This window comes from Amblyomma mixtum, chromosome 7 (genome assembly GCF_055824585.1).
Source record: "Amblyomma mixtum isolate Tamu chromosome 7, ASM5582458v1, whole genome shotgun sequence".
Classification (NCBI taxonomy): Eukaryota; Metazoa; Arthropoda; class Arachnida; order Ixodida; family Ixodidae; genus Amblyomma; species Amblyomma mixtum.
In genome coordinates this window covers 114749348-114812738 of record NC_143018.1, presented here as the reverse complement: position 1 = coordinate 114812738, position 63391 = coordinate 114749348, and the positions used below count along the sequence as shown (strand labels likewise).

Genomic DNA, 63391 nt, shown 5'->3' with positions numbered 1-63391 from the left:
AAGGGAATCCCCCACGGATTGTACTAAATATTTGGGGGATTCCTTGAGGGATTCCCCTAAATATTTCACCAACACAGTACCCACTTCGAGTTATTGATCAATTCCCTCTCGCCCTACCATAAGCTTGCCCTACTGGTTAGCGCAATTGGTGGAGCGACTGCTCCGGTAAAGTGGGGTCCCGGGTTTGAACCCCGGACCTTCTTTAACTACGAAGTTTCTAAGAAATCTGTATAGCTATCCTTTGTAGCCGTTTGGCTGCGCTCTGGTGGATGTCAAGTAGTAATTATTCCCTTATTACAGATCTACTCCACCTTAGGGGAGTCCTCTAAATATTTGTCCAGTAAAGCTTGAATACTCGATTAAAAGCGCCGAGACTTTTGATCGCTTGTTCCGTATTGGGTGCGGTGAAAAAAATTCAGGTACTTCCCCGTGTCGATGGGTTCCTCTGTATGAACTGCCCTGTTGTACGATGTTGCCTTGCAAGCCTAAAAGCAGAAGGACAGAAGTAATGTACAATGGGGGCTATTGATGATGGTTTTTAGAACAAACTTCACAGGGAGGACACACAGGTAAAAAAGATACGGGACGCGCACGGTGGTGCTCTTGGGACAGGTTGCGCAATCCCTGCTGCGTCCCTTGCGGGCAAAACCCAGTTTGAAACCACCTCAAAGCCTCCTGAAGGTTGTTCCGCGGGTGAGGCGCACACGTAAACTCTCTATTGCGGCACTTTTGCAGGAGAAAAAAAAAATAGCACCAAGGATATTTGAGTTGTTTGACGATGGGCCAGATCGCTGACCTATCGACACAACAGTTTGGTGTGAGAGCCTTTTCTCAAGCATTTCACCGTAGAAGAGCCGGGCACCAGGCGAAGGGAAATTTCGCACGCATAACAAAACCGCTAGATAGGCTGGGGCACCGGAGGTCAAAATCCAGCACTTTCCTAATGCGAGGTAGATGCTCTACCTCAAGGCCCCTGCTTCGGTCAAGAATTATACGCCCTGCCAAATAATGCCTCCCCACAGGCCCCCCTAACCAAGAGCGAGTCCCACACAAGGGCGTACCACCACACTCGGTTGTGCTATGTACCTGTCAGAATATCCTTCAACATGAGTAACGCTCCCATCGAGAGTGGGAAGCTAGTCAACTACTGCTATCTTGTTAGCATGTGTGCGCCTAACCCACGTGCTTCGGACAGGCGAGGACGCAAGCGACCGTAGTGCGCTTCCATGCTGCGCGCCCCTGCAGGGCGGCACAGCATCCTTGACTTCGGGTGCTCCCATCAGGCCGCGATTCAGGCGAGAGTCCAATTCTCCAAATTTTTTAATAAGCTGCTTGCTTTTAGGCCGCCCCTGGTTACGCAAGCCGACTTGCACACCTGCGCTCTCGCCGTCTGCTTTTCCCCTATGACTTGTCCCCTACGCACTTTTGTATTGCTTAAGGCTCCGCTTTTTTTTCTGAAGACCATGCCGAAAACAAGGACTGTGAGCAAAAAGATTGCATAACACCTGTTTTTGTAGAACCTAAGTGCATATACAGATGAAAGGCGTAGCATTCTGGCTATTTATTTCAGTGTTTTTACTGCATATCAAGAAAGAAACATTCGTCAAGGTATAATTAAAAAAAGGCAGAACATTACTGTTTCGTTGCAGCAAAGGGTGCCTTGATCACAATGAGACAGAAACAGATGAACCGTTGCTTATCAAGGAAAAAGCGTGGGGAACAGAGCGTATGCACCGGGCGTTTCAGCTGACACTTTCAAAAAATTTAAAACATTATTGTTGTAGAATTATGGCTTTTGCGGCATAGTATAAGCACCGTTGGTGGACACCACAAAACAGATGAATCTTCTTAAATAGTAATCTGGTTAACAAATTTTTAATACTTAACTTTTTAACTAGTAGAATTAGACGCTTGGTTGCAATTAGAGATTTATATCTGGTCGTTAGCAATAATAGCCATACAAGTTTTTAGAATTTGAAAAATGCGATTACCCTTTGCGTTGTGCCTCGTCAAAATCTAGCTTTTTCCACTAGTTGAGTGCACTGGAGGCGTTGCTTTACCAGCGTGTTTTCGAAAGTGCATGTATTATCGCACGATGGAGCTAACTTTTGCCGAGCAACAGCGACGAGAGAAATCGTGCTTTGGAAATTCCGTAAACTACCAGGACTAATACTAACGACCGGCTACAAACGTGTAATTGCAATCAGGCGCCTAGCTCTAGTAGTTAAGAAGTTAATTATAAAAAATTAGTTAACCGGCCTATTACTTCAGACGATTCACCGGTTTTCTGTTGTCCGCCAATACTGGTAATACTATGCGGCACAAGCCCCGCACCCCGAGCACACCTCAGCAAGTGGGTAACTATGTCTGCGATCAGCAAATATTGTCAACGATTACTAAGGAAATATTGTCTACTTTAAACGACTAATTATTACTTAAGCGTTCTGCTTTACAAAGTACGAGGTTCTTGGAGGCCTTATCAAATGCTCTAGAGAAATTTTAAAGGAATTTCTGGTGTTTTTGTTTTGCAGAGAACTAAATATTGCGCGAAAGCACAGTTTTTTAGAGGTGGGCGACGCCACAACGAACCTGAAAGCACGATTGAGGTTTCCACTCTCTCAGCGATCCATTTATGCGTGTGTTCAACCTTTGTGGCGTGAATACGAATTTACCTAATGTACGCCGGCAGCCTATACTCCCTTGTGGCGTTTCTGCAGCAATGTTGTGAACGCCAACACGTACTGCTCTAGTGCAGCATTGCTAACACAACGTTGTCTGCATCATCGAATGCAGCGGACATCTCCCTGTTACTACCGTCACATAGCTCAAAGGGCTAATATAAGTTTGATAGTAGTACGAGTGGACGAAGTAAACGATGTGCAGCGCACAGCGCGAGAGTTGTGGGTATGCGCCATGTTTTAAGAGGAAGAAGAGGGAGAAGAAGATCGATTGAGAAGCGCGAGAGTGTGTTGCAGTTTAACGCGAGGCGTGTTCATCAGCGGCGACAGCCACAGCCTCGGTAAATCGCCGCCTTTGGGATGCTCCAGAAGCGACTTAGCATTATGCCTTTCATTGCGAAGATGCAAAACACTTTTGGTATATCTTGCAACGGAAAATGGAAAAAAAAAAGACAATGTTGGCAGCGTGTTCTGTGCGGTATCTCAATGTACTGCCATTTGTTGGTGAACCTTCAAACATGTTCTTCCTGACTGGACTAAACAGTTTCTGAAAAACGGGCATGATGGGCCGACATTGCGAATCTTTTTTCTACAAGCGACCACATCAGAAGAATCATGGTCATGTAGAGGAATGGCATTTCCTGAATTATAACCAGTGTGACAACTACTTCTACTGTTGTGGTGTTCACTGCGCTTTTTCTAGTGCATGGTTGCTTAGGTGTGTCGTATTGTAATGTACTAGTGGTGTGCACTGTGTCGCGCCTATTCTCTTGCTCGGTCCTTTAGGTATGCTGTATTATGTACTGTGTTGATTTCCGATTGTTTTCTTTACGGTTTTTACATAGTGCATATACATAGAGTGTTGCTTCAGTGTATTAAAGCCCTTTTTTACATAAATAAAGCGGCGATAGGCTAGTGCTCTCGTGCTGCAGCCTGAGAATTGTGTTTGTTCGTGCTGCCGCGGGATGAATTTCTAGTCGTGGATAGATTTTATTTCGTTTAATCCATTACTTTCACTTTGCACAAACTCGCAACCACCTCAAGCATACTGCCCCCGCAAGAATGCTGACATCTCGATATGTTGCTCGGTGTTAAACCTTAGGAATAGTGCTTGCGCACTGAAAATGGAGGTGGCACATAATTAAATGTAGAGAATTTGGTGCAGTTTATACGTGACAGAGAGAACCTGCGTTTTTCACGAACTAAACTTTCTGAAGTTATGTGCAGTTAAGCAGCAAAACCTGCTATATTGCAGATCAACGGGCAATTTTTTGAGCTCGCGAAGCCTTCGGCGAATTTGAAATCGCAATTGCAGAAACAGGAAATTTAAGTTAGACTAGGACACCGCTACAATCTTTGAGCACAGTAATAATTGTTAGGGCAGGGTTCACACCACAGTGCCTATAAGCAACGCCTGCAAGCATGGAAGGCCCTTGCCGCATCATCATTCACATCAAAACAGCCAGGAAGAAAAGCAAACAGATAAAACCTTCCCCCATAATTGCGCGGCTTCAACTTCAGCAACCTTTCCCACTGCTTCACTATATGATACAATTTTTTGTCCGGCCCCCTTGTAGTAAAGTCTGGTTTATCCAATGAAATTTAGTCTAAAATTTAAACACATTCTGCAAAACATCATGGAGGAAGCAGTCTTATCTGTGTAGCGTGGCAGTGAGCATCAGATATTTTCATTCGGCGCTACCTTTTGAAATGTGCCAACAATCAAAGTAGTGCTGGATGGTGGGCTCCTGTGTCCACATGTACTTGGTGACTTGGACGTGCTCGTCAGTTCTCACTGTCTTCACCTTGAGCTCCCCGCTCTTTCACCATTTTGAGGCTCTTCATAAATGCATACTGTTCCATGGATTTGCTTGATTTGACATCTGCGCACTTGTGAGAAAAAAAAAGCTAAGTTACATCACAAAGCCACTTTATTCAAAAGCTCTAACCTACCTCCCCAACTTGCACTTGCTCGAAATGAAGAATTTTGTCGAGCTGGGCGACGCGCAGAGAATAAGTTAAAATTTTGCCGAAAACCCTGGGGAATCGCAGCGTGCATCACCAGCCACGTCCACAGTGCAGCCTCTCAACTGCCGAAACAGCTCTTCCTGTTGCTGTTGCCAGATCTGGTACAACAGAAGTGCAGCTTTTAAACAACATATCAAACGCAGGACACTAATACACTGCCCGTTTGCTTCTTTCCTTAGCAGGCACCTTGAAACGATTTTGAGAAATTTTTTTCGGAACCACTTTTCAGATTAAAAATCATTCCTGCGTCTTACGGAAATTCAAGATCCTTTGAGGTCACTCTAGCTGCCGTCAGAAAATCATTTCATGAACCTTTTCTCTATGCGGACCATGGAATATTGGTTCAGTAATTCTACGTTTGACAATGCACAACCTTTCTCCTACCTTGTCGATTGCAGGAAGCAGGTAGCCTCGCAGGTAGTTATAAAATGTTTGTGGCGTGAATACCTGCACGTTTACGTACTTGAACATTCGGAGCACTGAGGTGGGACTGGTGCCAGCAAACAACATAGCTGCTGACATTAGCACATTGCCGGCTGCTTTGCCGTTATCATAGGCTGGCTTGTTCAGGTTAGTGTGTGCTTTGAACAAAGTGTCTGCATTTCAAGCCAGGTGGCAGACACACGACTCGCACTTTTGTACGCGGCAAAGCACTTGCGGCACACTTGAAATAGTTCAGTGAGACTGCTTTCAAATATGATGAATTTTCTGTCATCCTGCGGGAGGACTTCTTCACTGATGGAGTAACGTCTGAAACAATATAAAGTGTGTTGTAATGGTTAAATTGAAATGTGTCATTCTGCTGAGATAACTGAAGGCTAGAATTTAACAGGAATAAAGAGCAGTAAATGTAACGGCAGCCCACACTGACACTGCGTTCTGAGTGCTCTAGGGCACCATTTTGCATGCTGTGCATTTTTTTCTTTAAAGTAATGTGAGATTTGCAAGCAAGATTTTTTCTCTCATTGATGACGAGCAGCTCCTTGCGCCACTGAATATTGTAAAAGCATTTCGATAGATCAAGATCTGCTTTATGAATATTCATGCAGTGTGCAGTTATTCAGCTGCTGAGAGGACATGTGCATCACCGCAAGCCAATTATGCGAGTGCAGCGCTTGCCTTGTCGTTGTACCGTCTTTTTTGCGCTGTTCACCAGTATGAGTGCAGACAATATGATACTCATGCCTGCCCCTACCCAAGAAAAGGGAGAACATCTTTACAGTGCTCTTCCGTCGCCTAAATTACAGATCTGATTTTTAGCCACGCCGCATAATGAAATGACATGCAATGCACATGCTAAAGGGGTGCACATTAAGTTGTAATTATTACCCAAGGAAGGTCTCGTCAAGTGACGGGAAAAAATCAGAGCTCTGCCAAGTGTTATGCTCTTCTTCACAGTGTGAGGCACCAGATTCTATCGGAATGGATGACTGTCGTGGTTGAATGGGATAAGAGACGCTGCTGAACCATCATTTGGTAGTGAGGGAACTGTTCGGGAGGGGAGAACGTGGTAGAGGAGAACAAAGGGGTGGTGCTGTGTAGGCTGGAGCAGCACTTGTAGTGGTGCAAGTTTTGCAGTATGTGCCGGTGGACGGACCTGCATCTGTTTGCACATGCGGATCTTTTCTCAGGGAAATGTGAAGGTTCACCTGTGTATCTGAAAATTAATGAAGAAAATGAAACTCATGCCATGCCAAGTGACCTTTGTTTATGCAAAATTAATATCGCATAGTAATGGACGCCTCATTACCATCTAATAGGCATGACTAACAAACAATATCAGCTATACTACCACTACCTGCTTGTGAAATACGTGTTGGCCTTCTTTGGAGGACCAAAAAGTGATTTATACACACCTTCCCAGCTATTCCCCGGATTGGAACTGACACAACACGAATGCCTCCTCCAGAATTACTCTAGCATTCAGTAATAGCACTGAATAATAAACCAAGTGGTACCCCTTAATTCTCTCTCCACCTTTCTAAGACACGGCAAAAATATTGCAACACAGTTTATTCTTATGGAATGTGGGAAGAAAACGAACACACTGCTGCTGCGAGGAAAATCTTACATTGTGTTTACACATCAACACCGTCAGTCTGGCAGGCAACAGTTAAGGTATTCCTTGATGTCTTTGTGCAGCTGTCAACCGTTCGAGGCGAAATTTGCGCCACTTCTGCTCTCATGGCAACTTCCACATCTTGCGGTCCGGGTGTGTCCTAAAAAATGTAAAGCTGTTAGCAACCGAAAGTAACGACAATAAACTGTAACAAAATTGATAATTAATTTTCATCACGCGTGCTTACCAGAGGCCGGGTCTGAGGTTTTTCGTCGGTACGGGGTCTCGCTTGAGGCGAGCGCTCTTCATGTCCATACCGAGGTTTCGTAGGACGTCCAGGTTCGTTTCACAGTCACCAGGTAGAAAGTGCTCGGAGCACCCGGACCTGGTCTGACTACCCATATCGGTTGGACCATCGCGGCTAATTGCTCGAAAACACACGCTCTTCGCTGCGGGTCGCTCAAAGTGCAGGTGCTAAAAAGCCGGCTAAAGAACCGCATCGATACGATACAGGGAGATCACAGGCACCACAGGCAAGGTGCGTATATGGAGTGGGTTTCATCTAAGTCTGAGTAATTTTTAAAAACAGGCTTTTTCAGTTCGAAGAACGTTTTTTCTGCATAGAATTGGCAGTGGTGTAGTACAGCAGAATTCAGCTAAGACGTGCTGGCTAACAGGGTGATTAACTAATATTGAATAGTTAATTGTCAGCGGTGTAGTACATCAGAATTCAGCTAAGACGTGCCGACTAAGACAGTGGATGTTTAATTGTTTACCTGTTAGTGTTAGGCTCCTTAATTTTTGGTAGGGGTAGTGAGTCGAGGAAGTCAGCAGAAGGGAGCTTGGGGAATCTATCATTGCTTCCACCCCGAAAAGTCGTGTGGCACTGTCTCACAACGCACATGGTTGGCATGGCATGCACGCAAACGCGAATAACACGCTGAAAACCACAGCTTAGTGCTGCCACGACACAAAAAGTGCGGCGTGCTGTTTCGAGCAACCGTAGGTCCGGGTTGAATCAAATTGTCGGGTTGAAAACAGGTTATCCTAGTCCATGTAAACGCCGCAAGTCGGTCGGACTCGACTCGACCTCTCAACTCCACCCATAGGGTGGATTGACAAGCGGCCGCCCCTTCCGCAAATAACACGTAATAATTCACACGCAGGTTTCCGGAAGGATGTTTTGCAGGGGAGGACCGAAGCGGGAGCCGGTTTACTCGGTGCGCACCGCGCGCACCTCAGAGGGCGCGCCGTGAGAGTTGACTCACTCGTATCTACTTCTAAATGCAGAGGCGTCGAGTTTAGCTGACCTTGTTTTACTCGATGCCCTGACTGCATCCGGCGTTGTGGGGTTCACGTAAACGAAAAGACCCCGCGCAGGACGGAGAAGCGCAACCGAAACCGAAACCAATCTCAGACCAATGACCTATCGACGATTACTTGTTGGATCTTACTGAGTACAGCTGCGTGTAGAAATAATTGCCACGCTTCATTTTATACTTTCTGATTTTATTACAAAGCTATTATTTTGGGATAACTGAAACTTAGATACGTCTAAGTTTTTAAGCGTATTAAAATGATGTACTTTAATAGTGCTCATGTCAGCCGACGACGTCGCATGGTCGCTTTATGAGGTAAAAAAGGGAGCGATTTCTAACGGACTTTATTGGTTGATTGGGGTTTAACGTCCCAAAGCAACTCAGGCTGTGAGAGACGCCGTAGTGAAGGGCGCCGGAAATTTCGACCACCTGGGGTTCTTTAACGTGCACTGACATCGCACAGCACACGGGCCTATAGAATTCCGCGTTCATCGAAATTCGGCCGCCGCGGCCGAGATCGAAGCCGCGTCTTTCGGGTCAGCAGCCGAGCACCATAACCACCGATAACGAGCGTAATTAAATGCAGGCTCAATATTGGGCCGAAATATTTCGGAATTGGCATGTCTAACGTTTATTGAAGCAATGAAAATTACAACCGAGCAGCTTCATTTTCTTTTCACAGCCCCTTTAAACACGACATTAACCCAACCCTGCCGCTCGAGCAGAGAGAAAATGTGCGGGTACTGCTGAATCGCTACCGTGATGCCTTGACGTCCTCGCCACGCGTTGAACAGACGCATCTTGCAAAACATCGCATTATTACAGATGAAAATGTTTCGCCACTTCGACAGTCACCTTATCGAGTGTCTACCAAAGAACGTGAGGCTATTAGCACACAGGTGAAAGAAATGCTCGCAAATGACGTTATTCGCTCTTCCAGGAGCCCATGGGCGGCACCTGTAGCGCTTGTGAAGAAGAAGGACGGCACCTACTGATTCTGTGTTGACTATCGTCGGTTAAACAGCATCACTAAAAAGGATGTGTATCCGCTGGACAGAATTACCGACGCCTTGGATCGCTTGTGTAACACCAGATATTTTTCCTCCGTGGACTTGAAGTCTGGATATAGAGGTAAATGGAGGTAAACGAAAGATCCCGCGAAAAAACGGCATTCATCACTCCAGACGTGTTGTACGAGTTTCAGGTGATGTCATTTGATCTTTGTTCGGCACCCGCGCTTTCCCAAGGGTCATGGACACCGTTCTTGCGGATTTGGAGTGGAAAACCTGTCTGCTCTACACGGACGACGTCATCGTTTATGCCCCGCATTTCGAGGAGCACCATCGTCGCCTCGAGGAGGCGTAGCAGGCCATTACATCATCAGGTCTTACTCTAAAAGCCGAAAAATGCCATTTTGCTTATGAAGAGTTGAAGTTCTTAGACCATGTCGTGAACCAAGAAGGGGTCCTTCCGGATCTCGAAAAAACGTCCGCCATTGCCCATTTTCCACCATGGCGTGACCAAAAGGAAGTTCGACGCTTCCTCAGGGTATGCGCGTATTACCGCCACTTCGTGGAGAGTTTCTCTCAAATTGCTTCAGCCCTTACTGCTCTGACAAAAGCGCATGTACCGTTCAAGTGAGAACCTCCGCAGCAGAAGCCGTTTCAGGAGCTTCAACGCCGCCTGCAGTCACCCCCCGTGCTGGCGCACATTGATGAGCTTGTTGACACAAGGGTCCACACCGATGCGAGCAACGTTGGTTTGGGGGCTGTCCTTGTTCGAGTTCAGAGGAACCAACAACGTGTCATCGCCTATGCCAGCCGCGCACTCTCCAAGACAGAAGCCAACTACTCTGCCTCTGAAAAAGAATACCTCGCCATCGTGTGGGCAGTTTTCAAGTTCAGGCCGTACATACCTTTATAGCCGCTCCTTCAAAGTAGTGACCGATCATCACGCACTATGCTGGCTGACCAATCTCAAAGATCCTTCTGGCCGCCTAGACAGATAGAGCCTTCGAATCCAAGAGTTCGATATCACCGCCATTTACAAATCTGGTCGCACACACGCAGATGCAGACTGCTTATCTCGTGCTCCTGTGCAACCAGCTCCGGATGACGCTGCTGACGACGATGAAGTATTCCTGAGTGCAATGCACACCAACGATTTCACCGAGCATCAGCGCACCGACCCCGGTCTCTGCGACATCATTCGTTATCTTTAAGGTGCCAGCAGTAGAGTTTCTAAAGCCTTCAGGCGCGCTTTGTCGTCTCTCTGCATAAGTAACGGTGTTCTCTTTAAGAACTTCCCTGCCAACACTAGGCCATACCTGCAGGTGGTCCCCGTGACCCTACGCAATGAAATTCTTCACGCCTGCCATGACGAAACCGCTTCCGGCCACCTTGGTGTTACTAGAACAGAAGCCAGAATTCAACACAAGTACTACTGGTATCGCCTGCGTCATGACGTTGCCAATTATGTCCCCACCTGCCCGGATTGCCACCGCCCTAAGGTTCCCCCGTGAAGCCAGCCCATTCAGCCGCCTTCGCAAGCGTTTCAACAAGTCGGCATGGACTTGCTGCGTCCCTTCCCTACACCTGGCTCCAGAAAAAGGTGGATAATCGTAGCCACATCTCACGTGTTATGCAGAGACAACATCTCTTCGCAGTAGCACTGCCCTCGAAGTAGCCCCGTTTTTTCTGCATCAAATCGTCTTACGTCATGGTGCTTCAGAAGTTTTGATTGCAGACAGAGGGGCTGCTTTTTTGTCTGAGCTCCTGCACTATATTCTAGTTTTCAGTCACACCAGTCACTGTAGGACGACTTCTTATCATTCCCAAACTAAAGGAGCGATGGAACGCTAAACAAGACGCTTGCAAACAAGATTTTCATGTACGTGGACGTGGAACATAAGACCTGGGACGACGTCCTGCCCCATGCAATTTTCGTGTGCAATACAGGCGTACAAGAACCACCAACATAACGCCGTTTAGCCTCGTTTATGGCCGTAAGGCGACGGCAACACTCGATGCCATGTTGCCCATGGCAACGACCACCCAAATGACGACGTTGCATCCTTCTTACAACGCGCCGAAGCTGCCCGCCAACTCGCACGGCTTCGCATTCAGGACCAACAGGGCCAGGACGCGCAACGGTACAACCTACGGAGGCGGCTTGTTGAATACCTCCCGGGTGATCTTGTCTGGGTTTGGTCCCCAATCCGACGACGCGGCGTAAGTGAAAAGCCCTTACGCCACTATTTCGGTCCTTACCGAATTGTGCGATGCCTTGGAGCACTGAATTATGAAGTCGTACCTCACGAGCCTCAACAATCTCGACGCCACCCCCCGCCACGAGGTCGTCCACGTGATTAGCCTGAAGCCCTACTACGAAGGGGCGCACTCACTCTTCTCGAGACCACTCCTGTGTTCGTGGCGGCATCGTGTCGATGCCTTCGGAGGAGCGGGGCTAATGACGCCGCCGCTCGTGCAGACGAAAGCACCTTTGAAGAAGGGGGAGGAAGTGTGTGTGGAAGTGTTCTGGAAGCGCGCGTCCTGGGCTACGCCGTTGTTGACCCTCCACCGCTTATTACCAACGTGACAATATGACGAATCAGTGCAAGCGAATAGGTGTCAACTCTGCGCTCTCATTTCTTCTGAAACACGACCATGCACTGGTAATCAGTCATGAGACCCTTCACGAGGGCTTGTCTTTGTGACAGGATCCTTGCTCTTATCTGCCCTCGCTTTTACGCGCGGCGATAAAAGAGTGAGTAGTGTTGCAGTAGAAAAATTTGGGATGGCGAAGGTAAGGGAGAACACGGCTTTTGAAGACCGGGCGAAGTAGGGTGTCCCAACCAAACCATCTGCGGTCACGTGCTTATTGTCCACGCCACCTGTAAATTGAACTAGTGACACCTTCTCTGGACCTACGCCGCGATAACCACGCCGAGGTTCACGTCAGCCGCTTGAAGCCATATTACAGCCCCCTCGTCGTCTCCTCACGTTAAAGAACCCCAGATGGTCGAAATTTCCGGAGCCCTCCACTACGGCGTCTCTCATAGCCTTAGTCGCTTTGGGACGTTAAACCCCATAAACCAACCAACCAACCAACCATCCTCGCCTTGAGTCGCCAGGATGGCTCCCTTTTTCCGCCGGAGCAGTTGGAATGAAGAAGATGATTCAACACCGACGCTAAAGACGACGAAGTGCTAGCGCCGCCCGTCGGATGCTCGTCTGAGGACATCATCATCATCATCGCGCTGGAGAACTGCGACTTGTGTTCCGGTCTCTCGCCTCGATGGTTCCTTGACTACTGGCGCTAGGGTCTTCGTCACCGTAGCTTTCAATCTCCCCATGAACCACTCTACAGAATGCTTAAAAATGAAAGAGCTCGCATCTTCCTTAACCTTAATTTGTTGCGGTAGATTTAAGAAGAGAAAAATTTATCAAAGCGTTTGCGTGAAAAAATGTGGCGTGTGTTATAGGTTAATAAACTGGACTAGCATTTGTCTGCATGCGGTGTTCACCTCTTCCAAGAAACCTTTTGCGAAGACGCCATGTACCCCTGGTGATGTAAGCTCCATGAAACGCACCTGTGTTGTATAAAAGCCGCTCGGCACAACAAATATAGGCCTCTGTAGATAAACAGGTCCCGCCGACCATTGAAAGGAAGTGTTCCTAAATCATAAGCTTTAAAAGAAGAAAAAAATCTCAACTCTGACCATCTGTGTGTCGGATGAGACAGCGGTGAATTGGATGTATCCTGACCCATAAAAAATTCTAGCTGGCAGTGCGAACAAGTGTGACACTGCTGCAAAGTTATGTTGCAGTCTTCACTACTACCATACTCGGGTTACAGTCACTCGCACAAAGGATAAACAGACGTGCTGCTTATATTTTCCGCACAAGTCAAAAAAGATATTTGGTATACTAACAACTTTAGAAGCGAACAAAACGTAGCACAATTAACGACTGCGTCATGTCTGTGCCCGCTTTTATCTATTTCGATTCAAGGCGGCAAGTGACGACTGGCGATTGCGGCCACTTTGAATACTATGCGTCAGCAAGCCGTACCGGTAAGTATTGAGCCTACGTATATAGGAGACGTGTTTCTATAATGTATGTTGCAAACATCAATTCTTTGTGCACCCACCTCTTGGTTAACTTTGTCTTCGTGCTTGTTTTTCCGTGCTAGAATATTTCTCTAATCTGACAAGGCATTCCGACCATCTACCACCAAAAAGTCGATCCCTCTTTAGGCTACTTTTTCGCATAGCTGCGACCTTTCATCTGGCTGCCTAAGAGTAACTAGCTTCCAAATATTCGACGCTTTATGTGTTCCTATTTCATCTAAACAACATCTAATGTAAAGTGCGAGTGAAGCTCGAATTCATGTTGGTCGCATGTTTAAACTGCAACCCAGTGCGAACGAGTTACATTAGTATACATACAGGAGCAGCCATTGAAAATTGGTTCAGACGAGCTGGCCGGATCTCGGATTGGACGCGTACTGCGTGATGCAAGAAACTCTCTTCAGCAGTCTTCAGCAGGCGGCTCAGAGTCCCCCACCTCTGGATCACAGACTGAATAGGCAGCGTCCATTTGCAGCGCGCCCAGTCAGTACTCGTGTTGTGAACATATGCTGGCTCCATGGCGAGCCATCTGAAATGCAGCCGACTTTGTTCCGCGTACGCTGTTTTAGCCTTCACGTTAAATTACACCAAAGCTAGGTTTACCCTCACAGCACCCCCTGCCATTTTGATGAAGCTTCCTTTTATCAGGAAAATGATCGTCATTATCTAATGCCACCTCCTAGCCAGCTGAGGCTGCTTGCATCTGGACATCCTGTGAGCATAATTATGGCTGGGGCCTGAATTTTAAAGACTTCGCAGTTTTTAGCACTGGTGGTCTTCAAACAACTTTTGAAGTTTGGTTTGAAGAATTGAAGCATCTTCCTTGTACAGGGAGAATTAGATGGTTATCAGGAAAGGCAAGCTGTCTTCACCTGAAGACTCTAGGCGAGCTGGTGGTCGCATCCTCTTTTGATGAGTTATTTCAGCGCTTTAGGTCAAATCTGACGTCAGTTATGCCTGTCGCTCTTTCAGCCTTGCACTTCCATTGTTGTCTAGAAAGAATGACTGTGATATTTAGAATGAGTGTAATATGTAAGAATGCATGTATGCAAAAATAACTAAAATGGAGTGAGAATCGCTACTTTAAAAAAAGTGAAAAAAAAATGCGCATCTGTTTAATATTGTGATTGTTGTAAGAAATTGCAGTATAACATAAAAAGGCAGAAGTTAGTATGGCCAGTATATTTATCTACTTCTCGTTTTCAACTTCACTAGCCTTCAGAACAAATGTACTCGCAAAATGGTAGATACCGTAAGTATAAGGTACAGCGAAGGTAACTTTCAAGCCCAAGTTTTAGCTTTTAATACTGCCAAAATTCACTGAACTTAGAGACAATATTCTAACTTAAGCTACCAATGAGCAAGAAATGTGCGCAGCTTTTTACTATTTTGACTGTTGTACAAAATAGCAGTTTAACATATAAAGGCGAAAAATTAGTATGGTGAGTATATATATTTACTTATCGTTTTCCAACTTCACTGGCCTTCGGTACAAATGTACTTGTAAAATTGCATATACCATAACTAGTTTTCGTCCCAAATAGAGGTAGTTTTCAAGCCTAAAATTTTGCCTTCAATACTGCCAAAATTGACTAACCTTACAGACAATACTCTAACTTGACCCTATTGGAAAAAAAGGCAATGATGTAAATATTGGAAACCAACACTGGAAACCTTGGTGGATTATGGTAATGGAAAATGCGTTGGAATGACTGGGCATGTTGGAATGCTGGGCATGTTGGAATGACTGGGCATGTTGGAATGACTGGGCATGTTGGAATGACTGGGCAGGTTGGAATGACTGGGCATGTTGGAATGACTGGGCATGTTGGAATGACTGGGAGATGTTGGGGCAGGGGCCATGCAGCAATGTTATGTCTGTCGCAATGAGACAGCAAATTTCAAAATAGATGAAGCTCCTACAGCCAGTTTTATTTTGTGTTCATGCTCCTCTTGCTCTTCTTTAGCCACTTGTCAATGCAGCTGGGCCCCATGAAACAGCCTTGTTGATGTACCACCGGTGCATGAGGGCTTGGGAAAACTGGGCGATGCACTCTGCAGAAAAGATTGAAATGAAAGAATTAGGATCCACAAGTTTTTATTCTTGCCAGTATTAGAGTGCTAAAAAAGTAAACTCCGTATTGTGGCCACAGGAATAAAGTGAGCCTAAATCAAGAACCACTGAAGCTATTCGCACTCAAAAAGAAAAATAATTTGAGGTTCTTATTCAATATATCATATGCTCGTCATTAAGTACCATCATCAGCAGCATAACTAGCACCACTGCAAGACAAAGGCCTCTCCTATATCCCTAAACATAAGCCTGACGAGTGCCATAATGAGCAAAATAAAAAAGCCATCGTTTTTTGTCCTCTGAAGGCTTTTAGTGGGGTATTAATAAGAGGGACAATATAAAGGTAACATCAGAAGGGTGACTGCAGTAGCACAGCTGAGATGTCGCAGACGATACACTACGAAAAGAGGCATACAATCCATTGATACATCAGTTGCAAAAAATAAAAACAGCAGCAAAGAAAAGGTAAAACAAACCAGTGTCAATGCTCCAAGCGATATCACTTATTTCCATAATTTTGAGGGACCACATGCAATGAAAATGTGGTGAGGTAGAGTCACAAGCGAAGGCCATTCTATTCTCGATTTAATTATTACTAACTCTATGCAGCTGAATGCTTTTTCTGGTGTTTTATCTTGTTGTGTTAGTGACCATCTTCCTGTGTTTGCTTGCATTGAGAACGCTAGTACAATAGGAAGTAAGTCCACATCAATCACATACCAAGCTATTACAGAATCATCATTGAAATCCTTTAGGGATGCGCTCATGAAAGTATATTGGAGTAAGATAGCTGAACTTCATGATGCAAATGTTGCCTATAATACGTTTGTCGATTGCTTTAAACAGATAAATCACGACTGCTTTCCTCTTGTAACACGCGTGAAAAGTCGCAGAATCCGCAAGCCATGGGTAACGCCAGAGCTTCGCGGAGAAATACAAATGAAAGACAAGCTGTACAGAAAATTTTTGAGCAGCCGGAAGGTTGAGGGCCTTGCGGTATTTAAGAAATATAGGAACAAATTGACTAAAAAACTGCGGTCTACACGAACAGCCTATCACGTGTCACTTCTAGATGTTAAGAATGTTCGAAATGGTGTACTATGGTCGAGATTAAATACACTTCTGCAGCGGGACAGTTCACGCACTGCATTAACAAAATTAAATATTGATGGAAAGGAAGTTTCTGGCGTCGAACTGGCTAATGTATTCAATACTTTTTTAACGAGCTTGGCTACCCGTGCTATAACACGTGCTGCCGGATCTGACGCTTGCAAATATGTTCGAATTCAGAATGATGAAACAATTTTTCTGCACCCAGTCACGGTAGACGAAGTAGTGTCGGTGATAACAAATCTTAACAATAGCAGTAGCTGTGACATTGATGATATCCAAATACGGCCAGTCAAGCATGTAGTTGACATAATTGCTCCCATACTTGCTCACATCTTTAACATCTGTTTAGAAACTGCAGTTTTTACGGAAAAAATGCAATTAGCAAAAGTTGTTGTTCTTTACAAAAAAGGAGATCGCAACGCCCTCGCCAACTACAGACCAATCTCTATTTTGCCAGTGTTTTCGAAAGCATTTGAGAAAATGCTGCATCTAAGAATGTTAAATTTCATCCATAAATTTAACTTGCTAACACCATTTCAGTTTGGCTTCTGCAAAAGCAAATCCACTGAACTTGCATTACTCCAACAAAAGGAATATATAATAAAGCAACTTGAAAACAAATCTATTGTCATTGGTGTATTTGTGGACTTCTCAAAGGCTTTTGACCTGGTAAATCATAAAATCTTACTAAATAAATTACACTACTATGGTATCCGAGAAAAAGCGCTCTCATTGTTAAGTTCTTATTTGTCGTTTAGACAGCAAGTGGTGTACATAAATGGTATACAGTCTGAACCGAAGCTGCTCTTCTACGGTGTCCCCCAAGGCAGTACGCTAGGGCCTCTACTCTTCAATATTTACCGAAACGATATTGTCAACATTAGCGATAATACAAAGTTTTCCATCTATGCAGACGATACGAGCGTATTTTTTTCGGGTGAAAATGTTCATGAACTTATCAAACAATGTAATGCCACAATGCCTCTTGAGGTCTGGTCTGCAGTTAACCTGATGCAAATAAATGAGAGTAAGACCAAAGCTGTCATATTTAGGCCGAAAAATAAAGTTATCCCACTGCACGAGAATATTATATTAAACTCGCGGGCTGTAGAAATTGTTGAGCAGTTTAAATGCCTTGGGGTCATATTTTCTGCCAGTATGTCATGGGATTATCATGTCAATTATATCTTGAAAAAAAAAGCTCAAATCACTGGTGTTATAGGCCGTCTAAAATACATACTTCCCACAAAAACTAAGATGCTGGTATACAATTCAATATTCAACTCGCATTTAAACTATTGCCAGTTGGTGTGGGGCACTACAACATTCACTAACCTTGAACGTATTCATTTAATGCAAAAAAGATATCTCCGAAATGCATATAATTTACCGTTCCGACATCCCAGTGCAGCTTTCTTTTGTCATTCCAGAGTTATTAAAGCACATAATCTTTATAAATATCGCCTCAGTGTTACTTTTAAAACAGAAATCAAGAAGAATGTAACAAATCTTAAAAATTTTGCAGAACTAAGGAAAAAAGAATCAGTCTATCCAACAAGACGTGGCGAAGAATGGACAGTGCCAACACCTCGACTAAATCTTGGTAGGGAATGCCTTCAGTACACACTTCCATCTCTTCTAAATAGGTATATCGACATTAACCTCGATTTGTTTTCTTTTTCACGTCATGAACTACATAATTTGTTTTTGCATAACATTGTTTAAGTTTCATTATGTATACATATTGCTGTTTCGTGTATTCTCCGGTGCTTCCTTGATAAGCTTGTTTTTTAAAATTGTATAAACTCTTGTGTTGCCTCCCTGTCAATAATAAGGATTGTAGACTCGTCAAGCTGCCCAAGGGCAGCTTTTTTCTACGATTCCTCCATCTGTAGTGCTAGATGGGAAATAAACTTTGATTTGATTTATTCTTCAATGGGAACAGGAAAAATTTCTTGATTTAGTTCTGATGGCATCCTGGTCTGAAGCGGGGCAGCAACATTTAACATTAAGTTGTGGAAAAGTATTGTAGAGTATATGGAACACACCTAAACGAGCGTTTCCCCTTTTATGCAGTGATGTCTGGTGGTCAAATGAGATGACTGATTACACATATGCTGTACCAAGTGTCGCTGTTGGATTAAAGGGAGTTGGTGGCGTAGCATCAAACAGTTTGGTGCAAAATTAAAAGAGCTAGGGAATACTTCAGTTTGGAATCAATAAAATTTTTATGCATAAACTGCGCAGCATGGCAAGAGCACACAGATCATGACATCTCCTGATAAACCCGAGTGCCCTTGTGGTGCCAGCAGCATGTATCGTGACATGCTCCAAGTATGTGGGGCTGCATCTGGTTAAGGTTTCTCCATACCATTAACCCTAGAGGTGGGAAAGGAGGTCAATACGTTGTGACAAAACAATGCAGACAAGACAAGGACAACGAAGGAATAAATATGATGGCATGAGTGCTGACTATCGCCAATGTGTATTGGAAACCACGTCAAAATATATACACTGTGGCCTAAAAAAAACAACGAACAAAGGGCACCTTGTGTCAACCACATTGCATGAGTGTAAAACAAAACAAAAACTGACAAAGAAGCATTTAAGAGCATGAACTCTTCCTTAGGAAGCGTAAGGAAGGTGTGCTAACACAGTGATTACGGTTTTTTTTTAAATTTCAGTGGCCTCGATTATCTCACGCACAAACTTTTCTGTGTCTGTCAGGCAAAATGCAGAACATGAATTCCGGTTCACAGCGTTTAGGATCTGGCAAACAATTGCAATTGCGACAGTGAATCATCAAAGTTCTCCCGCAAGCTTTGTTCACATCGTCGTGGTGGTCTTTTAAACCTCTCAGTGACACACTTGCCTGTTTTCCCACTGTAAACATAGCCGCATTTCAAGGCGTTCGAAAACACTATGTCTTCTGTGCAGTGCACGAAGAGACTCTGATGGATAATCTCGGTTGACTACAGGTACTGAAACTTCATAGGGTTAGAAAAACAATATCGACGCCAACTCGACTGCCTATTTAACCGGTGCGACCAATTGTGGATGTAGAGAAAGGTACGTACAAACTTCCTTTTGGGAGTTACAGTCTCGACGGGGGCACAAAAAGAATGTTTCAACTTCTGCTTAAAGCAATCGGCTAAAGACACTGACAAAGGTTCTAAATATCCAGTAAAGGACAAACGGCATATGAGCTGGGCAAAACTGGATGTCATGGCAATCAAACAGGATTTCATTAAGGAATTTTTGAAGCAAAGGTTAGTGACACCTCTTGACCAGCTTAGACTGAACCGAAGAAAATGGTAAAAGTAGCTTGTTTTCCCTTGGCTCGTAAGCCCAACAAGTGTAACCACCCAAGATTGAGATCCAATAAATGTGATGACATATTATCCTCTATAATTTCAGTGGTGATTCAAAGTGGACTGAGGCTTTGACTGAACTCCTCTCTCACCTTAGACAATGCTTCGTCAGGATTGGAGATCCTGCAATAAGCCACGTAACAGCGGCGCTAATAGTTTTTTTTGCAAAAACAAGCTATTCTGAAATGTAATAAAGGTGGACTGAAGGTATGAGCTTAAAAGTGCGACAAAATTATTCACCAAAACGCCTGAGACGTTTGGAATGCCACTGCTCCATTTAGGTTAATGAATTCTTCAACACATTATTGATCCTGATTGAGGGATGGCGTAATATAAATCCTTGATGTCAACATAGCACCCCATGAAACTGGTGCGAGAGTTATTGTGTAGAAACTGCGTTACTTTCTCTGCAGATCTTACACGAGAGGAGTCATCAATGCTCAGCAACTTAATTTTATGTCGCAAAGAGAAGGCGATTTGTTTCTGACAGGTTCCATTCTCTTAAACTACAACCCTCAAGGAGCAGTCACCTTTATGGGTCTTTGCGGTAAAGAAGATAGCTGGACAATTTTTCTTACTGAAGTTGATGGCATTAGCCTGATGGTTAAACTCTAGATTGTTAATGTTTCTTGGCACTGGACTTTGCTTTTAACAAATCAGATAGTAAGTGGCACTCAAATTCAGAATACACTGCATCTGTGGCCTTGGACTGACAGGCGCCTTTCGATACGACCACAAAACCACCGTTTATCAGCAGTTGAAAGCAAGAGGGCCCACCCTCTTAAATACGACACAGTTCGGCCTGTGGGCAAGTTCCTAAAGAGGGTTCAAACCGTGACACTGCATCAAAACATCCCGAAGCACACCTGTCACACTCAGGTCTGTGCGTGGAAAAGGCAACTCGTCAAACCATGGCAAGCATCTCCACAATAGTTCTCTTCGGAGGAACGGAAAATTTTGGTCCATAAGCACTTCAAGGACCAGACGAGGCAGCGACTCCAAGCTGAAGGTGTGCACCTTGTTGTCAAACTCTTGTGCCTGAAAACAAGCCAGGGAGTGGCTGGTTGACGGTGTCACGCACCGTTGACCAGGTGAAAGCCATCTGGAATGCCACTTTGCAGCCACTTTGCGCTCACTAGCCCGGAGCAGAGAAGCCAAGGCACGAGTGTCTGAAAACAAGGTGCACAATGTCGACACTGAGTTGCTGCCTCGTCTGCTGCTTGAAGCATATACGGGCCAAAATTTGCCATTGTTCCTTCGAAGAGGACTATTCTGGAGCTGTTTGCCATACTTTGACGTCTTGCCTTCCTGTGCCTGGACCTGAGCGTGACAGGTGTGTTTCAGGGGGCGTTGGTTGATGGGGTGTCGTGGTTTGAACCATGCCAGAAACTTGCCCGCAGGCTGAACTGTAACGGGTTTAAGACGGTGGGCCCTATCGCATTCAACTGCTGATAAAGAAGGTGGTTTTGTGGTCATGTCTAAAGGCGTCTTTCTGTCCAAGGCAACGGAGGCAGTTAATTCTGAGTTCAAGTGTCACACAACAGCTGATTTGTTAATAGCAATGTCCAGAGCCAAGAAACTATGTAATAATCTAAAGTTGAACCATCTGGCTAATGTATCAACTTCAGCAAGAAACTAGCAGAGGTGCCAATGAGAGGTCAAAAGACCACCGTTACGATGTGAACAAAGCTAGCAGGGGGAATCTGATGTTTCATTGTCGCGACTGCGATCGTTTGCCACATCCTTTATGCTGTGAGGCGTAATTTCTTGTGCTGCATTGTGATAGACAGACACAGAAAAGTGTGCATGAGATGATCGAGGCCACTGAAATTGTAGAAAAAACGCAATCAATGTGTTAACACACCTTCTTTATCGCTCCCTAAGAAAGAGTTCATGCTCTTAAATGCTTCATATTCAACTTTCGTTTTGTTTTTGACAGATCCAAAGTGAATGTTACAAGGCACCCTTTCTTCATTCTTTTTTTAGGCCACGGTGTATATATTTTGATGTGCTTTCCAATAAACCTTCTTGAAAGTCAGCACTCGCACCGTCGCATTCCTTCCTCATCTTTCTCTTCTTTGCGCTGTTTTGACATAATGAATTACAAACAAGCCCATTCATCCGTCTTGCAAAAGTCAATACAGTCAGAGTAGCTGAGATAGTTGGGGCATCCTTCAGAATAATGCAGTCATAAAGACAAGGTTGGGACATAAAGACAAAGACTGTTATTGAATGGCTAATATTAATGTACTTTAGTAATGTGCTTGGTTTGGTTTATGGGGGTTTAACATCCCAAAGTGACTCAGGATGAGGGACGCCTTATGATTTTGCATATTGATATGCTGGGCTTCATAAGAGAAGAAGTACAATAGTTTTTTAAGGCCAGCCGTAGAACAGGAAGCAATGAATCTACACTAATATCAAAGAATGAAGGCTCAAGCATGAGAGTGTAGCTAAAAGGTTATAATGACAAACATGAAAAGCTTTGGAGAAATTCAAGTCGATGACACTTGCCTAAAATAAAGAATCTAAATTTGGGTGAAAATCTGTTGTGAATTCAAAAAGTTGGATTGCACATTAGTAAAGAGAATGGGAGCCGTGATGAGTGGTATAGAAATATTAGTTTGAATTATGGTGGCAAGTAATATGCGGACTCATTTCGTGCTCTAACAGTTCATGCAAAATGCACATCAATAAAATAGGAGAACAGTTTGGGGATCAGAACGGTTTCCAGCCTTAATTATTGACAGGTCAGCTTCAGGTTGTCAGGGATAGAACCAAGAGGTTTGGATTGGCTAACAATTATTGGTAAAATCTGTCTTCAGATATCCTCAGTAGTTTAAAGTATGTCAGAAGGCTTCTCACACAGCCCTCAGGTACTCGAAAGCTTGTGCTTATCAATGACTTTCGAGACATGATGAGAAGCAATGGTTAATGCAGTGAAATGGGTAACAAATAACTGATTTTTCTCAAGAAAGTGCCCATGGAACATGCTGTCAAACAAATTCCCAAGGATCCTTCAATTAAGCCCAAAATGACAGTTTATGGGTAGCCACTTTGTTATAACCATCACATACAAAAAAAGAGACACCAGAAGCCCTCCTTATTCACTGAAAACAAGGGAGAATTATGAGACATCATTCCGGCACACAAAATCACACGGATGAAGAGAGTAGACTCCATGGACACCATATTTCAACTGAGGTTTATTCCACAACACAGGCTTTTTATGTGCAAAGGGGTACTAGTGATCCCTGGGGCTGAAAAGTATTTCCGCCACCAGATAACAATTATTCAGGACGGCAAAAACCAAAACACAAAAAAACATAGGGGTAAAGGTATCTTGCCACTCACATTAAACACATCGGCACGCCTATGCATCACCTACCTGGCTGACCCAACAAACATATTTGCCTCCAGATAATCTATTTCTTTTTCTGGAGCGCTGCAGAAGGGCTGCTGACGTAATTCTCTTTTTCAACAGAGATACAAAAGGCTTAAAAAATTTCCCAGCCCTTTCAAGTACTAAACTTGCACAAGGCATGTGTTTCTTTCAAAAACGCCTTGCATGCTCGCTTGTGCGAGCAAAGGCGAATGTGCTCAGCTAAATGACCTCTGCCACTTAATGAATCAGCTGTCCTGCAATGTTCAAGCAAGCGTTCATTGATGCAAGCCTCGTCTGTCTAATGTAATGTTTGCCACAGGCAAGGAGGATGCTGTACACCATGTCAACCTCATGTTTAACGAGGGGTTTGGTGTGCTTAGTTTTGTAGGCAGGCTTTTTCGTAACGTCATTTATCAGGTGGCACATGCATCCCAGCTTTCCCAAGCTGAAAATACGACATGTACATCGTGTTTGTCACTGGCCTTCTTGAGGCGGTGTGACACCTGATGGCAATAGGGCACAATGACAGGTCACTGTTGCGAATGTGCGTTGTCTTCCGGCTTGCGCTGCCCAGCACACTTCATCTCTCGAACCTGGCTTTCTACCACTAAGGCTACAATTTCTCCTGTGAAAACTGCCTGCTCCAGTCTCCTTACTTGCGCATTGATGCTGTCACAGAGTCGTGACAGCGTCAATGCCGAAGTAAGGCGACTGGAGCAGGCAGGCAGAAAAAGAAATAGATTATCTCAACGCAAATGTGTGTTGGGTCAGCCAGGTAGGCAATGTTTAGTCACGCCAATGCATTCAACTTGAGTGACAAGCTAACCTTACGCCTATGTTTTTGTTTTTGCAACATTGAATAATTGTTACCTGGTCGAGGAAACACTTTTCAGCCACAGGGGTCACTAGTACCACTTTGCATGTAAAAAGCTCATGTTGTGGAATCAACCTCAGTTGAAGTATGGGGTCTATGGAGTCTACTCTCTTCGTTCATGTGTTTTTGTACACTGGAATGATGTCTCATAATTCTACCCAGAACCAATTAGCTCAGCTCTCCATGCTTAGCAAAAACAAGGCAGCAGTAATGAAACCAGTTCTCATGTGTGCACTTTTTCTTTTACATATGTGACCTGCGATGAGTGGCATAAAAACACATATTTAAGTTAACACACATGCATCATAATGTTAATATTCGTAGTCAAATAGTATCACATAATGCAGCCAAAAACATGCAGACATTTCGCACTTTATGCATAGAATGCAACGGTTAAAAGACGAGCAATATTGAATGTAAAACTTCAAATGGCCTGCAACCGGCCCATTCTGACAGCCAACTAATATTACTCATATAAACATGTAAACATATCACGCCAGAGCAATCCAAACTGCTCCAAGCAGTAGCATTAAGGAAAAGAGCAATGAAAGTAAGAGAACATTTCATGGCAACCACAAGAACAAAGCACAATGCAGTAACAACTTACAACACAGCTTTTGACTTCATCTGGTGGCCACAAAATCCATGCCATTGACTCGGACTGGAAGACAGATGTGCCACCTGCAGATACCAATTTTCCATTATCACTATGACAGGAGTACAAAAGCAAGCATGCGAACTCGGTCCAACAGTGAATATCACATGAATGTAAAAAGATCACGAAAAATATACTTGCCCAAGTATACGCAAATATACTTGCCCAAGTATACGCCTCAATACAAAGGAAAACTACCCTGTTTAAAATGCATCAGTTCCCCTAGCACTAGTAAAGGAATCTTGCTATGAGCAAAACAAATCTGCGTTCGAAAGCGTAGATAAACATCGTAATAACTGAGACAATTATTGCGTCACTTGTTTTCCTCAGAAACCAATTTTCAAACAGCAGAGTGATCGAAATGCAAGATCCTATACTCTGGGTAGCCAGAAACGCTATCGGTATCATAAAAAAAAAATCTTCACATACTCATTTAAAAATTAGATCCTGACGGCCGGAAATTAACTTTCGTTGGTAACTGCAACCTGAGACAGTGCTTTCTTTATAGTGGGGTTTGAATTCAGATGCGGAAAATGGGCACTGATCGTATTGGAGGGTTCCGGATTAATTTAGACCACCTAGAATTTCTTAACGTGAGCTGACATCGCACAGCACAGGGGCATTCTTTTTTTCATTTCACCTAAATCGAAATGCGGCTACTGCCATCAGGATCGACCCCACGACCTAAGGTTCAACAGTCTAGGGCCAAGCAAAAACCGCGGCGAATAAAAAGTGTTTCAATCCCCCTCAAAGTGCTAACGCTATCTTGAAAGACAATCATACATTTTACGCACAGCCAAAGTGCCGGTCCTTGAAACGTGCGCGGTGGTGTGAACAAGCATGGGCTCTGCAGAGCAATCCAAACTGCTCCAAGCAGTAGCATTAAGGAAAAGAGCAATGAAAGTAAGAGAACATTTCATGGCAACCACAAGAACAAAGCACAATGCAGTAACAACTTACAACACAGCTTTTGACTTCATCTGGTGGCCACAAAATCCATGCCATTGACTCGGACTGGAAGACAGATGTGCCACCTGCAGATACCAATTTTCCATTATCACTATGACAGGAGTACAAAAGCAAGCATGCGAACTCGGTCCAATAGTGAATATCACATGAATGTAAAAAGATCACGAAAAATATACTTGCCCAAGTATACGCAAATATACTTGCCCAAGTATACGCCTCAATACAAAGGAAAACTACCCTGTTTAAAATGCATCAGTTCCCCTAGCACTAGTAAAGGAATCTTGCTATGAGCAAAACAAATCTGCGTTCGAAAGCGTAGATAAACATCGTAATAACTGAGACAATTATTGCGTCACTTGTTTTCCTCAGAAACCAATTTTCAAACAGCAGAGTGATCGAAATGCAAGATCCTATACTCTGGGTAGCCAGAAACGCTATCGGTATCATAAAAAAAAAATCTTCACATACTCATTTAAAAATTAGATCCTGACGGCCGGAAATTAACTTTCGTTGGTAACTGCAACCTGAGACAGTGCTTTCTTTATAGTGGGGTTTGAATTCAGATGCGGAAAATGGGCACTGATTGTATTGGAGGGTTCCGGATTAATTTAGACCACCTAGAATTTCTTAACGTGAGCTGACATCGCACAGCACAGGGGCATTCTTTTTTTCATTTCACCTAAATCGAAATGCGGCTACTGCCATCAGGATCGACCCCACGACCTAAGGTTCAACAGTCTAGGGCCAAGCAAAAACCGCGGCGAATAAAAAGTGTTTCAATCCCCCTCAAAGTGCTAACGCTATCTTGAAAGACAATCATACATTTTACGCACAGCCAAAGTGCCGGTCCTTGAAACGTGCGCGGTGGTGTGAACAAGCATGGGCAGAAACGCGTAGAACGAGGCATATACGAGGACAAATCTGTGCTCAACAAGAAACAAAACGCGCAAACATGCGCATACCAAAATCATGCAAAGCTAGCGCACGCACGGTCGCATCCCCTTCGCCAAAACAAGTACCGACAGCGACAATTCTTGGCAGAGCAACTCACCGCGGCGACAACAAAAGCGCCTTAAACGCTTTTTATAGCATTGAACACGAATACTGCAGCAGTACGACAGGTCACCGTTCCAGCATTATATGCTTCGGATAATGCACGAGTACTGCTTACCTTTTCAGATGATTGCGTAGTCGTGCAGAACGCTGTTTGCCTTCGTGTCACGGGCACTACACCAACCAGTGAGATTTCAGCACGAGTGCTACGTAGCCGGCACTCTCTACCACGTAGTCACACAGAAGAAAATATTCCGGGCCTTATTTGGAACATTTCCACCGCGACACTGCCCGCGCGTCTTTGTGCCTGGACACCCATCCTGGACTACACAAAGAAGCGCACAGACTGAAAAGTTAGAGACCAGAAAAATGACACTTTGCCTCGAATAGGCTACGTCGACAGCACTGCGCGATTGTGCACCCTTGAGCAAGAAGAAACACACGCAAACCACAACACAGTTCACGACGGCTCACAATCCAAGTAGCGAATTGTAGCAAGCGCCGAAGCGCGATGCACGCGACGCAGCACCCGAACCGCCATGAGGGTTATACAGAAAAACAGCTACCGGCAGCCACCTGGCGGTGACAACCAGTTTTTGTTTCGGTTTCGTTGTGAAAAAGCTTGTATCCTACTTTTTATTTTATTTTTGGTATTTTTATTGGGTATTCAGCCGTATCGGCATCCACAGAAATTGCAGCGATTGCGAGCAATTACCACTGGTAGAAACGCGCGAATTAACGACCTGTTGCTTGCGCTGCGGTTGAAAAATGCCTGAGTTCTCACGGCAGTATGGCTTGCTGCTTTGCTCATTCACGAAATTACATGCCGATTTCTGTTTGTATGGGGAAGTTTTTTTTTATATTGATGGGAGATCAGCAAGGCTAACAAAATACCCAACGTAGCAGTCGTAGAGAGTAGGTTGTCGTAAAAACATGGTGACGCTGTTTGATCGGCAGCACGACGTGAGAGGCGGCAGCGTTGAAACGCGCGTCGAGAGAACAACCTCCACGGTATATGCTTTCTTGAGACTACAGTGAAGGTGTGCATTTTTTATAGTGGAGTTCTCTCATCCAACGTGAAAACCAAATCAATTCTTAGTATGAAATATGCTGTGTAATTTATATCCTCATATTGTATTTATATATATCTGCATTTCTATTTTGAAAAACAGTGTTGTACTGGTAATTGTGTACCGAGGTGCATGTATAAGAGTGCAGCCTTGTCGAAATATTCTGTGTATATATTTGTATTCGTAACCCTTCTACAAAGAAGCTGTGTGGCCAGCTATGTGGTTAACAATTTGTTAATTGAATTAGTATATGTCTTGAAATGCACGCTCAATAAAATTTTCTGAACGAAATTGAGTGTTCAGATTCAGGCATGCAGGGCTCTGCAAACCTGCAATTTATTATTTTGTGAACAATGAAGTTAAACTTTTTCTCAAATATTTTGCTAATGATAATCTAAGCCCAAGTATATAAGTCGTTACTTTTTAAAAAAAATTTCTGAAACTGTCAAGTCAACAAATGCACGTGTAAAAAAAGAGAAATTTGTCTTGCAGTTTTTATTCTAACAGCATAAAGTGCCAAGTGTACAGTCTTTGTCAAAAGTAACCAGGCTGCATGGTTTGCTTCTAGCTTGTATAGAGGAGCCCTTGTGTTATTCCTAAGGATCAAAACGTGTTGGAAGGTAATAAGACCCTCAGCCCTTACCTTTAGCTACCATTCCAGCTTCAGGGAAGCTGTGAGGGATCCGCTGTACGAGCTAGAAGCAAACCATGCAGCCTGGTTACTTTTGACAAAGACTGTACGTTTGATGGATTTGACCCACTGAGATTGTTAGTGCATTGATGAGTTTCATTTTGTCAACCATATAGGCACATGCATATGCAGTATCTGCTGCCCAGCATCGGCCATTCAAATACAGCCATGGTTTGTGCCATGCCAAACAAGTAGGTACAGTCGTGGGTAAAAAAGATTAGCACACATGACGGAACACCAGAGCGCCGGAATGACAACGCCTGGCACTGCGGGTGGCGGAGAGGCTGATAACGGGAGTGCCGGGCCGTTCCCATTCTACAGTATTAAGGGGGTCTGCCACGGACAGTAAAATTACTGCGGACTGCCACGGACAGCAAATTAGCGGACTGCCACGGACAGCAAAACTGCTGACTAAAAGCAGCGCTATCATCTATTGTTCCCGCGAGTTCCTTTTGACAAACCATCGCGGACATAAAAAAACAGTAATAAAAAGAAGCCATCTGTGCTCATGATAACCGAGCCAAAATAAATTCCGCAAGCACAGTCACGTAGGGTTGGCACTTCAACGCTCGCGCGGTGCACGCTTGATAAAGCTTACTTCCTGCCCCCCCCCCCCCCCCCCCCCCCTAGGCTGCAAACATGGAAACGGCCCGTTAGGCAGTTCTGCCTACCGCAGCGCCGCGTGGTGAGATATATAGGAATTCTGATCGCCAGTGATCTGTGCTAATATTTTTTGCTCGCGACTGTACACATCCATAGGCTCCCACCGTGGTTTCCACATAGTCCAGTGTTGCCTGCCAGGCCCACCGAGATAATCACGATGGATACCACCAAGCCCATCCCGTCCCACCGTGTTCACTGAAGTGTCCAGCGTGGTTTCCATTCAGCCCAATATTGTTTACTGGAAGTGCCAGTGCAGCCACCACAATTTCCACTCAATCCAGGGTGGCCCAAAGTCGCCATTAGTGCATCCAACATCTCTCCCATTCGCTCCAACAGCACCCAGCGTGGAAACCAACACTTCCAATCAGCCCACCGTTTTCTCCAACATGGAAACCAACACTTCCATTCGGCCCACCGTTTTCTCCAACATGACTTTTGCTGGAATTTTCAACAGGGGAGCTATCAACTTGATAATGTTTTTAGAAACGTAGGTGACAAGCTTACCGTGTGTCCACAACACTATGCATTCGTAGCTTCAGGACGGTAGTGGCTCTTTGATGGCAGCAGTTATCTTCGAAGTGCTCTTGAATGGTGGCCACTTAACTGTGTTTTCGGAAATCCACAAAGTCGGCAGAACCGATACTTCATCTTCAAAAAGAACGAAGCTGTTTGTCTTGTCCCCTGAAATTACAAAAGAAGCAAAATTGAAATAACACCATCGAATCCTTGCCGTGGTGGGTGCAGTTTGTTGAAGGCGAAATGTGGGAAACGCATATGTGGTGCGTGATGTCCGGGAAGATTAAGGAGACCCAAGGGCTCGAAATCTATCAGTAGCCCTCCGCTATGCTGTCTCTCTCTTGCCGTTATCTTCACCTTAACTGAGTTTCATATCAATCTGAATAAATCAAGGAGCCTTTCCTTTCCTAAAAGGCAGGTTTTATAGTTCACGCGATCACCTAGTGGTCTCTGAATGTAATGCATTTCTCATTATTACACAATACTATGCTACTCCCGTATTGCAGGTAAAGACATGGTGTCATGTCATGCTTATTATTATTATTTATTTATCTGATACCCACAGCGCCTTTCGGAATTACAGTGGGGGGGGGGGGGTAACAAACGCAAGAGTAAATATCACAATGCAAAATGCAAAAAAACTTCACATACACGTGATAAGAATAACACAAAAAGTATGCAGCATAATAACAAAAAAAAAAGCAGACACGTGGTCATACAGACGAAAATGGGAACGTGCGCATGTGCTTACATACCAAGAGGGACAAGGCTGTCGACACATGTAATCGTGACGTATGCCAGGGAAGCCAAAAAAACTGTATGTTTAATATTCCGAAGCTGCACATAGATTACGAGGGACACGAAAGTAGAAGGCTGCCAATGGCCACTTCACAACAAACTAGAGAAATGAGCGAAGGATCTCATATTCACAAAAACCGCGGCACGTGCGTAAGCATCCCATCCGTCCTCATTCGTCACTGTGAACTGTTGTATCTTGACCCATATGACTGCACTTGGCATCGTATCAGTGTTGGTGTAGCTCATGCGTGCTCTTGGTTGTAAAGAGAGCATATTTTGTGTGTTCTTTTTTAGTAAACTTTCAGTTGCTTTTCAGCGCCTGTCCCATCCTCTCTCTTGTCTCTGCTGCTGCGCTGTTCTTTTCAAGTGTGCGCCAACTCGCTCAACATGCCGTTTTACTGTAGGGACACAGAACGCGGCAAATCAAAATCCTTTTTCTACAGAAAAAATGCCTTGCTCATTGTGATAAGCCGCGCGTGAGCACACTGCTCATTGCGATGTTGATCAAAAAGTCTGTGTCTAGAGACTCCTGTACATATCTCTCCCTTGCAAATCCAGGAAATAAAATGCAATCAAAGCACAGACACCATCTGCACTCTAATGATGGGAAGTGCAAATCTCCTGATGTCAGAGGCGCCATTTGCACTATATTTATGCCTAATGTAGTCGAAATAAACATTACCGCATGCAAGAGGCATGTCATACCCTTGAAGGCGATATATTTTGTAACTCTAACATATATTGCATACTGAAACCATTTTTCATTTCTTTAGTTGCAGCAGTGTGCTAGCAAATGCTCGAAACTTTGTGGGGAGGCGAAAGAACTTGAAATATTACTTACGGCGGGCTACACGCCTCTAAATAATTCAGGATCCTCACAGTCATACTTAAAAAGTTAGCGGTTCAATAGTGATTACCCAGCCTGCCAGATAGCATGTCATAGTTGTATACTGATGTACTACAGCGCTAACAATGCTATGCCAAAACAGAGCTCTTATAACTAAAAAAAAACTTTTATAAAGATCGGTAAATTCTGAGGTGACACACCCTATATAATTGCCACTGGCCGACCTCCATGTGGCTCCAGTTTTCCCAACAACACTGGTGCCAAAATTTTGACGCGACCGTTTGTCCTGCAGCGTTTCTGCTTGTGTGATATGATTATTTGTGTCATATAGCCTGCATGTGCTGGCCAAGTTGGAGGCTAGTTTGCGAAAAGGATTCAAGCCTACGACATATGCACCTTTGACTGAATGCCTTCCCAAACGTTTGTACCGAAAATGTGATGCAACGCTCGTCTTTCATAGAGCGTTTGGGGTGAAGTCCTACGAACACGTTCGTTTGTGTTTGTCGTACACCGTGCGTCGTTAGTTCGCCGTGCAGCGTTCCTGGTGGTGGCATGCGCGAGTGCGCGCGCGCGTGTGCGTGCGCCCTCTAGTGCGCAACGAATACGCAAAGACATAAACTCATAGAAAAGTACTTTGCACAAAAATTGCAAAGATTACGCGCAAACGTAGCTCTTGCGGTCAGTATTGATCTGGTATCCGCATACTTAAGCAGTATTAAGGGCCCTCTGAACATTTTACACTTCCGCTAGACATTTCGCCTAAACATTTAAACAACACTGATGCTACCTCGCGTTACTTATCAATTCTCACTCGCCTGGACCATATGCTAGCCATCCCGGTTATCTAGTTGGTATAGCGGTTCCGGTGAAGTGGTGGTCTCGAAATTTAACCCCGCACCAGGGCGAATTTTTCTCTAACTACAAAGTTTTTGTGGGAAATGTATAGCTTGCCTATGCAGCAGTATGGCTGCGCTGGGCGGACATCAACGAGCACTTACTCCCTTATTAAAATCCTGCTCCACTGGACTCCCCTAAATAATCCACGGACCTACTCAGTTTAACTGCGATGAATCACTGCCAGTTTTTAGCCCTTAAAGATTTCTATTTTCATGTGGTATCAACATAAACTTCTTCTATATCATCGAACACATCAACTGCCGTTGTATTTGATGCTTTATAAGTGCGACAGCCCCAATATCATTTCAATATGCGATTCGGCAAAGCCAACGCAACTATCTTAAATTTCAGAATATATTGCCGAATAAGATCTTTTCAAATACAGCTCAACCTCAATGTTTAAAACAATTAATTTTACAATAAAATCGCGCGACTTACAATCAGACGTTAAGTATTTACCACCTAATTTAAGTCAATTAATCCTCTAATAACTGTTCTACGTTTAGTACAATCGAGCTCAAGAAATCGCATCGATGTATCTCTCTCAGCTTTTCAAATAAAAATATCTGAACATTAAAAAAGCACACTGTATGTGTTTAAATGAGCTCGAATTTGGTCAGTCACGTTGTTCTTCACGCGTTTCATTGACTACTGATCAGAATCCAATGTCTGAAGAAACGTTCTAAAGGCGATCCACACTTTTACGTAGCACAGGCTTCATGTCTAGATTTAGTAGAGTTTGAGGTTAATAGCGCATGCAGTATGAGCAAACATTTCCCTCGTAATGATAGCTTATGTTCAATTCACATAAGTCCTGAGCGTTCCGAATATTTACTCGGCAGCAGTCACGTTGCTAAACGACGAGAATGAAGAAGAAGCTCTGTTATGAAGGCAGAAGAATGATGCTCCCGACGCTCATTTTATTGGCCACTTCAGTGGGTAAGCGATCGCCGTCACCACTGTACACTTTATATTATCATCAATATCAGCAGCGGTAAAACTGGCCGCAAACTTATTGGACTGTGCCGGTTGGATGCTTTCGCTGCAACTGTGGCGCCTTGAGCCAGATGGGTTCACCTCATTCATAAGCGGCCTTTGCTTCATACTCAATCATCACCATTTGTGAAGTTCATATATTTGGTTGTTCCACAAAAGATTATCCAACAAAAAATTTAAGAATATTCATGCTCGATTTGAAGGCCAAAATGAACTTGGGAAAAACATGTAGTGCGCAGAAGACTTGACCGACGGTATCATAAGACAATAAACTATGTGTCAAGAAAAAGATTAGAGTAATCAATGGTAAAATGGACTGGGTTGAAACAATGGAATAGCGAAACGCACTTGGGATTGTTGGCCGTTTCTGCCCCAAGGGAGAAAGCTGCAGGCCACAGCGAAAGGCCTTTCTCCCGCATGGGATGTATCATTGAGGATAATCATACGATGTAAGGTACTCTCAAGACCGAATCACAATTGGTAGTAAAGGAGGAAGAGCTCTGCAAAAAATTCTGATGAAAAACATGGCGCAATGAGACGACGGCAACAAAAGGAATGCGCGCAGGCATAGCTTTTCAGTCTTGTTCCCTTTACGCTAGTTTTTCGTGTTTACAAATAACACCAATCCAACTGAGTGTCTTTCTAATCTATGGATTGTATGCCTCACACCTTTGCTCTAATAGCTACATGCCAAAAAGATAGCTCAAACCCATATTCACTAGAACTTTTGCATTTCTTCCTGGTGTCTTTTACAAATATTTTAACGAACGGTCGCTACTTCAATGCTGTCCATCTTTGTAACACTGTGAAAACTTGGGACCGCCGTCGAGTCCCTGAATTTTACGCCTGTAATTTACATCAAAAGTTTCGAATCAGCGCCAGTACTGCGGGCTTAGGCAACATCGCGACGCCAAACCTGCCCACCATCCACGCTCTTTCGCCCCACTATGTAGCGTTGCTAGCCTCGGTGGTTTACATCAGCCAGTCAAAACAAGTCCGACTAGTGGGGCATCATCTCTGGTGTCTAAGAGCACAACTGGGGCGCTTCAGTGCCACAATATGGCGACAAGAAGAATGTGTTGGAGGAGGATTCAGCGGCTCAACGACAAGTGTCCTGGAGGTATTGAAAAGCAAGTGCCGCATGGACATGATACCGTGACTACGGCGATGCTCAAAATTGGCCTAAAGTAAAATCCTGTGCGCGTTTGCCTTTCTTTTCGTTCACTTTAACTAATCGAGGCCATGGGGCAACTACCGCAAGACTCATATTTTGCGTTTTTCTGTTGAGAAGGACAGTCTGCCTCCAGACAGACGCGAGGCAAACAACCGTGAAGACTTGCGGCTTTTGTTCGCTTGCTGAATTTCAATTTCTGTAATTGTAAACTGCCGTAATTCATGATCCGTGAAGCACTGTAGAGAATTTGTAGGTCTTTTTATAGATGTTGAAAAAATACTGGCAGAAATAAGATCTTTATCGTCCGCATCCAACACGGAGAGCGGAATCTACGATTTCGAAGGTCACCCAAGTTTCTCATTTAGCGTTCTGCTTGAAGCGGACTTCAAAGTGGCCGTGTACAATCAGCCGAACCACCTCAGAAGCATTGCACTTAATATGCTGCACTTCATTTCAAGGTCACCTGTAGTCGAATGCCTAGAACGCATTCTTTTAGCACGCTAACGCACATGCAATCGCACAGTGAACAAGGGAGGCAAAACCTCAGGGCGCTTGCCAGTGTTTCGAAAAAAGGACTTCGTCTCATGCAGCCAACTAACACGCTCGCAAAAAGCCATGCTATAGTAACTGATATCCCGTGAGGTAATGCATCGTTTTCCATGCCGTCTGCTCCTGTTGGCTTCAGCCTGTCTTCAAAACACAGGCGTCGTTCTCAAAAATGGAAGTTCCTCATTAAGCTTGTTAATGCTTCGCTGCAAGATATTTGTTACGCCATGTATAGTAATTTAGCTTACGTCATAATGATGGTGGACAGACTCGCATGACGACGGCTGGACTTGTTCCGTTCGTCATATTTAATGTACATAGTGGCTGCAGTGCAATTTAGTACACTTCATTTTTGGTTTCGCTTCATTTTTGGTTCCTTTTTTTGCTACGTGTGAATTTTGCGCTCAGTAGGTGTAGCATGCAAGTTATACAGGATTATGTCTAGCGCTACTACCTCGTGGGCAAACTGAAGCGCCGCTAAAGCCGCCACGGGAAACTCTCTGCATTTAAAGAAAAAGGACGCCAAGATTTGACGCCAACACACACACACACACACACACACACACACACACACACACACACACGCACACGCACACGCACACGCACACGCATACACACACACACACGCACGCACGCACACACACACACACACACACACGCACACGCACACGCACACGCACACACACGCACACACACACACAGTCGCTTTGGGACGTTAAACCCCATAAACAAACAAACAAACGCACACACACACTCTCACACACACACACGCATGCACGCACGCACGCACACACACACACAGCGAGGACACCGCCCATCACTAAGGATTGGCTCGCAGTGCCCTAAAGCTTTACTTACGCCCTGCGTAGACGACGGGCAAACACCTCGGTCTAAATGCGCAAGGTGAACGCGCCCTTTTCCGGCACCTAATCTTTCACAACGAGCACCCTTCGAAAGCATGCCGCGAAGGCCTGGCAGCAATTTTTCTTACGTGCTCTTCAGTCATTTTTTTCTGCAACAACGTAGTACCTCTGAGCTGGGCGTAAACTGCGTTTGATATTTTCAATATTATTTCGCTTTTGTTCAGTCACATTATAATTTATGCGGTTCTTGATTTCCAGGTGACTACAACGATGCAGTGGAAGGTATTGTGTTCAGTTCAGGGGCACCTTTTATTCAGTAACATGCAAATACCATTTAATATATTTCTTAATATGTTTTCAGATTCTACCGAACCCAGAATGTAAGCAAGCTTGTTTGAACTTCTCGTAGTAGCTGGCGAATGCGCCTAGAGCGACGAATGCATTTTTAAGAGCTTTCGCAGGTCATGTTGGCATTCGGTTAAGGCCTGAACAAACAAAATATCACTACTCTTTATTTGTTTTCTCTGACCGCATGTCTCTCTAGCAGTTGAATACAGGAACATTTCTGATATATAAGCACACGTAGTCGTCACCGGGAAACGTGGAATCTTATTCAAATCTGTTTAAAATACCAGTGTCAGGTAGGGTGAAATAAAACGTTGCAAAAATATGCTGTGCCTACGAAGCGCGGCTTTTGCCTTTTTGGCTAACAGTAAGGTTCGAGCAAGCGACGTGGGGGGTGAGCAGGCTGCGCGAAGCAGCCTGCAGTGTTAAGTTAAGTTACAGTGTCAAGTTAACAGTGTTAAGTTAGCGACGCACGGTCACCGATTGCACTTAAAAAGTCGAGGGAAGCTGCGTCTTCTTGCATTTTTGTCTTTCTATCCGCAAGCCCTTATCCTGAGATTCCTAGCTGTATGAGGACAAATGCCTTCCTTTTTGCAACCTCTCACACAGTTTGCCTCCGTAGACAAAATCTCACTGCTAGGCTGACGCCGTAGTCACACTGCAGCCGCTTTCATCGCAAATTAAAATCCTGCAACGCTACTGGTCACCTCGAAACCATAAGAAGTATATTTTAGGTTCAATCATTTAACTAATTTCTTCTGTCTCCCTGCCATTTGCTGGCTTGACTTTGGTAGAGATTCTGCAAGCAAGATTTATTAACCGGCTATGGGCACTGACGTCACACAGACCACTCCCCTTGATTAACTGTTCATCAAGAAAACTACAAATAAGACTAAAAAACTACTCCAGAATGGCGCCCCACCTTCGGCCCTCGATCAACAGCGGCTCGGTGCAAATGACAAAGGTGGCGGTAAGACCTGTGAAGCAGCGGAGAGTGCAAAGAATCTCTGGCTACGGACAGGCTGCCATTAGGTATTTCAAAGCGGTCATTTCGGAATACGCAGCAGAGATAGGCGGTAGGATGGTTAGAGTGAATACCGGCATGCTCTCTCAGGACACGAAAGATCTGATTAAGAAACGCTAAAGCATGAAAACAAAATATTACAGACAGAATAGAACAGTACACTTCTCAAACTTAATAAGGGCGAGGTAACTGACATAAGGAGGTTTAGTATGGATAGAGTCAAGTGTGCTCTAGGTACGCGACACGAGATAGCCAGTATCACACAATAAAGGGAGATTCCGCCAGTAGTAAAAGAGGAAGTAAAGAAAGCCTTAGAAGCAATGCAAAGGGGGAAAGTTGCTTGTGAGGATTAGGTAACAGCATACCTGTTGAAGGACGGTGGGCAGATGCTGCTAGAAAACTGGCCACCCTGTATAGCAATGACTACGGACCTTTACCGTACCGGGACCTTGGAAGAACGCTAGGATAATCTTGAAGATTAAGAAAGGAGATGTCAAGGAATTGAAAATTTACTAACCGCTCAGCTTATGTTCTGTTGTGAATACGGTATTATTTTGAGGTAATTCCTAATGGAATCACGACAACCTTAGACTTCAATCAACCAAAGGACGAGGCAGCCTTTTGAAAAAGATGCTCGACAATAAACCACATTCACAGTATCAATCAGGCGATACACGAATGTGGAGAATGTAACCAACCCTTTATAAAACATTCATAGATTACGTGAAAGCATATTAGCTATTCAAAATCTCAGCAGTCATGCCGGAATTGCGCAATCAGGCTGTAGAAAATCATTATGTAAAAATATTGGATGATATCTTTAACGGCGGCCCAACAGCCATAGTCTTCCATAAAGTCAGCAATAAACTTCCAGTAAAAAAGGGTGCCAGGCACGAAAACACGATCTCGCCAATGTCATTCGCCGCCTGCTTACGGGAGGTTTTTAGAGGACTGGATTGGAAAGAATTTGTTAGAGGAGTTAATGGAGAATACCTTTATAATATATGAGATTCGCTAATAATTTTGCGCTGATAGGTTAATGAGGATATGAACGGAAAAGCATGACGATTGAGATAGGAAAGCAGAGCAGAACGGTGGGCTAAAAATGAGGCAGAAACACAAATAAATGTTCAACTTTCTAGGAGGTGAACCGCAGTTTACAAGTGATACCTAGTGATCGGAAGCGGTAAGAAATTACGTTTACCCAGGGAAAATCTTGATCGCAGATCAGAGTAAAGATAGCCAAATAACTTGAAGAATAAGAATGGGGTGGAGCGCAATTTGCAGGTTTTCTAACGTCATGAATAGTATAGTTTACCAATACCAACAATCCTGATGACAAAAGCATATCACAGCTTTATCTTACAGGTACTCACTTATACGGCACAAATCTGGAGGGAAACAAAAAAGGTTCAAGATAAATTCAGGACCTCGGATCAAGCTATAGAAAGAAAAATGATAGGTGTAACGTTAAGAGCGCGGAAAAGTCACAGCGAGTATGAGTAGAAACGCCAGCTCGTATCGTCCTTGTCGAAGCCAACAAGTAGAAATGGGGGTGAGCAGGGCATGTAATGTGAAGGCAAGATAACCGATCCGGGGATACGGTGGATGCTGCCGGCACAAGACCGGGCACATTGGATGGATATGGGAGATGCTACGAGGGGGATAATTACGCCTGTTAAGGCCTGTTAGAAGAGGATCGTCTTCGTAGAAACGATGGAGTCCAATATATCTATCTTATAGGATAAAACGCGAATAGGGGAACTGAATCTTGAACCAAAAAATTAGGTACTAGTGGAGCTAAACCGAATACTTGAGTAGGTTCATTTCGTTTCAAAGAAGGTGAGAGGGTCCTTGAAATGTGTTAACGAGCCTCATTTGGATTTCCTCGCCAGGAGTCAATCCGTTGGTGTTTTTGTGCTGGCATTTCAGTTCTTTTCTACGTGTTTCATTCGTTGTTTATAGAATTATCTACCACTGTTTTAGTATTTTCACGCTCGTTTTGGCTGAAACGTGACAAGAAATTTCAGGTTGCTTCAACATTGTATTCTGCAACCAACGTGGCGGTGCAGGACAGAGTAATGATTCGTGCAACTAAGCTCGTCCATTAATTTACAATTCATATCAGCTGCTTGCTGAGTTCCCCTTTTTTTCTTATTTGGGGCGTTTCAGCCGATGCGTGGTACATGCCCAGTTCCATGACGAGAAAATTGAAAATTTGGCCCATCGAATGCTCCTAACATGATCCCAGCGCCGGAAAAATATCCTCGCTGAAGACCACCCGTTTCCGACGCCGCGTCCGCAATTTGCTGTGTAGATCCCCAGGAACTTCGCTGGTGTGCACTGGTGCGTTTTGAAATGCATTTCTTCCAGTAATGAGTCGCATTCAAATCTATATTTACCGAAACACATTTATGGTCGAAGTTTATGCAGCTTTTTGCACAAAACCGGTCAGGATTCTTTTTTGTAACGCTTCTTTACTGGCAGTACCTTTTATGCCGCGTGGAAAGTTAACTTTAAAAATACTTCGCAACCAGTATGAAATTAGCGTTGCACGAAACACCGTACGAGTGAAAATAAAAAGATATATCCATCCTTGGCACACTTAGTTTTCCTTAAAAATGGAATACGATGCCTCTTCAGTATGAATGATTCAGCAGTTATAGGCAGCAGATGCCTGACATTATTGCATCCTCCTATTCTAAACCACCTCGAACGCGAGGTCGCTCTCAGTTACGCTGCACAAACAACACTATCTAGACTTGTAAATAACTGGAATGCCTCCGGTGCGTGACGCCAGTGAGATGGAGTGTAGAGTTTCCGGCCAGATATTCTTCATTCCGGCTGATCTCTCTGCTCTTCCTATCATTAAGCTTACGTCTATCTTCCGGTGCTGCCTTTCACACGAGTGCACTTCGAGACGGAAAGCCAAGCTTCAATAACTGTGCTTCATCCTTGGTCGAATATTCTTGTTAAAGCCAGGATTGGAAGAAAGATTGTAATCGCACAGGACTTTGTCCTGCAGTGCCTCCTGCTTCTCTTTTGATTTCGAAATTTAATATTTTGTTGCATCTTCTGCTTATTTCTCTTTCATGCTGAGGACTCTGTATACTAGAACACCTGAAGAAGTTACCCATTTTACGGTGGCGCGCTTGTTTTTTCGTCTTGTTTCTGTGTCTTACGTAACTGTAGCTGAAGTAATCTAATAATGTCTGTGTCTATGCAGACTTGAAACCTTCTTATTTAATGCGTCATTGTTGGTTAGATAGATGCTTCTTACATTCTTCTTGTCGTCATCTGCGCTGAAGGTTTGGTACGCGTAGCAAGAAAAATATAAGGGAAAGTTGAGCCGGTACGTTTAGCTCCTAGCTGCGCCGGGTGCTTTCTAACATAAGCACCTCTTTCTTGAATCCACCTGCAGCCGGTTGCCTCCTGGTCTCGTCTTGCTGTCCTGGGCCATGCTGGGGGTGACGCTGGTGGGATGCGTGTGCTCCGTCTGTTTCTCAGGTCGGGGAGAGCAAGGTTAGTTGGCACTGCATTAACCCGCTTAAGGAAACCACGGCGAAAGTGAAGGCTACGTCACTGCTCTTCCCATAGGTGGCGCAGTGTCTAAGTGGTTTCGGTGTTTTAAACGCAGGCGGCGGCTGTGGAGTCTTCTCGGTGATCCAAGCGCTGCTCCTGGTAGCCCTAGGCGCAGTGCTGTTCTACGTTTTCTTGCTGTTATACGCCCCTCGCTGTGAGTGATTTACGAGTGCCCGTGTCCTTTCGCCTGCGTGGTCCAGTTATAATTATCTGGAATAACGGGGCTGTCTTCGTAGGAGGTCATGCTATAAGGAACACAATTAAGCAACATAGTGTGAACCTGATACACCCCTCTTCCGATCCCTGCCACAACACATATGCCATCCGAACATTTTTGTCAGGCAGCTAGTTAAAACTGTAATGAGACGACGGCTTACTGAGTTTCCTCCTGTCCGCAACTACATATTACCATGCGGGCACTCTCCACAGTTCCAGCTGAAACAATTTTCGTCGATCCGAGGAAATAAATATACAATCATCAATTTTTTTGTCTGATTTTCGCTTACTGATTCTGACAAATGGAACCGGTATTTCGAATGAGGCATATACTTTTCTTCACTTTTTAAGAGGACTGAATTGCACTTTCAGTTTTGCTACAGAATCGGATGCAGAATTTTGCAGTTTTAAGTTTTTATTCATGGATGAAACAGTGCACTTGACCAATGTGCATACAAAAAGCCGCACATTGGTTCAACAGCGAAGCCAGCAACAATTTGGTACCGGCGTAACGCAGATGAAACATAGAACGGTGCGACAGAACACCTCACTGAGATTATATGACTGCGGCGAAAGAGTGGGACAAATTTTCATCACGAGACAGTTACTATTATGAGAGTTGGACTTGGAGATATCCTAGAGGACTTCAGAAGGATAGAATGAATCTAGGCATGACAGCTTATACGGAGAAGAAGATTGGCGGATCAAGCGTGCAGCACAAGCCAGGCACCCGTGTGTGCAAGAACGGATGACGCTTAAGCTGTGACTGAATATTGGCTACAAATTCCTGCAGGAACTCTCACAGTCAGCGGCGTTAGCTTCAGGAATGGTCGTCGCGCGGATGCAAAACCAGATGCAGAGGCGAGAGAAAGAAGCGACGGAAGCCCCTAAAAGCAAACATATACCAGAGAAAAAAATCTGTTTTTGAACTTTGTTCACAGCGAAAAGAAAGTAACAGACATCAAGGAAGCACCACACAGAAATAAGCACATCGCACGAGGCTGCCTCTGTGCTCAGAACGTGTCATATGCTCACTTTTGGGCTCGCTATTACTCTCTTTTAGATATTCCGCAAAAAAGCCCGGTTTGGTGTTTGCGCACCATGTAGAAATAGCGATATTAGAGCTGTCGCCATATATACTTCGTTCACAAATCCTCTGGTGTAATCGAAGCCATTTAGTTCAAGTTCGCGATTTATAATATATATTTCTACCTGAACAGCACGAGAGGAGCTATTATGTGAGGGATAATGCCTCTTTGCGCATTGCCGGCTTCATAATGGTATCGTGTTCGTCTTGTGTATTTACGTGTTTCGACTGTTTTTCGCGCCGTTAATTATTTCAAGGCTCTCAGTTGGTGCACGAGGAGGTTGTCGTTACTCCTGCATATGTCAATAGAATTTCAGATCCTCTTATTAATAAAAAGCGTCATAAAAAAAGCCTCCTGCCCTCGTATTATCTCAAACTCATCCATGATTACTGACCCCTTTTAACTGCCCCCTTTTAATAATCGCCGTCTGGCTGACGGATTTACTCTGTGTTCTGAAGTGCGCTAGATGGGCCTGAAAAAAAAAATGTTCGCAATGTAATAGCATTTTTTCGTTTCTCTTGAAGACTACTCAGTGATCGCGTCAACAGTGCATGGGGTAGCACGAATACATCCTTTGTAGAAGGTATGGATTAAGAAGACAACCTGGCAAGCGCAGCCTGTGACCCCAGCACCCATTAATACGTCTCGTCTGTGGCCTCAAAGCTTAGCACCCTAAGCCGAAGGGCCCAAATCATCAGCCCAACTACGCTCACTTTAGGACAAGGGCACTGCTCTATCTCTTCAACTAACCCTGTTCTGTCTCTGTCCCCACAGATTGACTAGTCTCATCTGCCCGTTTGTGTTCTTGCCACCCGCTGCATCACTGTCCTCCTCATGAATCCGATTCGGTTACCCAAACGACCACTGCCCATGTTCCCCTCGGGTTACATGCCCTACAAACGACCATGTCGCCTTCTCGATAGCAGGCACTCACTTTCGCGATTTATTTCAGGTGTGTACTGAATTCTTTACATGGGAAGCAGATATTTTCGTGGAGACTGGAAGACGAATGCCTTTCGGGGTGGTAGTGAGCAAGGGTGTTTGTCTATGGCATGGAAGCTAGCAGCACAGGTTGGGACGGCAAATGCTAGCCTTAGCTAATCGCAATTATCAGAACCGGATTCAAACGTTTAAAAGTAGCGCAATCAATTATGAGACATGCAAGTTTCTAGAGTTTTAAAACAAGGAGGTGGAATGCTTAGGAACCGAGTACGAACACTTACATCTGTTCTTGTGTTCTTCGCCTGGTGCTTGGATTTTCTAGGGTGAAAAACTTGGTAAAAGAATCTTTCCCTACCTGTTGCGCTGATGAGCCAGTAATTCGTTCTGCCGTCACAGCAGAACGTCACAGCAAAACCCCTCCGTCACAGCAAAACCCCTCCGTACGGTACAGTCCACTTGTGTCCATTTAAGCTATACCTGTCCAAGTCCACAATCACAATATTTTAGGCAGCAGACTACTTTCCCAGCCATGTATCTTAAACTGGCTGCTCACCAGGCAGGATCATGGCTTGTACCCATTCAGGAAACGGGTGCGTCATTTTCCGGGAGCGGGATTGAAACCAGCCATCACTTGAAGCGTAGGCAGGTGCTCTACCGAGAGGCGACTGCGAAACAAGCCAAATTATGTTTTTTTTTGCCACGCACAAAGGAGCTCCAAAACTGTAACAATTTTTTGTTCTAACAGTTCAGTGATTCACAGCCTTACAGCTGTTTCTTTTTAGGGCCCGCTGCAAATATTGAAGACGAAGACAGGATTAAGTTCGGAAAAACAGCATATTGATGTAGATTTGGAGGCGTTAGGGGTCTTCTTATTTGTTCCTCTTACTCCGGACTTCAAAGCAATGAAAAACACAAGTGTCTAAGAGCACCAGTTTTTTTTTTGTGGTGCTTCCTTACGTTTGGCATTTTTTTTTGCTGCTTTCTCCAATCGCTTTGGAGAACTAAAACTCTTCAAATCCCAAGCACCGGTCGATTAAGAGGAATTAGTAGTAGAGAGCAAATGCCAGAGTTTTACTGGTATTTTCAAACTACAGAAAACTGAAATTAACAAGACCAGAAGACAAGGCTACAGTGATGCCTCCTCCTCTATTTACGTATAGGTGTCACTTATTATCTCGCTGTACTGCAGTTGAATGGTTTCTAAACTGATAACAAATGGGGTGTACCTTGATACAGGCCAGTTTTGTGATTCGAATGTGTTTTTGTTTTCTCTGATATTTGAACCGACTCACAGCTGCAGCCTTGGCTAGAAGTGAACACTAGCACTTTTTGCTACGTGTAGCCATATCAGTTAAGCGTACTGTTCAGGCGCGTTCAAGACGGATTTAGGTGAGGTGAAGCGGAGCTGAATATTGAATATAAGTAAGCAAATAAATTTCCAAAGAGTAGAAACAAACCACGTGGCATGTGGACAAGTAAAATATTTTTTTTTTCATTTACAAGCGTTACTACAATATTGTCCTTGAATTTCTGCTCGCAATACGATCATTTTTGATGCTGAATCGGTGACGTGCCTGCCTTGGAACACATGCCGCTGTTGCTGTATACCGCACGACCTCTACGTATAGTACGCAAGAACCTCAAAAATCTTCATTGTTACTGAAATGGACACAAAACCAGGTGATAGAAAGCCTTGCATTGCTGACACTGGTCCCAAGTTCTTGCTTGAAGAGCCATGGTGCATGGCGAATTCCGCAAAATGGCCGCTGACCTCAGCTCCATCCGCTGACCTCCGCTGACCTCTAGCTCTTGCGGTCGCGCGAGCGCACACTCGAAGCCCATGCTCTAAATAGCCCAGCTGTCGATGTATTATTCCTTTTGCGGTTTCAACTGCCTTCAGAAGTGTGCGGCGCGAAACTCGGTTTTCGTGGCTTCAGAACTAAAACAGATCGACGCCCTTGCACTCAGAATTACCAACTGCTGAAAAGGACCCTACTGACTATGTGGCGAACCCATGCGATCCAGTCTGATTTCCATTCAGGTTCACCATTCATAAATTCTAGAAAAATCCTTGCGCATACCAGGAGAAGTCGGGAGTCAAGATTTATGAAACATTTTCTATGATCCAAAAAATTCTGAAGGTCTCGAAATGTTGCATGTCGTGCGCTCTGCTGTGAGTAGTCTATGATAACCTCACATCAGGAACAGCACACGAGTACGAACTTGTGCGGGCCGGGAAAAGCTTTTATAGCTGCCTTCCAAAGTACCCCAGCCGCTTACTATCACCGCAAAGACAATATTAGCTTTCATCGCGATAAACAGTTCACAAGAAGCGTGTCTTAGAAAAAAAAAAGTGTCTACCAGCTCTCTCTCGCGTCCCAGGCGCGTGGTATTGTTAACCTCGGATAAAACCGACACATCTCTCGGCGCCCTTGCTCAATTTAAGCAACCTGATTATATAAAAGCGCTCATATATTTTTTCTTCACATCTGTGTCCCGTAAACCCTAATCACGATAGTACATAGAGTACCACCAAAGCGAACTGCCCACAATGTCAAAGTGAACGCTTCTGTCGCCTGCGCTGCTTTCGAATTTGCTCTAGAGACATGACCTTTCGAGCGTACGATAAATATTTTGTGAACCAATCTAGCTCATTGAGCATTTTTGTTTGCTTATTTTAGACTTTGGGTAAACTAATGCGGCAAAATGTGCGGTCGGTAGCGCGCACCGCTGATTTAACGTTATTTTTGGCATCGTACGCCGCAGTGACCTATGTGTCCCAGGTTAATGACAATTCTTTTCTCTCGCCTTCTACAGCTGCGCCTCAACCCAAAGAAGAACCGGCATTGAAAACAGGCGAACATTTTTTCCGGAATGCATCGTCAGACCGCCAGTCCACCTCTACTGCATCGGTGGTCCTGCTAGCCAAGAGACCAGAAGCACCAAGTGCCAGCACAGAGGAGACTACACTGGAAAGTAAGGAACCTCCGAGATTGAAACTAACCACTCTAACCCCGCTATTTGGCATCCTGTCTTGTATTGTGTCCATGGCGTATGCGTTTAGCTGTTTACCTGAATTTCGTTTTAAAAAATTCTCTCTGCAAAAACCTGTTGCATAAACCTCTGAGGAAGGCCTTGCACTGGGCACAAAGGATTCAATGAAAAATAAGCAGCTCACAGATATTGTCACCGAAAGTCGGTAGGCTTTAGAAAAAAGGGCACAAGGGCACACGACGGCTTGCACAGGAAGCACACTGAACCATCCCCCACTCGAGCAGGAGGAGGAAGACCAGCGGGTGACCGCAAGGCGCCGCCAGTAAATGGCCAACAAAGTGGCATTGCTCCTCTGGTTTGAAAGGGCACGGAACCGATGTCGCGGGGAGAGGCAAGGAGGTACGGAATCACGGGAAGCCGGAACAGAGCCTGTGGCGCTGGCCGAATAAATCCTAGCGGGCGTGGTAGGGCTTTATCCTGGAAACATGCAGGATTTCGGATGCCTCCTGCCGCCTGGAGGAGCGAACAGACTCTTGAGGAAGCACTTTGTAGTTAACGTCATAAAATTTGCGCCGAACCTCACAGCGGCCCAAGTAGCGGCGCAGAAGCTTCTTGGAGCGACCTCGCAGACAGATTGGTGTCGAAACCCAAACTTGATCGCAAGGGTGGTAAAGCACCACCCGGTGATGAAGGTTGTAGCATTGAGCATCACTTTCCTGCTGGGTACAGGTTCGCTGTCTTGCTAACTGGCGGGCAGCCTTTCCATACCGAACGAAATGTTAAGCGCCAGCGACGGAGGGATGTCCAGCATCTAGCTATTGAGGCGGAAGCCTTTAATAATAGCTCATCGTTGTAAGCACGAGTTGTCGATAGAAATGTCACGCTTTTCAATTGGTTGCAATGGTCGTGAGGTCAGAGTGCGCGAATTTCAAACGGGGCCAATTGTACTTTGGCTGGTAACCATGCAACCAATTAAAGGGATTGTGTAGTGAAACTGAGTTTAGTTAGTTGCTTAATTAGGAAATTAGCCTAATTAACCTTTATAGTCAAACCAGATAAATAAACAAAACCGAGTAGGCAATTGGTCGAGTTGAGGAATCGAACCAGGGTCTCCGGAGTGCGAGACGAGCACGCTAACCACTCCGCCATGCCATCTCGATGGTTTCGAATGGAAATTGGCTGTGGCTTAGCGTGGTTAAGCCTGGTAATTGCGAAGCAATACGTGGTTCTGCTGCCGTTCTTCTCGTTCTTCTTCTGTCTCCGTAGCTCGCTGATACTTTCTCTTTGCAACCTGCCGAAGCGTATGGACTTGAGGCGGCATATCATGGGCTTGACGAGAAGAGCGCAGTCAGGCAGCGGCCGTGGCTATGCGCTGCGCAAGGCAACGGCGTGAGATGGGGCCCCGTTTTTAAGCAGATGGTATGACGTCACATAGCGCGCAGCGCCCCTGGTGAGAGGAGCGGGAGTCAGGCCACGGCCGTGGCTATGCGCCGCGCAAGGCGACGGTGTGAGATGGGGCCCCGTTTTTACACCGATGGTATGACGTCACATAGCGCGCAGCGCCCCTGGTGAGAGGAGCGGTAGTCAGGCCGTGGCTATGACCGCGCAAGGCGAAGGCGTGAGATGGGACCCCGTTTTTACACAGATGGTATGACGTCACGTAGCGAGGTCACGCGAAAGGTCAAGCGTGGCTATGCGGCCGCGGCACGGCACGGGCTGAGGTGGTAGCGAAAGTAGTATTGCTTCGCAATAAAAAAAGGCGCCTCTAGTGCGAGGGAGATACACCGACACATGCGAGGGAGATACATTTCCTTTCCTCAAAAACCAGTTTACCGTCGAGCAAGTCGTAGAGCCGAATGGGCGATGGCGTTCTGTAGACTCCCTGGCTGCGTTGCAAGACGCTGTCGCGTTCCACTCTTAGAGGCGAAGCTTAAAATCTTAACCAGACATCAGTGACACAAGCAGCAACACCGCGCTTAAGGCTTTCGCCTCACCACAATTTAGGTCAACAAAGTTCCCCCTGAATTTTACATTACCTCGAGCTTCTGGCTTCTCGACCACGCAACGCGAACTGAACGGCATGAAGCGCGTCATCTCTTGAAGCCCAGTGTTATAGGCGAACGTGGGGTAAGGCAAGATCTGGTCCAAGTTCGTATGGTAAGCGTTGGTATCCATTGAAAGCAGGTGGCAATGGTCTTATTGTGGATCTGTGAATGCTGCCACTGAGTTGCATATCTTCCTGGGCAAGAGCGGATGAAAATGCCGTGCCTCTGTGAGTTAAAAAAACTTCAGGGGCAACGTGATAAAGGACCATGCTAAAGATGAAAAAGTTTCCGAAGCGGTGCCGCAGCGAAGGATTTTCGTCTCATAATAGCGGGTGAGTAATAAGTGGCAATTATAATGTACTACCTGTTTCCCAATAATTTTGTCCAAAATGATCCCAGCAAGTCTATGCCTAGCTGGTGAAAAGGTGTTCGAGGCAGATCAATGGACTTGAGTAGGCCCGCCAGCTTGACAGGTAGTGTCTTCCAACATTGGCACTCCCGGCAAGTTTTAGCAGCGATGGACAACTGCGGCAAGCCTGGGCCAGTAATACTTCTGACGTACCCACGCCAACGTGTGGGAAAAACCGAGGCGACCGGAAGGAACCTCTTTGTGGCATTTGTGTAAAAGTTGGTCTTGAAGCACCGCTGGAACCACGACTGTACAGAGTGTGCGTGGGGCCTTGGTTTCTCTTGTAGAGGATGCCACCACGCTATTAGAACGACGACAGCCCGCGCGTGAAGAGACGAAGCGGCGACGATGCGCGGCCTTCGAGGCAGTCTGTGTGTGGTCGCAGCTCGGCGTCGTCTCTCTGTTGCTGAGCAAGGACGGACGTGACTAAAGCGCAAGAAAAGAGGAATTATCTTCTATGTCAGCCCTTGTGTACGGGATAGAAGCACTAGACAGGCAGTCTGCGTTGCTGTATTTGTTCGCAGACTTGCACGCGATGGTAGCATCGCATTCCTGCTCCCGCTGGCTCCAACGCGCTAACCTTCCTGAGGGTCTTTAAACTTAGCGAGCCAACAAGGGGAGCGGTGGTCGCCCACTACTCAAAATGGGCGAACATACAAGTATATGGGCAATTTCGAAACCATCGAAAGGACAGTAAGGCACTCTTTTTTCGTAATAGAATAATTCGCCTCAGATCCCGGCGGCGTGCGGCTTGCGTAAGCAGTCACATGGTCATCACCATCTTGCAAATGAACAAGGACGGCACCCAGGCCGACGCTGCTTGCATCGGTGTGCAGTTCCGTGTACGCCTCCTCCTCAAAGTGGCGAAGGTTTGGTGTAGTTTCAGGCTGTTTCTAAAGTCGGAGAAGGCCTCCTGCAGCTACTGGGCCCAGATGAAAGGTTGCTCGTCCGGTGCCGGCCAAGTTACAGGCTCGGCTAGTCATTAAAAGCTTGACACAGAATGTTCCTAATAGGCAAAGACATAAAAAGACGGCCCACAGTGCGCTTATCTGCGGGGCCGGAAACGCAGCGATGGCCGCCGTCTTGTCGTAGTCAAGGCTAACACCTTCAGCACTCACTATATGGCCCAGAAACTTCAGGGGTTGGAACTCAAAGTGGAATTTTTCTGGTTTGAGAGAGAGGCCGGCCGATTGTATAGCATCCAGTAGGTGGCAGAAAAAAATTGGGGGGGGGGGGGGGCTTAGCTTTGGTTAAGCCTGGTAGGTTGCGAAAGCAAAAGCGCAGCGCCTCCAACTGAAGGAACACAGTGCGCCGCGTCTACATGTCTCGCGTGGCTACCGGCCGCCGCTGCGCGACGACTGAAAGCGTCTTGGAACGCAGTGCACCGCGTCTACATGTCTCGCGTGGCTACCGGCCGCCGCTGCGCGACGACTGAAAGCGTCTTGGAACGCAGAGCGCCGCGTCTACAGGTCACGCGTGGCTACCGGCCGCCGCTGAGCGAAGACTCAAAGCGTCTTCAGTAATTTTTTTATATTTTGTTTTTCATGTTGTTGCGACTGAGAGGAAGAAAGCGCAGCGCCTCCAACTGAAGGAACGCAGTGCGCCGCGTCTGCAGGTCACGCGTGGCTAGCGGCCGCCGCTGCGCGACGACTGAAAGCGGCTTGGAACGCAGTGCGCCGCGTCTACGGCACGAACTGGAGATCTGTTTGCACAACTGGTATGACGTCACTCCGACCGCAGTGCTGGTAGCGGGAAAAGCGAGAGGCTCACCGCCCGCCGTGTCTACCGCCGCTCTCCACCGACGGCACGAGTTGGGGTCCTTCTCCGCCAGCAGACCGCCTCGTGCTGTGTTAATGATGTGTGGGGTGGTGGGTATTTGAATCTCCGCCCTCTATGGTAGTTTAATATTTCTGCATACGTTGGTTCCACCATCATGGGGTCCTCCAGGGTTTCTGACTGCCCTGCTCGGCTCGTGATCTCGCGAACTAGGCTGTCTACCCTCGAGTTACCCTCTATCCCGGTGTGTGCTGGTATCCAGAAAATCCTGTCTTAAGGTCTTATTTGGAAGCTTTGCTTCGAGGAGGATGCTCAGCGCTTCCTTGCTTATTTTGCCCTGTATGTAGTTCCTGCATGCTGCTTTGGAGTCTGTTAGGATTATCAAAGACTTGTTCCTACAGTAACCTTCGGCCGCCGCTAGAGCTACGGCAGCTTCCTCCCCATCCGTTACCGTACAGTTCCTTAATGTCGCGCTGCTAATTGGTTCCCCCATGTGGTCTACCACTGCTGCCGCGACTCGGAACTTTCTGGTCCTGTGGTCCCATGGATAGAGGGCCGCGTCTCTGTATACTGTGTTTTCCATTGTGGCTAGGTTCCGCTGCACATAGACTGCCCTGGCCTGCCTTCTAGTGGCATGGAGGTTGGGATCCATGTTTCTCGGCAAAGGGCTGATGTCCAGTGTCTGGCGGACCTCGTCTGGAATGCTAGCTGTTCTATCTACGATCCCTTCTACGTTGTGGCCTAATCTCTTTAGGAGCTTGCGGCCGGTGGCTGTCTGCTGGAGCCTGGCTATTTGCGCACTTAGCTGGGCTTCCGTTTAGGCCCATTTGAGACTTTCCACAATTTATACATACTACACAAGATGTTCCCTGCACAATACAGGGACACATGTCCGTGGTGCAGAGTAACCCCCACGCTATATCACATCGCATGGGAATGCGAACGTATCAGAGCATTTCACAAGCTAAATAACCCGAGTGCGGAACAATGGGAGGGCCTGCTGACCAGCAGCAGGCTCACGGCCCAAAGGGCACTGGTGCAGCACGCCTGCGAAATAGCAAGACTCAACGGTGCCCTGGAATAGGGGCGCCGACCTTGCGAAGAGGCAAGTGATTTGGTGAGGAGTGGGCACGCGTCAGAGAAAGCAGGCGAAGTCGAGAAGCGTTGATGCGGTGCAGGAGGAGCAGGGCAGTAAACGCTGATGGCGCTGGCACAGAGCTGCGTAACGCTTCGCTGTACGCCATGCGAAGGCGGCGCCTGAGGACAGGACATTGGCTGCATCGCTCGACGGACTTCGTCACAAACGACATCCGAGATCGCTCCGACAACGGGGCGTTGCTCGATAGGGTGAAGCTTTTGTAGGTCTTCGCGCCCAATGCTCATGACAAGCTGACGGAGCGCATCTCTCGGTGCCAGGCAGCGTCATGTGGGCGTCCATCGCTGTTATATTCTCACGACGGCCCTAATGCGTAAGCCTCTGCTGCACGGCGTCCATCATGCTTGCCGCATCCCGAGCAGAGTCGATTACAGTGCTAGGATGGTCATGCACGAGTATTTAAAAATATTAAGAAAAGCTGCTCTTTGATTCCTTGGATAAGGTGACGTACAGCCTTTGTCAAAAGTTTAGAGCCCAGGGGGTTTGCTTCTGGACTATATTGCTTTGCTCGTAATGCGTCCTCAGCGTACCAAATCTTCTGAAGGTAAGAAGATTTTTGGTCATTTTCCTTCCGATGCGTAGGACTTCCATTAGTGCTACAGGAGCGCCACAATAGTCCTTAGAAGCAAACCCCCTGGGCTCTGAACTTTTGACAAAGGCTGTACCTTCATCGCTTCAGACATGGAAGGAGCTGCGTGGTTGAAGAGCCGCGTCATGTGTTCTACAAACGTGGCGACGCTCTAACTTGGCCGCTGCGATAGGGACTGCAGGGTAAGCTCAGCTGGCTCTTTCCGTTCATTACTACCGAAGGTGTCCCATAACTCTCACCGGAAATCTCGCTAAGTGGTGATGGCGGACTCGTGGTTTTCAAACAACCTCTTGGCGGCATCTTTGAGGCCAAATTACACATACCGTAGCTTGCGGTCCTCGTCCCGGAGTTTAAACGCTGCAGCCCGCTTGAAGCTAGCCAACCAGTCCTCCACGTTTTCCAACTTGTCACCATGGAACGGCTTGGGAGTGCGTGGGCCATTGAGAAGCAGCGGTGGGGAACTAACCCAATTCACGGTGGTCTGGCTTGCCACAATGGACGCCATTGTGCGGGGTTGCGTCGTCAGAGGTCAGAACTCCGGATCCAAGCCTCGGAAGTGGCCGCTTGCTTTTTTGAAAGCTGTGTCCACGGGGTGTAGCTAGGCGTCGAAAGCCTCCTGAGCTCTTCGCACATCAGGAAGTCACCCAGCACTTGCGCCACAATGTCACACACAGCCGGAAGAGCTTTAGCAGAAAGGGCAGAAGGGCACATCAGGACTTGCACACTCAGCCAGCCCACGCCGAGCAGGCGAAGATGAGGAAGACCATGGGGTGCTGTCGCGCCACACGACAGCGCCAGCAAATGGCCAACACTGTGGCAATATGTAAAACGCAAGAGCTGACTTCTGCTGAATAGTAACCGCCTATATGTGGTATTTGGTAAATTTTAATAATGCTCATGTAGAGTTATCATGGAAATTAACCTACTTTGGTTTGGTGGTTTATGGGGTTTAACGTCCCAAAGCGACTAAGGCTATGAGAGACGCCGTAGTGAAGGGCTCCTGAAATTTCGACCACCTGGGGTTCTTTAACCTGCACTGACATCGCACAGTAGACGGGTCTCTAGAAATTCTCCTCCAAAGAAATTCAACCGCTGCGGCCGGGATCGAACCGCGTCTTTCGGGTCAGCAGCCGAGCACCATAACCACTGAGCCACCGCGGCGGCTGAACCTACTTTCCATCCTACAGAAAGGTGGGAACGCTGGCGAAATGGCAGGCATTCAGTAGGCTAAAGCGCCACAATACAGAAACACATTATAAAGAAAGGGCAATACGAAGCCTGAAGATGCACCACTCAGCATGCGGCGCTCTCAGCCGCATGCACCCAATCAAAGAGCTGTGAAAAACACAACCAGAGTTTTCCTGCTAAGTACAAGGGAGTGTAGGGCAGAATTGTTTTTGCGGAAGAAGACACTTCAAGATTATAATCATATTCATGGAGTAAGCATAGAACACTGGTACGAAAACACCGCCTACCAGCCGTTGCCCTCTGCTATAAAAAAATGACAGTTTAATCGCAGGGCGATTCACTTTCATTGCAATATAAGAAAAACTCCCTCTTAGGAACAAGGTTACTCTCACTTTCAGGCACTTGCGGCTTGCACTCCCAGGAAACTTTCGAAACTTTTCGACCGTGTGGTGGTAGGTACTGGCTCTCGAAGGAGAAGCCCTCGGCTCAACGTGGCAAGCTCAGCCAGAAACAATCTACCAAGAGGCAAATGGGGTGGTCGTTTTCGGCCCAGCTTCCACTGGTCGCAAGCCGTAGAATGTGTCGCAGCCAAACGCTCACAAACAAAATAAGCTTTATGTGGCAAAATGGCGATGCAGGGGAGTTTCTAATCTTTCGTAAGAAGAAGTGGAAAGTGAGCTACAAAACAGGGCAACACGTGCAGAGCAGCTCATTTCAGACCTTACAATACAAGAGATGTCTTACACCTAAAGTTCACTAACACAGGAGAGAGGCAAGCAAAACGGAACAACTTTTTTCACCGGGCAATGCGGCAGTCCGACGAAGGTTGACGATCCCCAGTGACCTAGACTGGCGCGCACTCCCTCGCAGGTCCGTGCCTGGGCGGCAGCGTTGTTCCGAGGGATCCGTGGAGGCGCGCTTTTCCGAAGCTTAAACAGTGGCACGGACTGACAGTGCTCGGCATCCTTCATATATAGGCGCGCGGAGCGTTTGTTCTTTTCTTCGTGCCAAGGCGGGCGTGCTCATACACGCAGTATTAACAGTAGAACTGCTATGTCAACCTCGCGCCGGGAGCGTGTCGTCATTGGTCAGGCACGGAGAGTGGTCTCCAGATATTTCGAGTCGTTTATTTGCGAATCGAGGCCACCGCCATGCGAGCAAAATAGAGAGCGGATTATTCAGCACGCACAATGTTGCGCGCTCTAAATCGGCAACCGGGGTACTTTTCTCAAACGTCCTAGAATCATACATGACGCGCGCGGGCGAGATTCCATCCGCCCCATGCCGGCTTCATGAATGTGCTCCGAATTTTGTGATATTTGCACATCATTCGCTGAAAGCTTTCACTGTTATGCGACTTTTAAAGCTTGAATTGTATTTATCTAAAATTCTAAACAAGATAAAAGCAGAAAACTGAGCTTAAAAACATGACCACGATGCCATGAGGAAGATTTTAAAGTTTTCTGTCAGAGTGGCACGCCGCTGTGAGCATTGTACTTCACAGTCTTGAGCAGGACTGGTACCAGCGCCGGCGGAAGCATACATACCTTTTCCTACTCCTTAAACCACTCTCGTCATGAAAAAAAGCATGAAGGAAAGCTTGAGGACGAATCTTCGCGAGATTATTTTGTATATTTCCCTTCTTTATTTCTTTTTTGTCACAGCTCACCCCCTCTTTCAAAACACAGCCTCTGACTGATGCCGCTGATGATGTGCTGGGGCTGATGACGTGATGCTTTCTGATGCCCTCTCCTGAAAGGGAGAAAATTACGTGGGCGGATGAGATTAAGAAGTTTGTGGGGATGCGGTGCCGCGCCTAGCGCACGACATGGTTAATTGGAGGTAATGAAAGAGGCATTTTCTTTGCAGCGGCCTTACTGACGCTTTTGGTGATAATAACTGTAAGGTATCGGTAGTGCACGCGGGGTCATTGGGGCCGGTCATTCTTTCTCAGCACCCCGCCGCTGCCGTCTTCAATGGAACCCCCCCCCCCCCCGCGATCTGAATCGGCGGTGGGGTGCGCTCGAGAGCGAAGCTCCGTTCTCGGAACGCGGCCGCTCGCGACGGCGCCGGGACGTACCCGCGGTGCCGATTCACGCTGGCTAGGCAAAAGAGCGGTGACAGCCTGGGGCTGAATGGCCGCCACAAGACGACACCCCCCCCCCCCCCCCCCTTGTCTTTATCCCCTCGTCATAACGGACACCAGCCGAGGCACGTAACTCGCGACGAACTTCTCGTTCGAAAAGTCGGCAGAATACCTGAAGATTAAGCACTGCCGGACGGAATGGTGATAGGGCCCCGTTGACGAGGGGGGCAATAGAGATGAGGAATAGCCGGCGAAAGCGCGGCTAGCCGGGAAGAACGAAGGCCTGAGATGGGTGACTCTACTGACCGGGTGTCGGTGAGACGCCGACTAAATGCCTTGGGAAGGCTAAGTCGCCTTGGAACGCAGGTCCGAGCTCGCAGTGGCAGTTACAGCGGTAAAGTAGAGGGTCATCGGAAGAAACCGATCGCACGTGCTGACACTACTGGGTGTTTGCGTTTAGTTTTTCTTTTATTTTTGCGAGTGAAAGGATGTTTCTCCTGGCACGTGCTGACACGACTTTGTGTTTGTGTTTGTTTTTATTTTGATTGTGTGGTGGAGAGGGTGATTTACCCTACCGAAGCTGGAGGGCTGGCCAGGTTCTCGATAAACCAATCATGTGAACAGTGTAGCATGATTGGAGGTTATCGAATTTGGGCCGGGCCTTTCGGCCTTTAAAACCGGGCCCCGGAGCCAGAAAAAGGGTTCTGTGCTAAGGTCAGGTGCTATGCATCTTCGGCTATGCCGAGTAGGGGCCTCCCCTAGTGTTAGCCAGTTCCTCTTTTTGTTGTTTTCTCTTTTTGCCGTTTAATTTATCTCTAGTGCATAAATTTGGATGTCATGTAAATATCTGTATATAAAACTTCAAGCTCTCCCTTTATCCCAGCATCTCAACTCATCGCAAGACCGTCACTGACGGGGCACCCCTGGTGCGAAGAAAAGCTTCAGTCTTCCAAGTGAACAAACCGTCTCTGGCGGGGCACCGATGGTGCGAGGAAGGAAGAGAACCTGAACTTTAGAATGTTAATCTAAGTTTACTTCGTATCGCATTAGACATTTGTGTGTGACTGCCATCGCTGCGCTTGCCGGAAACAAGCGCCGCTATACATGCTTCCTTCGAAAAAGAAAATTTGCCAAATGTGCCACGGCAAGCGCAACTGTTTCTGTTATTGAATTAAACTCTTATTATGTTACCTTTCAGAGACGACCCCCCAAACACGTAAGAGCTCGGCAGCTTAGCGCTGTGCACCGTGCTTACCTTGCTTAAAAACTGAGATCAGTAGCCTGTAATTTTTAATTCGCCTTTTCTGGGTGTTAAGTTCATGACGACATTTGAGAGACGGTACTGTCCGAAGAAGTTTGACAAATAGCCTTGGTCGCGTGCTTATTCTATGCGCGTTACTGGAATGTACAGGAGAGAAAAATTTTGAATGCGATGATTGTTGAATGCCATGTAAACCATTATTTTGCAATTGTGAGCTCAAAGAATGCTTTGTTTGTTAAGTAGCTTCGCCAATATTATATTTTCTTTGACGCAAACTGTGTCGGGAACTGCAGTTAACTTCCGCATATTACTCTGACTAGATGTTCAAGGATGAAAACAGCTATATACAGGTACGAGCACACGAAACTACTCGCATCCATATTTGAGGTGACAGCAGCATCAAGGTTTTTCACAGATGCGCAGTGCGTGCAGAACTCTTGTACAACGTGTGCGGTAAGTGACCTAATAAAAGTGTAGAAGTTTTCTGTATTCACTCCGGTTTCAGGATAGATGCAGAAGTTAAAGTAAATTTCTTATCTGAATTTTAAATATTACCCCCAGTGTACGCGTATTCTTCTGAGTTTGTCTTTTCTAATTAATGACGACACCTCGAAGCGTGTTCTTTGCAGAGCGCGCACTTGATGCCTTTGAATCCTGCTTACAAAATTAACCGAAATTAATGCAGAAATTTAAGCTCCTTCATAAGAGGTGTGAAAAAGATCCACGGTGCTTTACTGCTATATAGCACATCGCTGTTCGTTGTTCCTTTCAAACGTATCTCTTGACTAATGCACGAGGTACAATGAAATATATGGCCAAAAAACTACTTTCTAGGATAGCCGGCTGGACCAGGTGTTTGTTTTTCTGTGCGGCAAAGCACTGATACATGCAACCACGTTTTCATTTTCAGTGACGCCGATGACATCAACTCGTAAGCTAAACTGCAAGGCTTGCACTAAGAGTATTAAATTTAAACCCAGAAAAAAGAAAACTTTACTTGTGTCGCATAACCAGAAAAAGCCACAAAATTCTACAAAGGACCGAGTGCACTGGAGAACACCGTCTGTTCTGTGCGGTTTTAATGAATGTTACCTTATCGCCAGACCAAGAACTTTTCATGCGAACGTAGTGATGGCACAAATTTTGTTTACTACGGACGTTCAACCAATGCACCGCACAAATAGAACCACCCCTTCCTATAGTTTCCAAGAAATGCGCCCCTGCCCTCCACTCAGCTTCCCACAACCTCGAAACTCTAACCAACCTGCTCCATGGTTTCTCCACGTTTCTCAGTCCCCGGCTCCGAATTAAAGCTTCTCCCCTTTCGCTCACCTCTTCTTAGGCTTTCAAAACTGTATTTCATAGAGGAGGGCGATGTCAGCGATGAACAATAGTAGCGAGATGCATAGGCCTGTATAAGAGCTTTATGTTAGCAGTAGTCACCTATAGGAGCCGCTGCGGTGGCTGAGCAGTTATTGCGATGGTAGCTGATCCAAAAGACACGGGTTCGATTCTGGCCACGGCTGTTGCATATCAACGGAGGCCAAATATTTATAGTGAAATATTTATAGTGGAATTTTAAAGCATGTCAGCTGTCGTTTTAGGCGTGAGAAAATTGCCAAGATTAGACTGAAACTTGTCTCTTTTCATCAACAGCTGTCCTCTGTAATGCTGTCTTTAAATCGATTTATACATTTGCACCTGAAATAATAGCGTATTCAGTATATTTTGATCATTGAAATAGACGCCTTCATTGCAAGATGATTAACATATAAGCAAAATAACGAGAAATGAAGGTAGAAATTTGCGGGACAGCAGATTCTATTACCGTAAAATTGCTATGAATCCTTATAATCAACACATATTGACACCTACCATGTAAAACACTTCTTCGCAATTGCAAAAAGAAGACGCTAAATCCTAGCGCAGAAAGTTTTCTTATCAAAAAATATGCCACATACTATCAAAAGCTTTGCGTTGTTCAGAAAAATTGAGCAAACGACTTGGCTGTCATCAAATGATGACTTTAGCATGTCAGAAATTTCTTCAAGAAATAATGTTCCTTTTCGTCGCATGTTACACTGGCTACGATGTGCTATGGCGTGAAAATTACAACGCTTTCTCATTGTAAATAGTCAGCGCTTTTCTGAAACTTTGTCAGTGCGTGGCAGGATAGATATGGGTCTGTAGCTATACATATATCTGTATATCTAGAGCCTCCCTTGTACAGAAGTACAATGGTGATGCTGTACATAATTAACCTCAGGAAGGAAACCCGATTCCATCAAACTGCAAGGCATAGGACAGTCGGCAGGCGATGTCCGAGCTACTGAAGACACAAGCGAAAACACGTTGTTGAAATCGTTCGTTATGCTCATTTTTTATGAAAATTCGGATAAAATAACTATCATTATAAACTGTTCCGCCCAGTCTTTGCAGACTATTTGCCAACATTGAAGTTCCTCTGCTGCAAAAAAAAATAAAAAATATGCTGGCGGTTTAGCATTGCTGACCACGAAATACAGTGCGAAAACAGTTTTTTTCAGGTGCACACCAGCGCCAGGTACCTCAAAGCGTGATTCATGCGGCCACTAAGCTAGGGAGCCAGTTTGCCGCCTTTTCTTTCCTCAAAATCAATGGCGTCTGCAACGTTGTGAACGCCAATGCACCTAATGAATGCCGGCGGCATATTGCTCCACTACCGCCATTCGCCCAAAAATGTCGTGGAAGCAAACGCGATCAGGGCCCATTTCTCTCTGACTACCGCCACCTGGCTGAAAGCGCGATTGAGGTGACCACTGACCGAGGAAGCCAGTTATGCGCACATACTTTCCTTTCATGACTTTCGCGCACAGATGGAAATTGACAGAGACGACTACGTGCAATTCAAAGCGCAAGAGTGTCCTTATTTAACATGAGGCGTCATCGGTTGCGGCGATATCGTAGTGCTCTCGTGCAGTCGCCAGAGAAGGTGATCTGTTCATGCTACCGCGTCTCAAAACCCAGCCACCGTAATATTTATTTTATTCCTACGTGCATCTATCAGGCTTGAGACAGACATCATCCTATTTTATTTATTTATTTATTTAGTACATACTGCAGACCCTTTTCAGGGTCCAAGCAGGACAGGCATATATTCTTAAAACTCAAAAGATACAGAACACAATGAAAAGAAATATACATAAAAATGAGGAGACAAAATATTGCAAACTATTACGATGTCATAACATGGTTCCAATCGGATATTGTCCGCGGAAAAAACGAATATTTAAAACAGTCAGTTTCCGCAAAATACGGTGTCAATGAGTGAATGTGATGATGTCGGGTATAACGTGTGGTTAAAGGGGATATGTACTGTGAAGGATCCAAAGCAAACTTATGGTTAAGTAAAGAATAAAGAAACTCAAGGCGATATTTTCCTCTTCGCGTTTCAAGTGTTTCAATATTGTTAGCCGCCATGAGGTCAGTGGGGGAGTCGGTGATTTTAAATTCGGAATAGATAAACCTAACAGCTTTTATTTGAACCCTTTCTAATTTATATATGTTAAGTTTAGTGAATGGGTCCCAAACAACCGAAGCATACTCAAGCTTTGGCCTGATGTAAGTGTTATACGTTAGCAGTTTTACGTGAGAAGGTGAATTTCTTAGTTTATGCCTCAGAAAACACAGCTTTTTAAATGCAGAGGCGCATATGTTATCGATATGTGAGTTCCAGGAAAGACTGCTTGTGATTGTTACACCTAGATATTTGTAGCTATTAACCTGCTTTAGTGTTGATGATCCGAGTGTATACACGTGGTTAATTGGGTTCTTTTTATGTGTTATTTGCATCGAAACTGTTTTTTCAGTGTTAAGAACCATGAAAAACTCGCTGCACCAATCAAGAACATTTCGAAGACACTGGTCAAGTTCGTTTTGATCGTTAGTACACGTAATTTGACGGAAAACGACACAATCATCAGCACACAAGCGAATATGAGTTCCTGGAGTAACCACATTAACAATATCATTGATGTAAATCTGAAAAAGCAAAGGCCCCAAGCCGCTTCCTTGGGGCAGCCCAGAGGTGACTGGGAGACAACTGGAGCTGCACCCATCGACTGAAACAAATTGCACTCTATTCGTGAGGTAATCTTGAATCCACGATATTAAAATGTCTGGAAGATTAATGTTTTTTTAGTTTTTGAATGAGTTTTCCGTGGTGAACTTTATCAAATGCTTTGCTGAAATCCATAAATATGGTGTCTATTTGACCATTCATATCCAGTGTTTTAGCAAAAGTGTGTACTATTGTAACTAATTGTGTTATTGTAGAATAGCCCTTTCTATACCCATGCTGAAAGTCGCTTAATATGGAGTGTTCTTCAAGAAATTTGTTAATATGTTTAGCAATAATATGTTCGAGCATTTTACAGCATGCGGAAGTTAAAGAAATAGGACGGTAATTTTGTAGTAATGTGCAGTCACCTTTTTTAAAGATGGGAATAACTCGAGCAGTCTTCCATTCAACCGGAAGTTTTGATGACAGCAGACATTTTTTAAACAACACAAAAAGAAACTTCGCAATTATTTCGGCATAGCATCGCAAAAATACATTTGGTAAATTATCAGGACCAGAAGAAGTTTTAGGTTTCAGTTCTAAAAGCAAAGCAAATACACCAGGGAGGCTAACAAAGTCAACCTCCGATACAGGAAAATATGACGCGCTTTGTACAGTTTGTACACCTACTTCAGAGAATACGCTGTGAAAAAAAGATTTAAAATGGCGTGCAGTGTCAATCGGATCAGTCAAAATATCTCCCTCCGCTGTTATTTTTGAGATATGTTTCTTGCTGTCACTCAGGAAGTTCCAAAATTTACTTGGGTCATTTTTAACAAAACTGGGTAACGTTGTGTTAAAGTACAAGTCATTTGATTCACGAACCGCACGTTCAAGATTATTTTTAAGCGTTTCAATCTGACTTAACTGGTGGTTTTTTTCCTTAGATCTTTTTAGTTCTCGCTTCAGTTGAATAATCTTCCGCGTCATCCAAGGTGTGCGTTTGTGAACTTTTTTGCGTTTATTCGGACCGAAGGCATTTAGACAATATTGACACATTTCGGCGAATCGCTCCCACAGCTTGCAGACATCATCATTATCATCGAAGCTCGATAAACAAGTTTCCATATGTTCAATCACTGCGGCATCATCAGCCCTAGAATAATCCTTGAAACAACGTACGTGACAGGCTTTTTTGTTGCGGTAAGGGGACTTAACTAAATCTATCGATATGCTTACGAGGTGATGGTCAGAAATGCCTGTTTCGACCGATACAGTATGCATAGAATATTGACGGCTAGGAAAAACTAGGCCTAGTATAGAGGAAGATGTACCTTGTACACGAGTAGGTTGAAGTAAAGATCACAGGTTCTTTAACTTCCTCGCACCAGGGGTGCCCCGTCAGAGACGGTCTCTCGATGAGTAGAGATCCAGGGATAAAGTGAATACTTATGTAGAGTTTATGTACAGCAATTTACAATAGATACAAGTTCAGGCACTAGAGACATTAAACGGCACAAATATACAAAACAACAAAAAAGTGGATCTGGCTAACGCTAGGGGAGGCCCCTATCTCGGCATGGCCGAAGATGCATAGCATCTCACCTTAGCTCAGAACCCCGCTTCCGGCTCCGGGGCCCAGTTTTAAAGCCCTAACGGCCCGGCCCACATTCCGTAGCTTCCAATCATGTTGCGGCCTTAACATCATTGGTTCATCCAGGGCATGGCCAGCCCTCCAGCTTCCGTAAGGTAGAGCACTCTCTCCACCACAAAATAAAAACAAACACAAATAGACATTCGTGCCAGCACGTGCGCGAATCGGTACCGCGGGGCGGGGTGGACACCCGTACTTCTTGGCGCGTTCGCGAGCGGCCGCGTTCCAAATAGAAGACGCTTCGCTTTGAGCGCCCCCAGCCGCGTTCCGATGACCCCGCGTACACTACCGATCCCTTACACGCCCTTCCCAAGATTCTACAAAGGGCTCAAATGCCACTTTTAGAATTATAACAAAGGGATCGGTACGGGTCACAAAATCACCCTGTGGGTGACATGCCGCAGCTACACCAGCACTGGCACGAACAAAACCAAAAACAAAAAAATGCACACGGGCACCACACAACATTACGCAAAATGCACACTTAAATAAACACAGTGGCATGCCTGCCGTTCGCCGTAACACAGCGTCCAAGTTGGTGCGTTGCACCCAGTTCACCAGCATGCACACCCGCGTCCTGCTCGACACACACACACCGACACTCGCAACTGGAGCGTTCAGTAGCACTGATACGGGCCACGTGAGCCTCCTTGGTTGCACCGAGCGTCCCTGTGTGCGTTCGAGCCACCACGCGTCTCAACACTAAGAACGCCTAAACAGTAACTCACTGATTAGGCTGGCGCCACAACGGAGCGATAACTAAAAAGTTGGTGCCCTCCAGGGTCGAAAACGTTGTGGTACTCGATGGGTCCAAATCCCTGATTACACAACGCACCTAAGGGCACGCTCTCTCCGGCGCGCCAAAACGAGACGCGTGCTGCGTAAGGAGCATAGCCCCTGTCCAGTCTAATCATATTAATGCGGCCGCTTTTGCCACACGGGATTTGGCGTACTGCAGCACGGAACGTACTGCTCCACGCGCTGACTTTAAACGTGAAGGATACGCACCTGCCTCCTGCTACTCTACTTCGCTTGAGGCCATTTGCACCTTTACTGCACAGGGAAACCTTGAAATTGCCGCTCCGTGCTTGATCGGCGCTTGCCGGCTTCGTGGCATAGTCTGAGGCTGCCTGAGCTCCCTCGCAGTCGCTTGACCCTAATTTGCCTTGTGGCAAGTCGCCACGCATCTCCTTGTCCTCGAAGGACCTGGTGGGACACACGTCGTGT

General features: G+C 45.6%; 1 long non-coding RNA gene and 1 pseudogene across 3 annotated transcripts; both read right to left on the bottom strand.

Moving 5' to 3' along the window:
* Positions 1 to 4366: 4366 nt before the first annotated feature.
* Positions 4367 to 6309, bottom strand: LOC149337264 (uncharacterized; annotated as a pseudogene).
* An 8813-nt stretch (positions 6310 to 15122) lies between these two features.
* On the bottom strand, positions 15123 to 28015 carry LOC149337263 (uncharacterized). 3 transcript variants are annotated; one of them, XR_016284610.1, is made up of 4 exons: positions 26828 to 28015; positions 25471 to 25721; positions 24640 to 24713; positions 15123 to 15270 (listed from the first exon to the last, which is right to left on the bottom strand). It is a non-coding gene; the product is annotated as an uncharacterized LOC149337263 (long non-coding RNA). The 3 variants fall into 3 exon arrangements; XR_016284611.1 differs by having other exon boundaries at positions 25648 to 25721; positions 26828 to 28010; XR_016284612.1 differs by lacking the exon at positions 25471 to 25721 and having other exon boundaries at positions 26828 to 28011.
* Positions 28016 to 63391: the final 35376 nt, after the last annotated feature.